The 64,409-nt window shown below is 38.5% G+C and overlaps 2 long non-coding RNA genes across 2 annotated transcripts; both read right to left on the bottom strand.

Moving 5' to 3' along the window:
* Positions 1-25,685: 25,685 nt before the first annotated feature.
* On the bottom strand, positions 25,686-47,286 carry LOC108946003 (uncharacterized). Its single transcript, XR_004508281.2, has 3 exons — positions 46,929-47,286; positions 46,519-46,839; positions 25,686-25,806 (listed from the first exon to the last, which is right to left on the bottom strand). It is a non-coding gene; the product is annotated as an uncharacterized lncRNA (long non-coding RNA).
* A 10,495-nt stretch (positions 47,287-57,781) lies between these two features.
* On the bottom strand, positions 57,782-59,826 carry LOC138907142 (uncharacterized). The gene is made up of 2 exons (XR_011414900.1): positions 58,829-59,826; positions 57,782-58,779 (listed from the first exon to the last, which is right to left on the bottom strand). It is a non-coding gene; the product is annotated as an uncharacterized lncRNA (long non-coding RNA).
* Between the last annotated feature and the right edge of the window lie 4,583 nt (positions 59,827-64,409).

Here is a 64,409-nt window from a genome sequence, read left to right as displayed (position 1 = left end):
TTGGGTTTGTGTCGAGATCAAGCTCTCATATTATAATATCACCCTATCATTTTCCTCATCCCCTCATTTGTTTGCTATAATAATTAAGGATGTTTTGGTAAAAAAATTTCTCTATATAGTCAAAATGAAAAAATGATTGTAATGAAATGAGAAAAGAGGTCATGAATCAAGATTAAACGGTGGGTTATAAACCTAAAATCAATAATGATTAAAAATACCCTGAAAAATATCGCTTTCCGTATGTTGGTGCGTACATAAAAAATAGAGCATTCAGTCTAAGCTAATAAGAAGGGAACAATAATTCTCTTACCTAAATATATAAATTAACTATAAATGCTCTAGGACTAGCCTTGAGTTTAAAAGGGTGAAAAGATATTATAATATCGTAATAATTACTTATCTACCTCTAATATTTACATCAAATTATATCAATTATTCATGATAAAGTGATTTAATCATCATAGAAGAATTAATCTAAATAGCCGTAACCTAATCTTTTAAACTCAAAATAGTCAGTTGATGTATAATATATGTATAATTCATGTTTAATATATGTATAACTATGTATAATCAATATATAATCAATGTATACCGAGCAGAAAAGTAAACATTGAATGTGACCGGCTATTTGTGTAACAACTAACAATCCCACATGAAAATACTTTGATTTTTCTTTACCTCTTTTCTTGCCAACTAGAGTTAGAACCCATGCGATGCACGAATAATTTGACAGAATATTAATCTTATAAAATTATGGTCTAATATATCATATTATTTTAATAAATATTAGTTATTCTTTTATTATTTAATATAGTGTACAGAAATATAATAAAATTTATACAAAATAAAAGGATACATATCATATAATAATCAAATAAATTGTTTATCCTTGTTTATTCTTATTAAATTAGCTAGGAGTGGTGGAAAAATCCCAAAAGATTCTGTTCCTAAACGTCCCACCACTAGGCAGCAGAAAAAGTTGCACTTGACAGTGCGTTGAAAGAGAATAAGGAGAAGAAGAGAAGAAGAAGAAGGCTTGTTAAAAGTAGGCTCATTGATGAGGAGAATCTGCCTGTAACAACTAAATTTCGTTCCTGAAAAATAATAATCAAGACAAGAAATATAGCGAAAAATATTATATTTGACTTCAAGTGATGGGATTACAATCTCTAGAATATCTCAAATCTAACGAGATGTAGTCCTCTTATTCTTCTACTCACGAACGATGGTTTAAGAGTTTGAGAGCTTGATCTTGAACTTGACGGATTTTCAGATTTGTGGTGCGTCACAAGCAATTTGAAGGTCGTCACGAACCAGAATTTGGTGTTGGCTTATCACGAATGGAAGATTTGATGTCGTCCGCCTATGATTTGAGTTCGCCCTTATGATTTGACCGCAGACGAAGATAGCAGATGTGGAGAGAGATCTCGATGCTATTCTCCAGAGGTTCTTTAGCCTTTCCTTCTGCTTACTTGATTCCTCCTCTAGCCTTCTCATGTGACCCATTTATATAGGTGTAGGGTGAAGTAGTCTCCAAGAAAACTCTAGTGAGTCATTGGGCTTGAGGCTTATGGACCGACTCATTTGATAGAAGACCAACTAATGGGCTAGCCCAATGGTATATTGGATATTTATTTAAATCAATTTAAATGGATTTAAATAATTGACCCAATTATATTAGCCCATGATATTTATTTGGACTAATATATATTTAATTTATGGTAAAATATAAATTTTTTATGAATTGAAATTTAATAAAAATTTAACCGTCTACAAATGCCCCCTACTTCAAGGCTTGTCGGGGTATAGGCAAATGCCGAAATCCTAAAGACGACACTTGAAGTATCCGTGAAATTTAGAGTCTCTAAATAGAACATTTTCTCAACCAAGTTTAGTATTTCGTCAAAATATAACACCAAGTCCCTCCACGGCAAAGTGAATCCTCTAACTTTGTTTTTACTTACTACAAGAAAATGGCAAAATTGTGAATCCTGTTTGAGACGGAATTGTGACAAAAACGCAGGCGTCCCAGAACCTTTGGTTGTCAATTTTTTTAACGGATCAAATTTTCGGTCACAAATTTTTGTGACAGAATTATGACAAAATTCGTCCGTCACAATATAGAGACCTACATGTAGCTTGATTCCGTCATAAAATAGAGACGGATATATCCGTGACAAAAATTGTGACAACATAATTTTCAAGACAAATTTATTTATCTAATCACAACAATTGTGACTGAATATTTTGTCATAAATAAATTGTGACAAAAATTTTCGTTACAATTTGACACATTTGGCAGCTATATTAGTGACAGATTTGGGACACATTATACGTCATATTTGTGACACAATATTTTCCATCACTATTTAAAAATTTGGTGAAAGTTTTCTACCAACTAGATCTGTCACAAATTTAATTTTGGACTTTCAGCTTTAACAAATAATTAATAATACTTATGCAAAAATTAGCTAAAAGCATAAAGACAACTAACAACAATCAACCATAACAAACATAATATGAAATATATAATAAAACATACGAAGTTAAAATATGCAAAAATATAACTTCTACTAGCAAAAGTCTAAACATATAAAAAATTACAAAGCATCCAACAATCAAAAGCCTAACAACGTTAAAATAGCACTTAGAGAATATCCAAATAGCTAAAGTCTAACAATGTTAAATACTTAAGCATTTGGTGAGTCCTTGTTAAAGGGAGTGGGAACACCAGATGGGTGAGATGATAATGCCATCTCGCTCATCCTGCGCATCCATCGCTCCTCCATAGACCGAAATCGGTCATCATTCTGTTGATGCAAATGCGAGACCTCTTGCTCTAAATGTTGTTGCACCTCTACCTCCACGCGCTCTTGAAGAATCATCTCTTGAGTTTCTCTCATACGCAACACCTCCTCCTCAAGCACTTTGATGCGCTCTTTAGCAGCGGAATCTGGCACTACACGTAAATGGCATGAAGTGGCAGAATTGCAGCCTTGATACAAAGTCACAGCTTGAGAGCCCAATCCATACACATGTCTTTTCTTCTCTCCACCCACAGCATCCAAGTATAGGAGATTTACATCGGTATTTTGAACTTCTTGTGAATCATCGGATGAGCTCGGAATAGCAGCAGCAATGGCAGCTTCCACTTTATCCTACATACATTTATCAAAATAAGAAACTAATGAGAAATAATATACAAAACTTTCCTATAAATAAGTTTTACAGTTCACTCACATAAGCAAATAAAGAAGCAAAGTTCATTTATGTAGTCTGAAACTTGAATCACAGATGCAAAGAAGCAAATCTGAAACTTATAAAAATAATTGCCATATATCAACTTGTCATAGACGCATAGGATTACCATTTTCAAGATTAGACTAAAAAGAACTAAACCAAAATAGATGCTATCACAAGCTTTCAACTGATATTCTTCTTAAGTAAAAATAATTTTATATTTAGTGACTCATAAGTTGATTCTTTGAAGCACAATAAGAAGTAGAATAAGTCACCATATGTGTTTTCATTTCTCCATCACAATAATAAATGAAATGCTTGAAAGTACAAGAGTGGGGTGAATTGTCAATTTTTATTTTTTGTATTCTAAGTAGTTGACTAGTTTACCGATTAGTCGACTAGAGATAAGAATAGAATAGTAATAATACAGAAATAAAGTACAGGAATTAAAGACACCAAGATTTTTATACTAGTTTAAATTCAATATGAATCCTACGTCCAGTCCCCTTGGGTTGCAAGGGTGTTCTCTTTCAGTATTTGAAATTTCTCGATTACAAGATGGTTGATGTAGCTTTACGCCAACAACTTTGTATCTGTGTCACTTTTTCCTTCTTGATACAATGCCTTACCAGTGTTTATCTCTTTTTCTTTTCTGACTAATTACACAACAGATCTAAAAAGGAACTACAATGCTTGTTTGGAGTAGAACAAAAAGAGTGATAATGGTTCGTTCAAACTATGTCTGCTTCAAGCCTGGAACATATGTATATATACTTCGTGAGGCCTTCTTGATTCTTGATTGACGCGAATCTTGAGAGATTACAAACACAAGGGAGTTGATCCTTGAAACGAATCGTAAATTGATTCTTTCCAAGAATAAGGTTAAGTTTCCGTTGATCTTCCTTGACTTATGGCCTTTACAAACTTTTCTTCCGCTGGGCAGATCTTTCCGTTATATGAGTGATTGATGATGGATCCCCTGATTTTGGGCTTTAATGATCTCCAATGCAGAGCTTTGCAATCTTATTTTCCTTTGATTTTGGGGCCTTCCTATAATATCTTCCGTCAATCATCTATCAAATTATTGATTGATTCTTCTTCCAGATTTCCGCTGCTTCTTCCTTTTTCATGTCACGACCCCAAATTCCCTCCATAGGATATCGTGATAGCACCTAGTCTTTAAGACTAGGTAAGCCTAACAATATGCAGAAATATTAAATAAGAGATTAAAACTTGAACATCCCAATATTTTCATAAATAGAATCTACCAAAAACTCTATACGTACAATCCCAAGACCTGGTGAGATATAAATCACAAGATCTAGACACAATGTTGAATGATCCTATACATTACTGTCTATAAAAAATGTAAGGAAATAAGGAAAAATAAGGTAGAAGGGGACTCCGAGGTCTGCGGACGCGGGCAGCTGTACCTTGAAGTCTCCAAAGCAGCAACACGACATACTAATATCGAGGCTGATAGGATGTACCTGGATTTGCACAAAAACATGTGCAGAAGTGTAGTATGAGTACATCACAATGGTACCCAGTAAGTACCAAGCCTAACTCGATAGAGTAGTGATAAGGTTGGGTCAAGGCCCTACTAGAGATAATAAGAAACAAGAGAGAGATGATATGATATAATGAAAATGACAGGGAAGTGAGCAATAAAGCATTTACGGGAAGTAACAACACGGAATCAAAGAAAACTAATGCTATACGAAAGGAAAACAAGAATTGTACATATTAAGGAAAACAAGAACCAAACAACACATCAAATACAGAATAGCAACAGGGCACTCCCGAGGTACCGCCTCGTAGTCCCAAATCGCAAAAACAAATAACAGTCTTTCCTTATATCACCGCGGGAGCCTTTATATTTGGTTTTTGAAAATCAGTTTCCCGAAATAGCATCCCGCGTTTTAGCCCACCTTATCACACCGCATGACTTCTAGTAGTTCCCTTACTAGCCACGCGTATCAAGCCCTCCTTATCTAACTATATGCATTTCAACAGCCAGACCTTATACCACCGCATGCGTATCAATAATCATAACGGCACGGTAGAAACCTCGTGCAACAATAACAATCGCACGGCAGAATCCTCGTGCAAACAATAAAAACTGCATGGCAAAAACCTCGTGAAAACAACCAAATAATCACCTCAACAAAATCACGAAAGCCAAAATACAACAACTGAATAAATGATATTCCAAGGATAGCAGTTTCAAGTAAAGAATTTCCACCGTTAAGTAATGAATACGGAAATCAAGAAAAACAAGTAATTCAACTAAACATGTGATACAAGTTACAAATAGGAGATAAGAGGAGTAGACATGTGAAATTAGGCTAAACATGATGACTATAACGTGCTAAAGTAACTCAATTAAGGCATGAAAAGGAAACTACGTAGCAAAAATTGGAATTTCAATATTTGGACCATGTACGCACTCGTCACCTTACGTACGCGACCTTTACATATCACAATTTATTGCAAAAAATACCAAATCCTAAGGAAAATTTTTCCCACAAAAGGTTAGACAAGTCACTTACCTCAAACCACGCTCAATCAATCAATTAGAAGGCCTTTCCCTCAATTTTCCAACTCTGAACGTCTCAAATCTAGCCAAAATAATTTCATACTATAAATATAACTATAAGAAACTAATTTAAATAATGAAATAATGCTTTTAGCTAAGAACTGAAAAATCGCTCCAAAGAGTCAACCCGGGACCACGTCTCGGAACCCAATAAAAGTCACAAAATCCGGAAGCCCATTCAACCATGAGTCCAACCATACCAAATTTGCCAAAATCCGACACCAAATCGTCACTAAAATCACCAATTTAAACTCTCCAAATCCCTAGCCTCAAACTCTAAAATTACACCTAAAAACCACACAATCTAGGTGGGAAAATCAATGGGGAAACATAATTATTAAGTAAAAATAACCACAAGTGACTTACCTCAAGAATCCCTTCGAAATCCCTCTAAAACATCGCCTAATCCCGAGCTTGAAATGTTCAAAATGAAGAAAATCACGGAACCCTCGATTATAACCTCTGTGCCCAGCACTTTACGCATATGTGGCCCAAGAAGTGCTTTTGCGACGCCGCACCTACGGAAACACCATCGCAGGTGCGGAAAACACTTAAGTCCAGGGGTTCCGCTTCTACGGTCAATGGCTCGCGCCTGCGAGCCCACTTCTGCGGAAGCAATGTTACACCTGCGACCACTGGCGCTTCTGCGCACCTGCCATCATAGGAGCTAAGGATCTTCTGCAGATAAATTTCCTGCTTCTGTGATGACTTTTGGGCAAGGCCTGCTTCGCATCTGCGACTCAAAGCTCGCTTACACGAGTCCGCACCTACAGACAATCCCACCGTAAGTGAGATGACACCAGAAGCTGGGAGATTCAGCAATTGCACAAGTCCAAAATGTGATCCGATCACGATCCGAATCACACCCGAGGCCCCCGGGACCTCAACCAAAAATACCAACAAGTCCTAGAACATCATACGAACTTAGTCGAGCCTTCAAATCACATCAAACAATGCTAAAACCATGAATTCCGCATCGATTCATTGTCCTAAAAGACATTACAAACCTATTCCAACTTCCAGAATCGAAGTCCGACCTCGATATCAAAAAGTCCACTCCTGGCCAAACATTCTAAAAATCTTCCAACTTTCACCAATTTATGCCGAAATGACCTACGGACCTCCAAATCAACATCCGGACATGCTCCTACGACCAAAATCACCATACGGAGCTATTGGAACCGACAAAACTCCATTCCATAGTTGTCTTCACTTAAGCCAAACTACGGTCAACTCCTACGACTTAAACTTCCAGTTTAGGGACTATGTGTCTCATTTCACTCTGAAACCAAAAATCAAACCTCCCGGAAAGTCACATAGACACAGTATAACACAGATAAAGTAATAAATAAGGGATTTGGGTCTAATACACTCAAAACGATTGCGGGTCAATACATCCTCCCCCTCTTAAAATAAACGTTCGTCCTCGAACGAGTATAGAGATAACGACAACGCATATCATGCTCGGTCTCCCAAGTCTCTTCCCTACTGGCTGACCCCTCCACTAGACCTTAATTGAAGCAATATTCTTAGATCTCAACTTTCAAACCTGCCTGTCCAAAATGGCTACTAGCTCTACAACATAAGATAGATCCTTGTCCAACTGAACTGAGCTGAAGTCTAACACGTGAGACGGATTGCCGTGATACTTCCGGAGCATAGAAACATGGAACACTGCTGAACTGCAGCTAGACTTGGTGGTATTGCAAGTCTATAGGCCACATTTCCGACCCTCTCAAGAATCCCAAAGGCCCGATATACCTAAGGCTCAGCTTGCCCTTCTTCCCAAACCTCATAACACCCTTCATAGGCGAAACCCAGAGCAAGACCCGCTCCCCAACCATGAATGAAACGTCGCGAACCTTCCAATCCGCATAACTCTTCTATCTAGATTGGGCTGTACAAAGTTAATCCTGAATCATTTTAATTTTTTCTAAAGCATCCTGAACCAAATCTGTACCCAATAGCCTAGCCTCGCCCGGCTCAAACCAATCCGCTGGAGACCGGCACTACCTACCATAAAAAGCCTCATACATGGCCATCTGAATGCTCGACTGATAACTGTTGTTGTAGGCAAACTCCGCAAGCGGCAAGAACTGATCCCAAGAACCCCCAAACTCCATCACACACACATGAAGCATATCCTCCAATATCTGAATAATGCGCTCGGACTATCCGTCTGTCTGAGGGTGAAATGATGTACTCAAATCCACCCGAGTACCTAACTCATGTTGTACGTCTCTCCAAAATCGCGATGTACACTGCATACCCCAGTCAGAGATGATAGATACCAGTACGCCATGAAGCCTGACAATCTCGAGAATGTAAATATGAGCCAGCTGCTGTGAAGAGTAAGTAGTCACAAATGGAATGAAATGAGCTAGCTTGGTCAATCTATCCATAATCACCCAAACTGCATTGAACATAGAAAGAGTCCGTGGGAGCCTAACAACAAAATCCATAGTAATCCGCTCCCATTTTCACTCCGGAATCTCTAGCTTCTGAAGCAGTCCACCTGGCCGTTGATGCTCATACTTCACTTGCTAACAATTTAGGCACAGAGATACATACTCCACTATGTCCTTCTTCATCCTCCTCCACCAATGTTGCCTCTTCGCGGCACCTGAATAAATGGAGTACCGCGAACTGTGAGCCTCTTGGAGAATCAACTCACGTAAGCCATCTATATTGGGCACGCATAGCCTGCCCTGCATCTGTAATACACTGTCATCTCTAATAGTGACCTCCTTGTATCGTCGTACTGAACCGTGTCCTTGAGGACAAGCAGATGGGGGTCGTCATACTGACGCTCTCTAATATGATCATAAAGAGAAGATCGAGAAACCACACAAGCCAAAATTCGGATCGGCTCAGAAATATCTAATCTAACAAACTAGTTGGCCAAGGCCTGTACATCCAAGGCTAAAGGCCTCTCCGCTACCGGTAGATATGCCAAGCTGCCTAAAATCTTCCCCTTGCGACTCAAGGCATCGGCCACCACATTGGCCTTCCCGGGATGATATTGAATGGTGATATCACAGTCCTTAAGCAACTCCAACCACCTCCGTGACGAGCTCAAAACACACACCTAAATATGCTCGCTAGTCAAAGATAGTATAGAATATTATCGTATCCACAAGGATTGGAGTTAAATAATATTTTTGTAGTTTATAGCTCGATTTCTATCCAAGATGATCAACAGTTGAGAATTATGTGATTTAAACTAAAATTAACTAAGAGTCTAAACTATTGACTAGTGACAAACAACGCAAGTAATAAGCAAAGGAAGTTATCAATTGTGAGAAGATAGGGTTGATAGGATGGGTGCAAGATAAATGTTTGGGACTTAACTCTAGATAATTCACTTCTAATGTTCAAGTGAGTCTCTCGAATTTACTTGATTATTGATTCAATTGTTTAGTAGAAACTCGTCTCTCGATTAAGTATCAACCTCACAAGATGAACTAATTTAAGATCGGTAATGATATGCATGAATTCGTAGTGGATTGGTCTTTAGGAGAACCTCTCTCGATTATCCTCCTAACTAAGTTTAATCAATAATTCAACTAGCCTCTTTCGATTACTAAGAATAATTAATGACTTCAACCGACAAAACATAATGCAAAGATATCACAAGTTATGCCTCTCTCGATTACATTAACAAGTGAAAATAGATGCAACAATTAAAACATCCAATACGATTCAATATATAAAACTAGAGTTAATTGTCCACAAACAAGTATCAATACACCAAATCCATCAAACCCTAAAGAGAACTACTCCATAGATATGGAGTAATTCATCACAAATATAAAGAAAAGCATAAAACGATCCAAACTCTTGTCTTGAGTGAGGATTGAATGATGAATTCCTTGTGCTTTGGCTTCTCCACCTTCTCTCTAGCCTCCTTAGGTCTTAGATGTGTCAAAAGTCTAGAAAATACCATTTTTCATATATTTATACCAAGTCGGGTCGGGCCCAAACGAAATCACCCATTTCTAGCCGAAATAGAAAAACTTGCAAACTTATTACTTTTCATGCATCGTACTGTGCGTAGCAGGGTGCATAGCATTAGTGCTTTTTCCTGACAGACCCCAAAAACCCAGTCTTTGAATTTTGACATTTGCTGCATATTTTTACACTGATGCGTTGCACTGGGCGTCGCCCAGTACGCCGCACCAGTGTATTTTTTAGCATATTATTCTTCCTTGAATTTTGACGCCCAGAAGTGATCCTCGACCCCCGAACACGATTTCGGCTTACTCCTTTGGGCTTTTACTCAGACCTCAAAGCTCCAATTAGCTCGAATTAGTTCCATAATATCTACATAGCTCGGAATCACTCCTACAAGGTATAAAATACATAATTAGTGCAAAACACTAGTAATTAACGCTCAAACTCAATTAAAGTGAAGTAAATTAGAATATAATAAGTGACTAAAATACAAGATTATAACCTACCATCAATACCCCACACTTAAACCATTGCTCGTCCTCGAGCAATCACACCACACTTTATATAGACACAACCTTACTAAACAACTCTCCTAACTCATCACACCAAGAATATTTAAAATAGACTAAGCACAATAGTGTAACATCTTCACCTCAAGAATTGACTCAAAAGCACCATGCATTATTTACAACTCACTTACTTACTCTAATATAGAGGTCAACAACATTGCCTTTCCTTCATGAATAAAGTGCCCTCACAATAATAGAGAGTAGTTCCACACACAATAAAAGTTAAGAATAATTAGGAACTCAAGATAGAAAGAATTCACTCACTATCAGAAACAACATTCATATGCCACAAAAGATGCACCATAGGCTTGCTCGTAGTGTACTACTCAACTAATTCGAGCTCATTTAGTCAAGGATCAAATAGGACTTTCATTGGTTGTAATGTAAGCTGCGGGACGGGTAGGATACATTTGGATATAAGAGTGACTACACCTCCCTAAGCACTTTTAATACATATAATTTTAACATTCAAAACCCCACACTTATGTCAAACCATACTCCACCTTAACATCAATGTGCATTGACTCCCTTATTCTTTAAGCACAATTATATCAAGAGTTACTACTTATCAAAGATCATTTTTCACAATCATACAACTACATAAATTTTTCTTTTTCTTTTTCAATTCAAGTGGCTCTTACTTTTTCAATTCAGTGCACCTTCTTCCTTATTTCAATAGTTTCACTCAAAAGCCAAACCAACCACCCCACACTTCAACTTTTACAAAGTTCATACAATTTCAAGTGCTCACAAAAGGTAAATGGTTCAAATAAATGGTCAATTCAAACAAATGGGTAAGGCTTGTAATGTGGTTGCCAAAAAAAAAAATAGGATTACAGGCTCAACGGGGTTAACTAAGATACATAACAATTAGGTGGGTAAAAGCATATAACTGGCTCAACAAAGAAATGCCTATATCACTTCCCAGACTGAACAAAACTACTATTTTACTTTGCAAACACACAGGGCAAGTTCTAGACATCAAATGCAATGTACAAAATAACACAAAAACCTCACACACACATGGCACATAACTCACTCAAGATTGGATTATCAAGACTCTCTAGTCAAAGCAGTTAAGCAAAGTTAAACTTATATGATTTAAGGTGCTTATGCAAGAGTCAAAACTGAGCCCCTAAGCATCACAACTAAAGCCCTCACTATTCTCAAGGCATAATAAAGTCAAGAGACATTGCTTCCAATTCAAATCATAGCACAAGGTTTCCTACTTCTAAAAACAAAAACTAACTACACCCGACAATTTCAGAGGGCCACTGATTTTCATCTTCAGACAACTCATCAAGAATAATGACTATCTTCTCTGGAGTCTTTTTCATCAATGGGCCTCCAGCTGCATTACTCAATGTTCTCCGTGAGGCCGGTGTCAATCCATCCCAAAAATCCCGGAGTTGCATCCAGAGTTCAATTCCACTATGTTGACACTTTTGCACTATCTCCTTAAACCTCTCCCAAGCTTCAAACACCGTTTTAGTCTCATTCTGGCAGAAGTTATGAATTTCTCTTCTAAACTTGCCCATTTTAGCTGAGCAAAAATATTTAGCAAGAAACTTTCTGGTCATCTCCTCCCATGTTCTAATCGATCCCTGGGGCTAGCTTCGAAGCCAGTGTTTTGCATCATCTTTATGTGTGAAGGGGAATGTCCTTAAGTAAACTGTATTTTGTGATACACCATTATATTGAAAGGTGTTCATGATTCCCTCGAAGTCCATTAGATGATTGTTTGGATCTTCGTTCATCTTTTCTCTAAAAACACAGTTGTTTTGAAGAATTTGGAGCAATCACCGCTTCAGCTCAAAATTGTTAGCTGCGACTGGAAGAGGTCTCACATTTGATAAGCCTTGGCTGTAGACCGGTCTAGCAAAATCACAAAGTGGTCTCCCAGCACCGGGAGCTATGTTTCCGAACAGGTCTGCACCCAAGGGTTGATTTTGATTAATTCTTCGACCCATCTCCTCCTCATAAGAAATTTGTGCATTTCTAAGTTCTTCTTATTCAGCATCTCGTGTTGTTTTTTCTCTAAGTTGGGCTGCCTCTCTCGCAGCTAAATCAACATTATCATCTTCTCCCGCCATCTTTTCTTTGGTTGAGGATTGTCCAACCGTCTCTGTATTCTCGGGAAGATTTCTTTCCTTCCTCAACTGTCGTAGATGTTTCTCGATTTCTGGTTCGTATGGTAGTAATTCCTTTCCAGAAGATCGGGTCATGCACCAATCTAACCTATAGCCTATGCACAGTCAAAGAGCACGCAAACGTAAAAAGAGAAAAATAAAATAAAATAAGAAAAAATCCTGAATTAGCACTACAAACTATTTCCAACACTATTGATTGCCAATCCCCGGCAATGGCGCCAAAATTTGACGAGCTCAGAACACACACCTAAATATGCTCGCTAGTCAAATATAGTATAGAAAATTATCGTATCCACAGGGATTGGAGTTAAACAGTATTTTTGTAGTTTATAGCTCGATTGCTATCCAAGATGATCAATAGTTGAGAATTATGTGATTTAAACTAAAATTAACTAAGAGTCTAAACTATCGACTAGTGACAAACAACGCAAGTAATAAGCAAAGGAAGTTATCAATTGTGAGAAGATAGGGTTGATAGGATGGGTGCAAGATAAATGTTTGGGATTTAACTCTAGATAATTCACTTCTAATGTTCAAGTGAGTCTCTCGAATTCATTTGATTATTTATTCAATTTTTTAGTAGAAACTCCTTTCTTGATTAAGTCTCAACCTCACAAGATGAACTAATTTAAGATCATGAAGATATACACGAATTCCTAGTGGATTGGTCTTTAGGAGAACCTCTATCGATTATCCTCCCAACTAAGTTTAATCAACAATTCAACTAGCCTCTTTTGATTACTAAGAAGAATTACTGACTTCAACCAACAAAATATAATGTAAAGATATCACAAGCTATGCCTCTCTAGATTACATTAACAAGTAAAAATAGATGCAACAATTAAAACATCCAAAACGATTCAATACATAAAACTAGAGTTAACTATCAACAAACAAGTATCAATACACCAAATTCATTAAACCCTAAAGAGAACTACTCCCTAGATATGGAGTAATTCATCACAAATATAAAGAAAAGCATAAAATGATTCAAACTCTTGTCTTGGGTGAGGATTGATTGATGAATTCCTTGTGCTTTGGCTTCTCCAACTTCTCTCTAGCCTCCTTAGATCTTAGATGTGTAAAAGTCCAGAAAATACCGTTTTTTCATATATTTATACCAAGTAGGGTCGGGCCCAAATGAAATCACCTTTTTCTAGCCGAAATAGGAAAACTTGCAAACTTATTGCTTTTCATGCATCGCATTGTGCGTAGCAGGGTGCGTAGTATTAGTGATTTTTCCTGACAGACCCCAAAAACCCAGTCTCTGAAGTTTGACATTTTCTGCAAATTTTTACACTAATGCGTCGCACTGTGCGTCGCCCAGTGCGCCGCACTAGTACATTTTTTCAGCAGATTATTCTTCCTTAAATTTTGACGCCCATAAGTGATCCTCGACCCCCAAATACGATTCCGACTTATTCCTTTGGGCTTTTACTCAGACTTCAAAGCTCCAATTAGCTCGAATTAGTTCCATAACATCTACATAGCTCAGAATCACTCCTACAAGGCATAAAACACACAATTAGCACAAAACACTAGCAATTAACGCTCAAACTCAATTAAAGTGCAGTAAATTGGAATGTAATAAGCGACTAAAACACAAGATTATAGCCTACCATCACTCTGCTGCCGTAAGTTAATATCCTTTTATTTGAACAGATGTTGTAAACTCCGGTGATCGGTGTAGACCTCACAAGGGACACCGTATAAATAGTGACGCCAGATCTTCAAGACATGAACAATAGCTGCTAACTCGAGGTCATGGACATGATAGTTCTTCTCATGCACCTTCAGTTGTCTAGATGTGTAGGCAATCACCCTACCGTCCTGCATCAACACCGCACCGAGAGTAATACACGACACATCACAATACACAGTATTAGACCCCAAACCTGTAGCCAATACCAATACTGGTGTTGTAGTCAAAAACAATTTTGAGCTTTTGAAATCTCTCCTCACACTCCTCGGTCCACCTGAACAGAGCACCCTTCTAGGTCAGCTTGATCATAAGTGCTACAATAGACGAGAAACCCTCTACAAATTGACGGTAATACCCCGCCAAACCAAGAAAACTCTGGATCTCTATAACTGAGGATGGTTTGGGCTAACTCTGCACTGCTTCAATCTTCTTCGGATCTACCTTGATCCCCTAACTCGACATTACATGACCCAGATATGCCACTGAATCTTTCCAGAATTCACACTTCAAAATTTTTGCATATAACTTCTTTTCTCTTAAGGTCTGAAGCATAGTCCTCAGGTGCTGCTCATGATCCTCCCGACTCAGGGAGTACACCAGAATGTCATCAATAAAAACAATGACGAACGAGTCAAGATAGGGCTGAAATACATTGTTCATCAAGTGCATGAATGTTGTTGGGGCATTGGTCATCCCAAAAGACATCACAAGGAACTCGTATTGTCCATACCGAATCCTGAAAGTAGTCTTCGGGATATCTGGCTCTCGAATATTCAACTGATAATAGCTTAAACGCAAGTCAATCTTAGAGAACACTCTGGAACCCTGTAATTGATAAAATATATCATCAATATGTGGCAATGGATACTTGTTCTTCACTGTAACCTTGTTCAACTAGCGATAATCAATACACATACACATAGAACTATCTTTCTTCTTTACAAATAAGACCGGAGCACCCCAAGGCGACACACTAGGCCGAATGAAGCCATTATCAAGCAACTCTTGCAACTGCTCCTTTAACTCTTTCAACTCTGCTGGGGCCATACGATAGGGGTGGAATAGAAATGGGTTGGGTGCCCGGTAACAAATCAATACCAAAGTCGATATCTCTATCGGGCGGCATGCCCGGAAGATCTATCAGGAATACATCTGGATAATCGCTTACTATCGGAACTGACTCGATGGTAGGAGTATCAACACTGACATCTCTCACATATGCCAGATACGCATCACACTCCTTCTTAACAATCCGCTGAGCCTTTAGAAATGAAATAACCCTACTAGGAACATAATCTAAAGTACCTCCCCACTCTAACCGCGGTAGACCTGGCATAGCCAATATCACCATCTTGGCGTGACAATCAAGGATAGCATGATAGGGCGACAACCAGTCCATGCCCAAAATAATATCAAAATCTACCATACTGAACAATAATAAATCGGCTCTAGTCTAAAAACCACTAAGAACAACCAAACATGACCGATACACACGGTCAACAACAATAAAATCTCCCATAGGTGTAGATACATAGACAGGCGATCTCAAAGAGTCACGGGATACGCCCAAATACAGAGCAAAATAAGATGACGCATATGATGACTGATGCATCCCTATGACAGACCGGAACAATACTTGTGATAACAGAGTCGGATGCAACTGCCTCTGTCTTAGCATGAAGAGCATAATATCTAGCCTGGCCTCCCCCTCTAGGGCAACCTCTGCCCACCCGACCTCCACCTCTAGCTAGCTGTATAGGTGGGGTGGCAGCTGGTGCGACAACCATGGACTGAGAAGCCTGAGGACCCGGTGGAATACGTGGAGCTTGAGTAGTCTTTGGAGGTGCACCTCTCCTGAATCTGGACAATCCCTCACCATATGACGAGTGTCACCACACTCAAAATAAGCTCTCGGAGGATGTGGCTATTGTGGATGGCTCGGGCCTTATCGGCTAAACTGACCCCTGAAAGCACCCTGTACAGGAGGTGCACTAGATAATGGCGGTGCATAATAAGGAGCCTGAGGCTAGGAGTGGCCAGAATACCGCTGGAAGCTGGAAGCTGGAAGTGCTGAATGAACAGAGCGATTCACGAGCTGCAGTTGGGCACGTGTACCATTACATGTGCCTGAATCTCGAGACCTCTTGGGCTGTCTCTCCTCTCTCTCTCTCTCTCTCTCTCTCTCTCGTATCAATATACCTTCCAATCTCTTAGCAATCCCCACTACCTGTTGGTATGCGATGTCCATCTCCAACTCTCGGGCCATGCTAAACCTGATACTAGGGTTGATCCCCTCGATAAATCGATGGACCAGCTTTCTAACAGTAGCAACCAAGGCTGGTGTGTGCCTAGAAAAATCACTACATCGGACCGCATACTCGGACATGGTCATAGAACCCTAGCGCAACTGCTCAAACTTTGCGCGCCATGCATCTCTAAGACTCTAGGGAATATACTCCCTCAAGAACATATCTGAGAATTGAGTCCAAGTGAGTGAAGCTACCTCGACCGGACTACCCAACTCATATGCTCGCCACCACTCATAAGCTGCACCCCTAAGCTGGAACGTAGTGAAAGCAACCCCACTAGACTCCGCAATACCCATAGTACGGAGAATACGTTAGCACTCCTTAAGAAAACCATGTGCATCCTCTGATGCCAAGCCACTGAAAGTAGGAGGGTGGTACTTCTTGTACCTCTCAAGCCTGAGTTGCTCTTCCTCAGAAGTTGCTTCCCTAACCTCGAGATGAACTGGGGCTATCGGCTGCACTGGTATGACCTCTGGGATCTGCTCAACCTGGACCCGTTGCTCTGGGGTACGGGCGGCGGGAGTCTGTGCTCCTTCCCCGGTCTGAGATGTGGAAGGAGCAAGCGGGATCAACCCTGCCTGAGCTAAAGTGCTGAACATGCTCAGAAACTGACTGAGAGTCTCCTGGAGAGCTGGTGCAGTAATAGGCATCTCAGGTGCCCGTCCTCCAACTGAAGCTACTGGTGGCTCCTCTGTAGCAGCTTGTGCGGGTGCTCTGGTTGCACCACGTGGAAGTCCTCAGCCTCTACCCTGGCCCCGACCTTTCGCGGCTCTAGCAGGGGGTGCGGGTGTCTGGTCATCTGATCCTGTTGTACGTGTCCTCACCATCTGTGAGAGAATAGAAAGACAGAAGTTTAGAATCCTAAAGTCAACAATTTCGCACAACAAGGGATCAAAGAAGTGAAGCTTTTCCTAACAGTTCCATAGCCTCCCAAAGATAAGTACAGGGGTCTCTGTACCGATCCGTGAGACTCTACTAAACCTGCTTGTGACTTATAACACCTATGAACCTAGAGCTCCGATACCAACTTGTCACGACCCTAAATTACCTCTGTTGGATATCGTGACGGCACCTAGTCTCTAAGACTAGGTAAGCCTAACAATATGCAGAAACATTAAGTCAGAGATTAAAACTTGAACATCCCAACATTTTCATAAATATAATCTACCAAAAACTCAATATGTACAATCCCAATACCTGGTGAGATATAAGTCACAAGCTCTAGCTACAATGTTGAACGATCCTATACATCACTGTCTATAAAAAAAACGTAAGGAAATAAGAAAAAAACAAGGTAGAAGGGGACTCCGAGGCCTGCGGACACGGGTAGGTATACCTTGAAGACTCCAAAGCAGCAACACAACGCACTAATATTGAGGCTGATAGGATGTATCTAGATCTGCAAAAAAATATGTGCAGAAGCGTAGTATGAGTACACCACAATGACACCTAATAAATACCAAGCCTAACCTTAGTAGAGTAGTAACAAGGTTGGGTCAAGGCCCTACTGGAGATAATAAGAAACAAGAGAGAGATGATATGATATAATGAAAATGATAGGGAAGTGAGCAATAAAGAATATACGGGAAGTAACAACACAAAATCAAGGAAAACTAATGCTACACGAAAGGAAAACAAGAATTTTACATATTAAAAAAAACAAGAACCAAACAACACATCAAATGAAGAATAGAAACAAGTAACTCCCGAGGTACCGCCTCGCAATCCCAAATCATAAAAACAAATCACAGTCTTTCCTTATATCACCGCAGGAGCCTTTATATTTGGTTTTTGAAAATCATTTTCCCGAAATAGCATCCCGCGTTTTAGCCCACTTTATCACACCACATGGCTTCTTATAGTTTCCTTACTATCCACGCGTATCAAGCCCACCTTATCTCACCGCATACATTTTAACATCCAGACCTTATACCACCGCTTGCGTTTCAAGCCCACCTTATCTTACCGCATGTGTTTTAACACCCAGACCTTATACCATCGCATGCGTATCAATAATCACAACGGCATGATGGAAACCTCATGCAACAATAACAACTGCACGGCAAAAACCTCGTGCAAACAATAAAACCACCAGGAGTAAAAGATTCAAGGGGTTCTTCCAAGGGCCTTTTGACAAGAGCTTTTTCTCCTATTCGGTGAGAGTGGTCAGATGGTTCTACCTAAGAAGAGGCAAACCCTGCTGAGTGGTCCCTAGGTCTACTTGTTCTGGAGGCTGAGAAAAGAGTTTTACCTTAGAACAAGTACTTTTTCTTGTGGAGGCAGAGGGATTCTTGGATGTTTAGCCATTGAAGAATTTTGAATTAGGGTTTCTGAGTGATAATAACAATGAAGAAAGGAGAAGATGGTTTAGAGGATTAAAAAGAAGAGATTTTGACGGTTGAGTACAGGAAAGGAAATGGTGTTAGTGAAAGGACATGATGATTGATTTTCCTTTCTTGAAAGCTCTGGCTGATGGGAAAAGTGAGGGAATTTGGAGGCGCTTAATTAATGCGTACTTACAAAGAAAAGAAAACTGAAAACATTAGATACGCACGAATTAAAATTCACATAGGTCCTAATTTTTATGATCAAGCGAAATAATGCCAAGTAGTTCTCTTAGGGAGAAGAATTTATCTTCAAGTAAAGGCTTAGTAAAAATGTCTGCTAGTTGATCAGTGGTGCAAGTGAATGATAACTCTATATCTCTCTTAAGGACATGATCACTAATGAAATGATGTTTAATATCTATATGCTTAGCCCTAGAATGATGTACAATATTCTTTGAGAGACATATAGCACTAAAGTTATCACAAAATATTTGAATAGGTTTAAAAAATAATTCATAGTCACCCAGTTTATGAGACATCCATAGTAACTATGCACAGCACTGTCCAATGGCAATATACTCTTCCTCGGTTGAGGATAATGCAACTAAGCCTTGTTTTTTACTGTTCCATAATATTAATGCCATTCCCAGTAATTGACATGTTCCACTGGTGCTCTTTCTGTCTTCCTTATCACCTGTAAGATCAACATCTAAAAACCCTTCAAGCTTAAATTTGTTAGAACATGGTACCATAGTCCATATGAAATAGTTCCGATGAGATAATGAATTATTCTCATTACTGTAGTCAGATGCGATTCCTTAGGAGCTGACTGAAACCTGGCACATTTACACACACTAAACATAATATCTGGTCGACTGGCAGTTAAGTCAAGTAAAGAGCCAATCATTCCACGGTATTTTTTTTTCATCAACTGGATTTCCTTTTTGGTCCTTGTCGAGACTTGTTAATGAGCTCATTGTTGTACCAATTGCATTAGCACTGCTTATGCTAAACTTTTGAATTATTTTCTTTGTATATTTGGTCTGACATACAAAAGTTTCTTACTCAGATTGTTGAATTTGAAGTCCAAGGAAAAACGTAAGCTCTCCCATCATGCTAATTTCAAACTCACTTTGCATGAGATTAGTAAATTTCTTGCTCAAAAGAGGGTTAACACTTCTAAAGATAATATCATTAACATAGACTTAAATAATAAGATTATCTCCTGATGATCTTTTGATAAATAATGTAGTGTCTACTTCACCTTTTGTGAAACCATGATCAAGTAGAAATGAGCTAAGCCTTTCGTACCAGGCTCAAGGAGCTTGTTTGAGTCCATATAGAGCATTAGTCAGCATATACACGTGGTAAGGAAATTTTGAATCCTCAAAACCAGGAGGTTGTTTTACGTACACCTCCTTATCAATAAAGCCATTTAAAAAGGCATTTTTGACATCCATTTGGAAAATTCTAAATCGTTTGAAGGATGCATATGCAAGAAGAACAGACTCTAGTCGAGCTACAGGAGTGAAAGTTTCTTCGTAGTCGACTCCTTCCTGCTGTGAGTAGCTTTGGGCTACTAATCTGGCTTTGTTTCGCACAACCTTTCCATTTTCTTTCAGCTTGTTTCTGAAAACCCATTTGGTTCCACCTACGGAAGCATTTGCAGGCTTAGGTAGCAGTTCCCAGACTTTATTTTTATCAAATTGATCGAGCTCTTCCTGTATTGCTAGTACCCAGCTGGAGTCTTTTAAGGCTTCTTCAACCTTCTTTGGTTCGATCTGATAGATAAGTGCTACATTTGCCTTTTTCTTGAGAGCACCCCTGGTTTTCATTCCTTCACTTGGATCTCCTATGATAAATTTCTGAGGATATTCTGGTTCACTTCTCCACTCATTTAGACGTGTTCCAATCGTCGGAGTAGTTGACTCCTTCTGTGGTTCTTGTTGATTGTTGATAGGTTCATTAGTCGACTCTGTGACTGTGTCTGTACTATCAGTCGACTTTTGTGACTTGCTTGTCTGTGATATTTCTTGGCTGATATCTTCATCACCTACAACAATTCATTTCTTGGCTATAGTGTTATTTTCATCAAATATGACATACATTGATTCTTCTACAGATAAAGTACGCTTATTATAAACTCTAAAAGATCTACTATTTATGGAATAACCCATAAAGATACCTTCGTCACTCCTTGGATCAAAATTTTCAAGATTATCCTTACCGTTATTGTGAATAAAATACTTACTGCCAAATGGATGAAACTAGCCTATGTTGGGCCATTTGCCTTTCTATATTTCATATGGAGTTTTCTTCAAAATAGGTCTTATAAGACATCTATTGAGAATGTGACAGGTTGTGCTTACTGCCTCTGCCCAAAAATAATTTGGCAGGAAATGTTCTAATATCATTGTTCTAGCCATGTCTTGCAGTGTTCATTTTTTTCATTTCACTACTACATTCTGTTGAGGTGATCTTCGAGCTGAAAAGTTGTGAGTATATCCTTGATCATTGCAGAAATCTTCATATGATCTTCTTTCGAATTCACCTCCATGGTCACTTTGGATGGTTGTAATGAGATACCATTTTTCTCTTTCAACTCTTTTACAGAAAATCTAAAAGTTTTTCAAAGCTTCATCTTTATAAGATAAGAAAATCACCCATGTAAACGTGAGTACTCATCAATAATAACAAAAGCATATCGTTTACCTCTAATGCTAGCAGTTCTAGTGGGTCCAAATAAATCCATGTGAAACAATTGTAAGGGCTAGGTCGTAGACACAATGTCTTTGCTTTTGAAAGAGTTTCTGGTTTGTTTACCAATCTGACATGCATCATATACATGATTTCTAGAAAAATTGAGCTTAGGAAGTCCAATAACTAAATCATGCTCGGAGAATTTCTCAATTAGATGCATGCTTGCATGACTAAGTTTCTTATGCCATAATAATGGATCATCTGATATAGATGCTAAGCAGATGTGACTATCTAAATTTTCAATGCCATCAAGAATGTAAACAATTCCATACCTTTATCCCGGGAGTACTGTATTACCTGACTCATCTTCAATAGCGCATCCCGTTTTCTTGAATTTGACTTCATATCCTAAATCACATAGCTGACTTATACTTAGGAGAATATAGTTGAGTCCATCTACAAGATATACTTCAGTAATTCTACAGTTGTTATTGAATGGAACTGTGTCGATGCCAACTACCTTTTCTCTTGAATCATCACCAAATTTAACACTTCATCCATTTATCTTAGTACTTCTTGGAACATGTTTTTGTCACCTGTCATGTGACTAGAACACACACTGTCTAAGTACCATTTTTCTTTGCGGCTCTTTCTGTGGTGTTCCTGTAAAATAGAATTATCACCTTCTTTTAGGTACCCAAGCTTGCTTGAGTCCTTGCTGGTTAGTTTCACTAGAATCAGGCTTGTCTTTGGGTTTCCAAATCCATCATGAAATATTAGACTTATGATATCTACAAAAAAGAGTATTTATGTCCAACTTTGTTATAGTAATGACACACATTGATTGATCCAATATTTGATCTATCACTTGTGTTAGTACTTATAGACTTAGTTCTAGCCGACACTTTTCCAATTGACTTGTAAGTCGCCTGGTTGGACTTGACGGAACTGTGAATGGTGGATTTGTGCATGCCATTCAGTTGCATTTGCAATTCCTGAACCTTATCTTGAAGTACATCCTTTTCTATTTCACATACTTCAAGTTTGGGTTCCCAGTCCTTCTTTTCCCTATTGAGTCTTTTCAATTCATTCAACATCTTCTATGACTTCTTTAGGGTGAGATCAAGAATATCTTGTAATTCATTACATCTATCAGAGCTATAGGATCTAACCTCGCTTGTTTCACCATGTGCCATAAAGCAATTTTCAGTATTTTCTTTGCTTTCATCATCTGATGTGTCTTCATTAGTCCAGCATCCAGAGTATTTATTCATATCATTTTCTAAAATTGTCATGAAGCACAGGTTTGCTATTTTTTTCATGTTCTTAGTTGTCTTCATCACTCCATATTCCGAAAGATTTGTTTTTGTTGAATCCTCTAGAGGCTTTTCTTTTAAGTTCAGGACATTCAGCTTGAACATGTATGTACCTTCCGCATTCATAGCTTTTCCCATCATTTTTGTCTTGTTTATTATATTGCCTGATTCGTCTGGATGACATCCTTCCCTTCTTTATATTTCTATACCTTCTCATTAATCCATTCATGTTCCTTGATACCATGACAATTTCTTCTTCAAGAGCTTCTGGATCGTCGTCAATATCATCTTCAGGTCCTTCAGTTGTAACTTTGAAGGCAACTGTTTTCTTCTTCTCTTCCTGATTTATTTTCTTGAGATGGATTTTCTCGAATGCTAGAAGATCTCCTCGTAATTCATCATATGAAAGTTTGTTTAGATCTTGGGATTTGAGGGCAACTATTTTTGTTTTCCATGTGGTAGGCAAACTCCTCAGGATTTCTCGAACTTGATCACCACTTGAGTAGGGCTTTCCAAAGGCTTTCAGATCACCAGTGATTTTGCCAAATCTTGCAAACATTTCCTCAATATATTCTCCTTCTTTCATTTGGAAGAGTTCATAGTCATGAACCAACATGTTTATCCGTGTTTCTTTCACTTTACTAGTTCCTTCATAAGTTACTTCCAGTTTATCCTACATTTCTTTGGGAGTATCACAACATGAAATTTCTCGTACTCTTCTTCACTAATAGCATTATAGAGTGAATTTTGAGCCTTAGCATTAACTTTAACAACAGCCATTTGCTCATCTGTGTATTCGTCTATATCTTCAGGATCAACGAGAGGTTGAGCAGCTGCAGGCAATGGATAGTTTTCCTTTTTTATGACACGCCATACTTTGACGTCATATGATTTTGCATAGATTTCCATGCGTACTTTCTAGTGAGAGAAATGTTGTCCATTGAAGTATGATGGCCTTACTTGCGATGTCCCTTCATGAAATAGTGCTCCAATTGTTACTTGGTTTGCCATGATCTTTTCTCACTAGCAGTTAAGCAAAAGATAAATGTGTGAGACCTGCTCTGATACCAATTAAAAATACAAGAGAGGGGTGAATTATCGATTTTTATTCAATATGAATCGTAGGTCCAATCCCCTTGGGTTGCAAGGGTGTTCTCTTTTAGTATTTGAAATTTCTCGATTACAAGATGGTTGATGTAGCTTTACACTAACAACTTAGTCTCTATGTCACTTTTCTATTCTTGATACAATGTCTTACCAGTGTTTATCTCTTTTTGTTCTCTCACTAATTACACATCAGATCTAAAAAGAAACTACAATGCTTGTTTGGAGTAGAACAAAAAGAGTGATAATGGTTTGTTCAAAGTATGCCTGCTTCAAGCCTGGAACAGATGTATATATACTTCGTGACGCCTTCTTGATTCTTGATTGACGTGAAGCTTGAGAGATTATAAACCCAAGGGAGTTGATCCTTGAAACGAATCGTAAATTGATTCCTTCCAAGAATAAGGTTAAGTTTATGTTGATCTTCCTTGACTTGTGGCCTTGACAAGCTTTTCTTCTGCTGGGCAGATCTTCCCGTTACTTAAGTGATTGATGATGGACTCCCTGATTTCGGGCTTTAGTGATCTCTAGTGTAGAGCTTTGCAATCTTGTTTTTTTTATTTATTTTGGGACCTCCCTATAATATCTTCCGTCAATCATCTATAAAATCATTGATTGATTCTTCTTCCAGATTTTCGCTGTTTCTTCCTTTTTCATCTCTAATCATTGATACTTCTCCTTTCCTTTGCTTCTAGAGTTTCCGTTGATAGATTCTTTCCTTAGTCCATACTTGAATGATAGAAAATCTTTATTCCTTTATTTTATCCCTTGTGATCCTGCACCAAACGTGATATATTATTTTTTTTATCATTGAAACTTATATTTAACAATGCTAATTAAACAAGAAATGAGATGATGTCAAGAAGCTTTCAAATAAATGGATTGCACTAGTAATATTCGAAAAATGCTAATTCATAAAGAATATTTCTCCTATTCATTCTCAAATAAAATGATGAAATATTATAAAAGAAAATTACACTAATGGTCTTAGATATATCCCACGCATATGCTGGACGACGTAATTCTATTGCCCGAAAAATAGAGTACAATATTAACATAGGAGATAAGGTCATGTAATTACTCTATTAAAAGGTTAAATTCAATACCAATTTTATAGTATGCTCCGCTGTAGACCTAGAACCATCGGCATGCTTGCTTGAACAAGTGCCTGGACCACCAGTCTCGCTGCACCGATTTTGAGTGGCGACACGAAATTTTTCAAGCCACTTTTTCGAGGACCGGTGTGCCTTCCAGCTTTCCCATACAGGCTCTTTAATAAACGTAGGTCTGGTTCTAAATTTTCGCCAAACGTACAACCTTTTAGTGTACAAGGTAGATGCCACTTTTTTCTAAGTATGTTTGATTACGACATCCTCAGCAGAACTCCAGTGATATAATTTCTACCAAAAGGTTTTGATCAGTGACGTAAATACATATATATACTAAATAATTACGTATAATTTTTTTTTTATAGAGAGCGATATTTACCATAAATTCATGCCAATAGAAGTCACGAGTGAATTGACAGACATCCTTCCATGTGTAACCAGTAGCATCTTGCCGCTCCATGAAGGTATCAGTGATGGTCTTTGAGATAGAATGACCATTAGGAATGAACCTGAACAAAATTAAAAATAAATAACTAACACATTCACGATATTTATATTTTAAAAAGTTAAAACATATATACAAAAAATATTTTTTCTTACTTTTCCCCACAACTGAGATGGCTGACCAAATAGATGGGCATGAGCCGGTAGTAGATCTGACAGAGATATCTGGAGTACCAGGAGTACTAGGAGTATCGGGAACCGATGATGGCGAGTCACTCATATTCTTAAAAGTTTATTAATTAGCACTGGATCACAGATTTGAATAAATACAAAATAGCTCATGAAATAACTCTAAACATAATAAGTCTTAATAACTGAAGCAACAGTGTTCCTTATAAGATAAAAGTATAAGCTTTCAGATTATATCAGTTTATTTTGTGGATACAAAAGATAAGATGTACAACTTATAACTGAAGCAACATAGTTCCTTGTAAGATTAAGTACTAGCTTTCATATTATATCAGTTCATTTTGTGGATACAAAAGATAAGATTTACAACAAAAATTACAAAATATAAGGACGTAACTAACAAGGTGGAAACTTATAATATAAAATTACTCAAAACTATCCAAAATTTTACAGAATACTAACTTAACTTACTAACCAAAGCACTAAAACAGTACTTTCCTCCTTCCCAGTTCTAATAGATAATTCAAATTAGATCAGTTCAAAAACAGAAACTTTTACCACTTCAAGTAACATTTAGTTTATTCACTTTCTTCATCATCTCCTTCCTTCTTCTTCTTCTTCTTCCTCCTCCTCCTCCTCCTCCTCCTCCTACTACTACTACTACTACTACTACTTCTCCTCCTCGTCCTCGTCCTCGTCCTCCATGTCAATGAGCAAACCATCCGGATCATTCAACGCATGAGGAGTTTCATCTAAAGAAATATCAATTGCATGCACTTGAATGTCATCCTCTTGAAAAGCTGAATCAATAGGTTGTTCTGCTTTTTTTGAAACCTCCACAACAGATCGTGCCTTTATATTACAAACGGCTAACCATTCATCTGTTGTCCTCTTTACAGTAGGATAAATTTCAAGATACACCTGAGTAGCTTGCACAACCATAATAAATGGTTCATATTTATTAAAGGTCCTTCTTTTGTTAACATCAACAAGATTATATTGTGCATGTACTCGAGTACCATGTTTTGGTGTTAGATCAAACCAAGAACATTTAAATAACATGGTACGTTTGATAGGTAATGCAGGATACTCTAACTGTAAAATCTCTGTCAACCGATCGTAATAATAAATATCATTTGCACTGTGGCTAGAGCCCTTGATGCATACACCACTATTCATGCTAGATCTCCTTGAACCATATCCTTAAGTGTGAAACTTGTAACCATTTACAACATATCCATTAAAAGACTTAACCTTATACAATGGCCCTTCTACAAGATCTTTTATAATTTGATTGCTAATGCCCGATGAAGGATCATGTGACTATTGACGTTACAGGTAATTAAGCACGGATTAAGATTATATTTTACAAGAAAAAAAGGAATAGTTTATTAAGACTTACGCATTTCTCAAACCAAGTTTCAAACTCTGTTTCAAGTTTAGCATCAATCTCGCTATTTTGAATATTTGGTTGAATTTCTCTCAAGGTATCTTTGATGTTGGGCATATTTCTATCTGTTATAATATTACTTTACTCATGTTTTAACCGCTTTTTGTTGGTATTTGATATTTAAAATGCCCATCATGTATTAATTATTGGTTTTATGACTAATTGAGTTGTGTGTTATGATTTAGGATATTTGAAGTGCAAAAATATGAAGAAAAGGTGCTCCAACTATAGGAGAAGAGGGTGGATGCGTCGCATCCAACAAAGGAAAAAAGTGTATTTGGTGCATCCTTGGCAGTGAAGTCGGGAGAAGGCATCCGCCTTAGCATCCGCACCTGGGCATGCGATGCAGAGAAGTTGAAGCTGAGGTGGACGCGAAGCATCCACCCCAGCATCAATGCCTGAAGCTGAGTCGGAATAGGAAAAGAAAAACTTTGGCCCACGACTTTTGTACGCAATATATAAGCCAAAAACGCCTCTTTTAAGTCATCTAACACACAGGGAAGCGGAGAAAAGCCATCACAAAGTTTGGAAACCACGAAATTCGTCTTGAGTTCTTACTTTTTCCTTCTTTTATTGAGTTTTATGTATTTTTGGGAATTACTTGAGATTTCTACCATGAGCATGTGTGGCTAAACGCGTTAGTTCTGGGGTCATGGGTGCTACATGAATGTTGACGTTTGAAGTTTGAATTTACGAGTTTGATTTTATCATATTGGGTTGTTTATTTAATCTTGTTCTTTATTATTTTATTGCGTAACTAACGGTGAAATACTATTTACGAATCTAGAGTTGAACTCGAAAGTGTGAATTATAGATTGCATATAGAATTAAATAGAGCAAGTTCTTGAACCCGGGCATCGGGGAACAGATTCGCAATTAGGATAAAAATATACCTAACTGTCTTTCTTGGTTGAAATACAGAAAATGTAAATGCGTTCTTGTTAGTCTTAATTCCATAGACATATAGGAATTAAGTTAACTTGAATAGGCGAGTAAGAATTCGACAGATTCTTACAAGTAGCATTAACCATGTCAATTAACAAACTAGATAAATCAATTAGTCAGTTTAAGCCGAGAACACAACAAGATTGTTAGCCAGCCCATGATCCCGAAATATCCTCTCCTATTGATTTTTATCCGAAATTACCTACGTGTTTTAGTCGGTCTCCAGTTTATTTAATTACTTGGTAGTTCCTTCGGTTTTTAATTAATTACTTACACATTTTGAAAGAAATCTCCTGAATCGATAATTTGTTTGAGTTTGAATCAGTCAAAAGTTAATCATAAGTCTATGTGGGAACTATACTCTACTCACTAATTTATTACTTGACGACCACGTATACTTGCATGTGTGTTTGGTCGCCATTGCCGGGGACTTAGAAATTAACTACTTGTCTGAGTTAAGCTTTTATTAGTTATTTGTTCAAGTTTTAATTTTCAGTTTGCCTGTTTGTGTTAACGCATGCTCTTCTCTTGAATGTTGGGGAGTAGAAAAGAGAACAACCTCCTTCCTCTTGATCCCGAAATAGAATGAACACTTCATAGAGTAAGGAGGAAAGTTGAAGCTAGAACTAGAACAGAAAGAGAGTTAGACATTGTAGTTCAACCACAACCCCTAGAGATGGCAGGTAATGAAGAGCGACCGGTGATAGAAGCCGCAAGGCCTAATCTTGTGAATATGACTTAGGCTATTGTGAAACCTGATATCACGGGTCATTTTGAACTCATACAGTACATGGTCCAGCTGATTCAGTCCACAGGGAAGTATGTGGGTCTATCTCATGAAGATCCGTAGTGGCATATTCAGAACTTCTTGGAATTTACGGATACTCACAATTATTTGAACGTTTCTAAGGATTATGTCAAACTGACATTGTTCCCCTTTTCACTGCCGGGTGAAGCCAAAGAATGGTTGCAAAAGGAGCCCGCAAACTCGATCCACACTTGGGATGATCTAGCAAAAAAATTCTTAATCTAGTTCTTTCCCACTAAAAGACAATATCGCCGAGGAGCCAGATTCTTGGGTTCCAACAACGGGATGGTGAGACTCTTCGTCAAGCTTCAGAAAGATACAAGAAGCTACTCAGAGACTGCCCACATCATTGTCTGACTGATGAGGTGTTGGGTCACACTTTTGTTAATGGGTTAGACGAGACATCAAAGGTGAATCTTGACTCAGCTTATGGGGGCAGTTTCATGGCAAGGCCGTATAGTGAAATCCAACTCCTGCTAAACAATTTCACTGATAATGATAATAATTGGCAAGGAGATGGGGAATCACGAAGAGCAATTAAATAGAAAGCAACAGGTGTAATTGAGCTTGATGATTTCTCAGCCATGAGAGACAGATATAGCGAAATTAAAAAACCAGATGAATAGAATGACAATGCACCAAACGCAACAGATGCAACATGTGCAACAAATGTCTACTTGGTGTGAATTATGTGGTGAAGGTCACACGAGTGACATGTCCCACGAATCCTGAATCCATCTATTATGTGGGGTAACAAAGCAGAGGTCCGATGAATCATCATGCACAATATGGGAACACTTACAACCCATATTGAAATAATCATCCTAACTTCTCCTGGGGTGGAAATCATGTGACTCAGAATCAGTATAGGCCCCAAGGAAATTACAGTTAACCTCAGAAGCCACCCCAGCAAGTCCAGGGGAGTACGAATGACCTGTTGAAGAAGTTGTTGCTTGGCAATCAACAACTCAGGACCGATTTCAGAAATCTTGAGAGACAAGTTGGGCAGTTAGCGTCAAATCAAAATACTAGGCCTGCAAGCGCTCTTCCCAATGACACAGAGAAAACCCTCAAGTTAATGTAGTCACACTAAAAAATGGGAGGGAATTAGAAGAAGCACCAAAGAAGAGAAGAGATAAGCCTATACCTGAGGAGGAGTTGATTCCTAAGGCAACAACCGAGTCAAAGAAAGATGATGCAAGTTTAGAGCCGGTGAGTGCTGCAAGGCCATCACAACCTTTCCCCCAAAGGTTACAGAAGAAGAATGATGATCGCATGTTTAACAAATTTCTCTCTATGTTGAGCCAGGTTCAATTAAATATTCCATTGGTAAATGTACTTCGTGAAATTCCAAAATATGCTAAGTACATCAAAGATATAGTGGCTCACAAGAGGAGACTGACTGAATTTGAGACAGTCGCACTTACTGAGAAGTGAACTTCGAGGGTCCAAAACAAGCTTCCTCACAAGCTTAAGGACCCTTGCAGCTTCACCATCGCTGTGAGGATTAATTATATTGATGTGGGTCGTGCTCTTTGTCATTTGTGGGCGAGCATAAAAATCTGATGCCCTTGTCCTTGTTCAAGTAATTGGGTCTGGGAGCTCCAAGACCAACCACTGTGATGTTGCAACTAGCTAATAGATCCGTAGCTTACCCTGAAGGAGTGATTGAAGATGTATTGCTGCAAACTGGGAAATTCATCTTCCCAGCGGACTTCATTATCCTATATTATGAGGTTGGTGAACAAGTTACAATCATATTGGGATGACCTTGTTACATCCCGCATTTCGTACGTTAAAGTTTTGTCATAAGTTGATCGACGTAGACTCGGGAATGAGATTATTTTCAGATCATAAGCATTTATGCTATTTGTAACAAGTGATAAGTAAGTGTTATAAAGGCCATAGGGTTAACGAATTGAAGAAATTAAGTATCGCCGAAGTTTGTTATTTTGGGATAAAATACAGTCCGAGCTATAATACCCGATAGTTATGGACTAGTACCATAGGTGGTATCCTATGACCGTGATAATACGATGTATAAAGTGTATTAAGATAAGTAAAATTTTAAGTAATTTGAGATAATTCTTAATTATGTGGGTAATTGATTAATTATCGGGTAGCGGGATATTACCTAATTAATTAATTAGTTATAAGATAAAGTTAAAAATCCATCCCCACGTGGCAGCAAGCGACAACTAAGACATATGACTCGTAGTCATAATGGCTTAGGTGGCTATCTAAAGTAAGCCATTAAAGTAGAAGTCATACAAGTTTGGTTTCATTTTTATATGAGTTTGGTTTTCATTTGGACAGAGAATGATAAAGTGAGAAATCATATATCTTTCTTCCTAAATTCAAATCATTTCAAGGAAAAACAGTCGCTAAAACTCAATTCAACAAGCTTCCAACAAAATTTCTTGCGACCAAATTAATTCTAGCGAGAATTATTAACACGTTAGCAACGTAAAAATTTGCAGTTCCAAAGGAGTATGGTGCAACCTTTTCTAAGAATATTATACGGATTTTTTCCTACTTCAGATATGTTAAGGCTAAGCCCTTCGTTCATTGTGGCATGATCCAAGTAACGATACGTAAACGTAATGCTATTTCATAAGTGTTTCTACTCTTAACAATTAAAGATGTCTTATTTGTGATGATTCTGAAAGGTTCTGCTCAAAAACCTTTATGGTTTTTGTTGTTGATAGTTGGGGTTTTGGAATTGTTTCAATTCCACGCAACTCGTGAATGACTCTTTTTTTTATCGTACTTCTCGAACTTTATGATTTTTGTTAGATTTTACTAACAAACAGAATGAAAGAGCATTTATATTAATGATAATGAATAGTAATAAGTGAGAATATATGGCAGGTATGCATTATCTGCGTACTTTAGCTATTATGCAGCAATAAGAAATGTACAAACAGTAAATTCTACATGACAAATGTTTTCGGTGCAAAGCAAGGATACTTGTAATTTAGGTAGGACAGTTACGCATTTACCACCGAGCTACGACCGGTTGGACAGTTATACATCTACCACCGAGCTATAGCCGGTCGGGCAGTTACCATCAGTTGGGCAATTATATATTATTATTTACCACCGGTTGGGCAGTTATGCATTTACCACCGAGCTACGGCCGGTCGGACAGTTACCACTGATCAGTTGGGCAGTTAACATCACGAAAATGAGGTAATTAGAACTATTATATTGTAGTTTTATTTATATATACGAGATAGGTTTTACTCTATATGTTACTGCCCTCAGCGGCAAGGAAGAAGTTATAAGTTGACTCTTATCTCTCCCCGAGATAGTATCTTATTATTATTACGTTTCATTGCTGCCTTACATACTCGGTACATTCTTCGTACTGACGCTCCTTATTTTGGGGCGCTATGTTTCATGCCACGCAGGTGTAGATAGGCGAGGTGAGGACCATCCACTATAGGCTGCCTCTAGATATCAGCTTTTAGTTGGTGAGCTCCACATCTTCCTGGAGTATTGCTGAGTCACGTTTTATATATGTTACTTTATTTTATGAGGATGTTAGGGACCCTGTCCCGACATATATGTTATGGTCATGTTTTTCTTAGAGGTTTTGCAGACAGTGTCCTATGTATAGCTTTAGGTATGACATGTCAACGGCCTTGTCGGCCCCTATATATCTATATAAATCTTTTTGAATTAGTTATGTGAGTTAATTTCTAATATTATTAATTACATATATAGATGTGGCCTATCATGTCCCGTGACGAGTCTTATATAAAATAAAAAGGATAAGGTATGTGGCGCTCGGTTGAGTAGGCACCGGGTTCCAGTCGTGGCCCTCTAATTTGGGTCGTGACAAAATAGTATCCGAGCAGTTCTGTCCTAGGGTTGTCTGCAAGACGTGTCTAGTAGAGTCTTGTTTATAAATGTGTTGTACACCACGTTGTATAAACAAGAAACTACATGGCATTTAGGGACCGGTTACCCTTCCTTCTTGATATTAGATCGTGCAAAAGAGCAGAGTCATAGGGAATAAAGCCCTTGACCTTTGACTTGTTTTATATATGCCGCAATGCCTATGACCACGAACGCTGCGGCTAGTCAGAAGGGTAAAATAGTGGCAGATGAGGGCATGAGTAGAGTACCAATGTCTAGTGAGGGCCATAGTGAGGCCCCAAGGGGAAATGCGACACCCTCGCATAATTCTCCGATTTTGCCAGCACCCGAAGAGATGAGGAAGAACCCAGTACCTCCACTTATTGTTCAGGATGAGGATATGGATATGCGGAGTGCAGTATGGTTGTTGACTAGATTGGTAGCCGCTCAGGCTCAGTGCCAGGTAGGTATAGGTGTTGGTCACGTTAACAGGGTTATTAGTGCGAGAGTTCGAGACTTCATCAACCCGGACCCTCCAGTGTTTACCGGATCCAACAAGGATGAGGACCCGCAAAACTTTATTGATAGGGTGCAGAGGACTTTGAGGGTGATGCATGCATCAGACATTGAGTCAGTAGAGTTGGCATCTTACCGATTGCGGGATGTTGCGGTTCAGTGGTATGAAACTTGGGAATTGTCTAGAGGGACAAATGCATCTCCAGTGGTATGGGAAGAGTTCTCAGGGGCTTTCTTGCGACATTACTTGCCGGCAGAGATTCGTCCGGCAAGGGTAGACAGGTTCTTGGCTCTTAAACAAGGGAATATGAGTGTGCAGGAGTATAGCCTCCAGTTTGATTCCTTGGCGAGGTATGCCCCCTCGATTATGGCTGAAATGAGTGACCGAGTGCATCGATTTGTGGTAGGACTTGGGCCGCACCTGATTAATGAATGCTTCACGGCCGCTCTGCTCGATGGTATGGATATTTCCCGCATCCAGGCTTATACTCAGAATTTGAAGGATCGGAAATGACAGCAATACGAGAATCGTGATGGGGGTCAACGTAAGAAAGCTATGTCTACTAGGCGACCTAAGGATTTTCGGGGCGATCCTATATCACCATACCCTATTGAAATTGTCCGACAGTTACAGAAGCCGTATTATGAGGGATCCGTCTATTCTGAGTCAGGTCAGGGCTCGGGAATTTTGGGTTTTTCAGAATCGGAGGGATTCAGCACAAATGAGAGCACCCCCTTCGCGCTGCAGTCAATGTGGTAGAGCTCATTCTCGACAATGTCGTCAGGGGTCTAATGTATGTTATACCTGCGGAGACCCTAGTCATTACATGAGGGATTATCCTATAAATGGCAAAAGCGGGATGGTTCAGCCCACCAGATCTATAACAGTCTCCTCCTCTTCAGTACGCCCTCAAGAGCGAGGCCCTCAGGCATCAGCTGGTAGAGGTAGAGGTAGGGGAGGAGCATCTAGCTCCGGCGGTAGTCAGAACCGCATATATGCTTTGGCAGGTCATCAAGACCCAGAGGCTACACCGGATGATGTGTCAGGTACTATGACTATGGGTATTGCTCGATCTTATTAACGCAAATTGTCTAGTTAATATGATTAATATAAGATTGAGTTGGCATTACGTCTGAAGGGTTAAGAAAAACTAAGGCTAGCTTGAAAGCAAAGTATGAACCCGGTTATTAAGATTACAACTAGTAGGTATCAGTGCCTAGAAGATAGATTAATAGAATCGTAGGTGACGAATGAATTAGGAAGTAGTTTTAGGGAGGGACGACGTCCTGACACCGTGAGAGCCTGATATTTATTTCATTGGAGTATAGCCCGGGAAGATATATACATTTATAATTGATGAGTACGTATGTACATCTTGCAAGTTTAAACATTCAAGGATGAATGATTCTAAGAGGGGAAGGATGTTACATCCCGTATTTCGTACGTTAAAGTTTCGTCATAAGTTAATCGACGTAGACTCGGGAATGAGATTATTTTGAGATAATAAGCATTTATGCTATTTATAACAAGTGATAAGTAAGTGTTATAAAGGTCAGAGGGTTAACGAATCGAAGAAATTGAGTATCGCCGAAATTTGTTATTTTGGGATAAAATACAGTCCGATCTATAATACCCGATAGTTATGGACTAGTACCATACAAAGTACCCTATGACCTTGATAATACAATGTATAAAGTGTATTAAGATAAGTAAGATTTTAAGTAATTTGAGATAATTCTTAATTATGTGGGTAATTGGTTAATTATCGGGTAGCGGAATATTACCTAATTAATTAATTGGTTATAAGATAAAGTTAAAAATCCCACCCCACGTGGCAGCAAGCCACAACTAAGACATATGACTCTTAGTCATAATGGCTTAGGTGGCTATCTAAAGTAATAAGCCATTAAAGTCGAAGTCATACAAGTTTGGTTTCATTTTTATACGAGTTTGGTTTTCATTTGGACAGAGAATGATAAAGTGAGAAATCATATATCTTTCTTCCTAAAACAATCGCTAAATCTCAATTCAACAAGCTTCCAACAAAATTTCTTGCGACCAAATTAATTCTAGCGAGAATTATTAGCACCTAACATAAAATTTTGCGGTTCCAAAGGAGTATGGTACAATCTTTTTCAAGAATATCATACTTATTTTTTCCTACTTCATGCATGTTAAAGCTAAGCCCTTTCTTCATTTTGGCATGATCCAAGTAATGATACGTAAACGTAATGCTATTTCATAAGTGTTTCCACTCTTAACAGTTAAAGATGTCTTATTTGTGATGATTCTGAAAGGTTCTTCTCAAAAACCTTTATGGTTTTTGTTGTTGATAGTTGGGGTTTTGGAATTGTTTCAATTCCACTCAACTCGTGAATGACTCTTTTTTTTATCCTACATCTCAAACTTTATGATTTTTGTTAGATTTTGCTAACAAACAGAATGAAAGAGCATTTATATTAATGATATTGGATAGTAATAAGTGAGAATATATGCCAGGTATGCATTATCTGCGTACTTTCGCTATTATGCAGCAATAAGAAATGTACAAATAGTAAATTCTACACGACAAATGTTTTCGGTGCAAAGCAAGGATACTTGTAATTTAGGTAGGGCAGTTACGTATTTACCATCGAGCTAGCTGATTGGGCAATTATACATTTACCACCGAGCTACGGACGGTCGGACAGTTACCACCGGTTGAGCAGTTATGCATTTACCATCGAGCTACGGCCGGTCGGGCAGTTACCACTGATCAGTTGGGCAGTTAACGTCACGAAAATGAGGTAACTAGAACTATTATATTGTAGTTTTATTTATATATACGAGATGGATTTTACTCTATATGTTACGGCCTTCAGCGGCAAGGCAGAAGTTATAAGTTAACTCTTATCTCTCCCCGAGATAGTATCTTATTATTATTACGTTTCATTGCTGCCTTACATACTCGGTACATTCTTCGTATTGACGCTCCTTTTTCTGGGGCACTGTGTTTCATGCCACGCAGGTGTAGATAGGCGAGGTGAGGACCATCCACCGTAGGCTGCCTCCAGATATCAGCTTTTGGTTGGTAGCTCCACATCTTCCTAGAGTATTGCCGAGTCACGTTCTATATATGTTACTTTGTTTTATGAGGATGCCAGGGACCCTGTCCCGATATATATGTTATGGTTATATTTTTCTTAGAGGTTTGGCAGATAGTGTCCTGTTGATAGCTTTAGGTATGATATGTCAACGGCCTTGTTGGCCCCTATGTATCTATATAAATCTTTTTGATTTAGTTATGTGAGTTAAGTTATAATATTATTAATTACATATATAGATGTGGCCTATCATGGCCCGTGATAAGTCTTATAGATAAAAAAAAGATAAGGAACGTGGCGCTCGGTTGAGTAGGCACCGGGTGCAAGTCGTGGCCCTCTGATTTGGGTCTTGACAGACCTCTCTTGTCTACAGTTGATGCAATTATTAAAGTAAGAGAGGAAAAAATAATTATGAGGGTTAACAACGAGGAAGCAGTTTTCAATGTATACAAGGTGATTCAACTTCTCCGCCATTATGAAGAGCTCTCTATGATATTTGTTGTGGAAGTGGATGAAAAACTGATAGATCAGAGTGTATATCTATATGATTCTCTAGACAAAGCACTCATGTTGTTTGATAGCTTAGAGATTGATGACTAGGTTGAGGAGATGATGCATATACTGGATGCGTCATGTGTCTACATGCAAGGATTAAACCCCTTTGAGCCCTTAAATAGGCTAAGTGGACCTCTACCAAAGCGGTCGATTGAAGAGGCTCCAAAATTGGAACTTAAACCCTTGCCCCCTCACCTTCAATATGCTTATATGGGTGGTTCTAACACTCTACTTGTTATTGTTTCCTCTGACTTGTCTAAATTGCAGGAAGAAAAGTTATTAAGAGTGTTGCATGAGTACAAGAGAGCCATTGGGTATACAATGTCTGACATTAGAGGCATTAGTCCAGCCTCCTGCATGCATAAAATCCTCATGGAGGAAGGACACAAGCCAAGTGTAGAGCACCAACGAAGCCTAAATCCAATCATGAAAGAGGTGGTAAGAAAAGAAGTAATTAACTGGCTTGACACATGTATTGTATTTCCAATCTCTGATAGCAAATGGGTTAGCCCTGTCCAATGTATGCCTAAGAAGGTGGGATGACTGTAGTGGTTAATGAAAATAATAATTTGATTCCCACAAGAACTGTAACTGGGTGGAGAATTTGCATAGATTATAGAAAATTAAATAATTCCACCTGGAAGGACCACTTCCCCCTCCCTTTTTTTGACAAAATGCTCGATAGACTAGTTGGACAGGAATACTATTGTTTTCTAGATGGCTATTCAGGGTATAATCAGATTGCTATAGCCTTAGAGGACCAAGAGAATACCACATTTACGTGTCCCTATGGAACGTATGCATTCAAGAGAATGTCATTTGGTCTCTGCAATGCACCTGCGACTTTTCAAAGGTATATGGTGATTATTTTTACTAACATGGTTGAAAGATTTGTAGAAGTGTTCATGGATGATTTTTATGTGTTTGGGTATTTTTTTGATAATTGTTTAATAAACCTTGATAAATTACTTGCTAGGTGTGAAGAAACAAACTTTGTGTTAAACTGGGAGAAGTGTCATTTCATAGTATGAGAAGGTATAGTCTTGGGGCACAAGGTGTCCAAAACTGGTCTGCAAGTGGACAAGGCAAAAGTGGAGGCGATTGAAAAATTGCCCCCACCAACATCCGTTAAGGGCATTCAAAGTTTCTTGGGCCATGAATGTTTTTATCATCGTTTCACTAAAGAATTTTCAAAATTTTCTTCTCCTCTGTGCAGCCTTCTTGAGAAAGATAACCCCTTCAAATTTGATAATGCTTGTCTGAAAGCATTTGAGGAGCTGAAGAAAATATTGGTGACTGCGCCAATTATCATTGTCCCGGACTGGGCACAACTATTTGACTTGATGTGTGATGGGAGTGACGTCGCAATAGGAGTTGTTTTGGGGCAAATGAGGGAGAAATGTTTTCACTCTATTTACTACGCGAGCAAAACTCTAAATCCAACGTAGATGAACTATAATGTTACTAAGAAATAATTGCTTGCAATGGTGTAGGCATTCAATAAGTTCAGATCTTATCCAGTGGGAACCAAAATCATCGTCTACACTGATCACTCAACTATAAGGTATCTATTTGGAAAGAGAGACGCCAAGCCGAGGATGATTCGTTGGGTCCTCCTTTTGCAAGAATTTGACTTGGAGATCCGAGATCGAAAAGGAACAGAGAATCAAGTGGTTGATCGCTTGTCCAGATTAGAAAATCGGAACCAAGCGGCTGAGGGAGGTTCGATTAAGGAAACATTTTCGGATGAGCAGTTATTGGAAATCACCTCGAGTGAAGCCTTGTGGTATGCAAACTACGTGAATTTTATTGCAAGTGGGGTGATGCCACCAAAATTATCACCTGATAATAGAAGAAGATGTCTACATGATGTTAGGATTTACTTGTGGGATGAGCCATTCATGTATAAGCAGTGTGTAAATCAGTTAGTACAAAAGTGTGTTCCTGAGGAGGAGATGAGTGCAATCTTGCATGACTGTCACGCTTCTCCATATGGAGGTCATCACGGTGGGGATAGAACTGCACAAAAAGTGCTGCAATCAGGTTTTTATTGGCCAAAATTGTTTAAATATGCACACGCCTTTGTTAAATAGTGTGACAGGTGCCAAACAATAGAAATAATCACGAAGAAGCACGAGATGCCTTTTCAAAATATTTTGGCAGTAGAGATCTTTGATGTTTGGGGGATTGATTTCATGGGACTGTTCCCCTACTCTAATGGTCACAGATACTTCTTGTTGGCAGTCGACTATGTGTCTAAGTAGGTGGAAGCCATTTCTCTTTCTACTAGTGACGCAAAAGTAGTGGTAAACTTTGTAAAAAAGCACATCTTCACACACTTTGGGACTCCAAGTGTGCTGATAAGTGACGGAAGAACTCACTTCTGTAACAAGTTACTGAACAATGTTCTAGAAAAGTATGGAGTTAACTACAAGGTTGCCACTGTCTACCATCCCCAAATGAGTGGTCAAGTAAAAGTGTAAAATAGAGAGGTGAAGCAAATTCTGGAGAAAACGGTAAGTAAAAATAGGAAGGACTGGGCCGGAAAGCTTGACGACGCATTATGGGCGTATCGAATTGCTTACAAGACCCCCATTGGAACATCTCCGTATAAGTTAGTTTATAGGAAGGTGTGCCACTTGCCTATCGATCTAGAACACAATGCCTATTGGGCGATTAAAAACTAAATATGGATATGGACTTAGATGGCGAGAAGAGGTTGTTACAGCTCAACGAGCTTGATGAGTTTCGATTGCACGCATACGAAAATGCCAAATTATATAAAGAAAAGACCAAGAGGTGGCATGATAAGCACATCCAACGTCGCGAGTTTGAGCCATGTCAAAAAGTTCTCTTGTTTAATTTGAGGTTGAAGCTTTTCCCCGGAAAGCTTAAATCTCGATGGGCGGGTCCTTTTGAAGTGGTTAGTGTGAAGCCTCATGGCGCGGTGGAATTGCGTGATACGAGTTCCAGTGCGACATTCTTGGTAAATGGGAAAAGAGTAAAACACTATTGGGGTGGTGACATTGCACGTCATAAGACCCCGATGGACTTGGATGATGCTTTGCGTCATGCCGCGACGTTAAATTAGGCGCTTCTTGGGAGGCAACCCATGTATTTTCTTTTGATTTCGTAGTTTACTAATTTTTCCCTTCGTTTTGTATTTTTGATTTTTTTTAGGAGTTCCTTAATCTTGTTTTATTTTGTAGGAGTGAATTCTTGTATGTAATTTATCAAAAACACAAAACAAAACAAAAATTCTCCAGGTATGAAAATAAAGGGTGGATGCGTCGCATCCCCCTCAACACGAAAAATTAACGGGCCAACTGCTTAAGGCAGTAAAGTGAAGCCATCGCGCATGATTCCGCATCCATGAAAAATTAGGGAAATCAGCTGGGATGCTTCGCGTCCAAGCTCTCGCGCATTAAGTAAGTGTTTTATTATACTTCACATGCCTAAAACCCCAAATCCTTCTACCACATGTTTCCTCTCAACCCATACGCACCACCACTGCCTCCATTCCAATGCCACCAGGTATTTGCTTCTCCCTCATCTCCTTTCTTCTCTCAATTCTCATCTCTCCTTTTTCTCTAAGTAATAGCAGAATCCCTTCCCAAAATATCCCCAAGGTTAGGCCTCACCAACTTGAATACTACATATAAACTAAGAGGGGAACTGAAAGAAGTTTAAGACTTAGGGTTGTTGTTTATGATTGATTTTTTATGCTTGATAGATGATAAACTAAAAGTCCCTTCATTTTGTTAATTTTGGGAGGGTATTTGAATTGCCCAATTGTTAGAAAGCACTAGGCAAAACTGTTGCATTCTACTTGTTTGACAAAATGCCTGAGAGGTAAATTATAGGCGCCAGTGAAGTCTGAGTAACCAAGCGACACTAGTATATGCTAGTGAACAAGTGTGGAGTCGTTTGAGTAATTGTGTACAACCCGTGGTAGACTGTCCTAATAGGCAGAACATATGGCACATTGCTTTGCTGCTTGTATTATAAAGTACATTGTTACTTCAATGTGAATTCTGTGTAGTCTACGCATATTGGTATATCTTGAGATTAAGTGTGGGGTTGCGAGAAGTTTATGATGATATAGCTGAGTAAAGTCCAAGTGAGCTGTTGTATGTAATTGAACATGTTTTGCACAACACTTGGATCTATCTCTCATTGTACATAATCATACCTATAAGTGCATTGCTCACTCGTTTGCCACCAGATGAGTGATTATGGTAGAAAGCCACGAGCTATGTTTGAATGAGGTACTGAATGGCATAAGTGTGCAGATGATTGGTAGTGCACACTTTTGCACAGATTCTTTATATCTGAAACTTCACTATTTTGAGAACTAATTGTTGACATCTTTGTTATTCAGGTACATAGGTTCACAATGGCGGCAACAAGCAAAACGTCCAAGCAACAAGTACGAGATAATGACAAGCAACCTCCTAAAAAGCCTACTGGAAACACTACAGGTGCTCCATACCAAAGCAGACTGAGAAAGCAAAAGCACAGCCGACTAGGAAATTAATCGATGAGTCAGAGCAAGAAGAAGAGGTACCATTAGTAAGGAGGAATGTGAAAAGGGGTACCACAAAAATATCAGTGAAATCGCCAAGTAAGAGGATAGAGTTCAGAGAACCTGTGCCGCACCAAATCAAATCCAGCAGGTTGATCCAAACGACAAAGGGAAACAGACGGCTACCTCAGAATCTGAGCTCGGGTCTGATTCGGACTATGAGCTCACAAATGTCAACATGAGCAACGAAGATGAGGGTGAACCAATTGACCGAGCTGCTTGGGAGAAGAATTTTGTTAGTGAAAAAGCATTCTGGGCTTATGAGAAAATCCTGGATTCAAAGAAATATCTTCTAGAAAAGCCAATCAATATTCGAGCACTGAAGAAAAAATATCCAGATCTTTTGAAATCAATTCGAGAGGCGCAACAATGAGGACCTATCTTGAAGGGCCACGGCAAGGCCAACATTACTATTGTTAGAGAGCTTTATGCCAATCGGCGTCATTCATGGGGAAGCATTGTAAGAGTGTGATGGGTGGATATCAACGTCTCAGCTGAAGCTCATAACGAGTTCTTAGGGGTACCACACACACCAATGGACATGTATGACTCTATATTCAAAGAGCCTGATTACTCACATATTCAATCTGTTTTATGCCCTACCAGGAAAGATGCAAATTGGAAATATGGAAGTGTGGAGTACCATTCTCTGGCCAAAGAGTTCATGAGCACATTGGAACATGTGGTGCTGAATTTCATATGCAATCGCCTGATGCCGTGCCAACACAAAACTCATGTCCCTCGATACCGAGCACTAATGTTGTATGCTTTATTGGAGGGGATACCACTCAACTTGGGAGCCATCATGCACGACCAGATGCAGTGCACCAAGATGAACTACAAGTGGAGGCTCCACTATGAAAACACCTTATCGGATTACTTGACGGATATGGGAGTGCTATGGGACAAGGAAAATGATGACATCGAGGCTAAAGCTCCAGGACCGTATGATGTTACTCATGTACTAGAGCCGAACAAGGGGAGGGCTTCTAAGTTCACTATTCAACTATTATTTTAGTAGATGAGAGCTGATATGTAAGAGAGTAGGGTTAAGTTGATCATGACTCATGCAAAGTTGAGTACCACTAGAGGTGAGTTGATTCTGACTCATGCAGATCTTAGCCGAGTCCAGGCTGAGCCGGCTACGATGATGAGGGAGGTATCACTACTCCTCCATGCTTTGGTCCATCGTATAGATATAGATATTTCATAGTTGCTTGCACCATCCGCTACTTGACCATCCACTTCTGCTCCTCCTATAGTCACGAGGTCTCCATCCACCATGCCCACTGAGACCGCTATGTCGCATGCTACAGACTCAGGTCCACCTGGTGATGATAGGACTGTGACCGAGCCCCCATTCATGAGGATGATATTTCTATGCAGAGGAGGCCATGATAGATGCCGTGGATGCTTCGAGTACTCACTCGGTTGTTGCTACTACTCCCGTCCCGGCTTTCCAGAACACTGTCTCTGATGCTCCTCCGCAGACCACGGAGGAGCCCTCCACCTTGGCTTGAGGAAGTTTTTTCTCACCCTACTCTACTTTATTTTTTTGCATTGGGGACTACGCACGATTCTAAGTATGGGGTGGGGATTATTTTTTTTTATGTAGATGAATGTACTTAACTATTACAATGTTTGTTTCTTTTGATACAAACACTATAACTTTTGGGGCTCTAATATTTACTGAATTAATGGCCTATAATAGTTAATAAATTCATCTGTAAGTAGTAACTCTCAGTCTTTTGTTATGTCTATTTGTAGTAAGTAGCCTTATAATAGTTGGTAGATATATTTAAAAAGAAAAAGAAATCAGAAAATAGTGGAGTTTTCCCGATGACGGACTACTTGGACAGTTCTCTAGAGGGATTAAGGTCCTTGAAAAAATACAAAATGATTTTCATTTGATTCTTGGAATTAATGTTAGTATTAGGAAATTGACAGAAAAATAAAAAAAAGAACAAAAATATTTTATTTGCTTTAAATAGTTAGTAAGTTAATCTATTAGGCAATAATCTCCCTTGATTTTTCTTTGGCCATCAGTTCTTTTCCAAGGGATAAATTTTTGAACTGGGTATTAGTTTTTATTTTTAGAGTAGTGTAGGATATAAAGTTTCAGACTAAAGTTAGTGCATTTAGTGACTTGTTTGATGCAAACAGAGTTAGACCTGAGCATGTGGATTATAGCTTTCACCATGAGTTTTTGAGAACTATTTTTGCCTTGAAAAGTTGAATAGTTTTTTTGTGACGCTTAGGCTCATTTTCTTGACTCGTGTGCTAATTGTTGTGTCTTGTGCATTAAAATTGTGGCTTAACTCTATACTTGCTTTGATTGTGAGTTAGAATGTAACCATCCTAATTGAATCATGTGCTATAGTGTGGTGAGAATTTTTGTGTAGTTCCATGTAGTATATTTGTGTATAGAACTTGCCCTGCATGTCAGTTGAAGCGAAATCCTGGGTTTTTCGATTTGAAATATGATTTGAGGTCTTCTTTGATCCTTTTGAATTGTAATGCTACCACAAATAAAATCATCCCTAGTTAGCCATTTTAAGCCTGTCGACATTTTATTTGGCACCCACAGTATGAGCCTATACCCTTTTGTTCTTATTTAAAAATTTTAATCATTGTACCTCTTAAGGCACTTTAATTTTGAAATAAGTGCTAAAAGAAGTAAGGAGGAAATTTGGGTGGTTTTCGATTGGAACCGATGAAAGGGAGAAATATGCACTTATTTTGTAAGATAATACACCACTAGCGAAAATTAAAATATCGAAAAAAAAAAAATTATATGGATGAATAAATTATTTTCTTATTCTTGCTAGTGGGATATAAGTTAAGGTAGTTCTTAAAGAAAGAGGAAATATTTTTGAGGTAATATTGTTGTGAAAATGAAGTTGGGTTGAAGAGAGTTGCGCTTGAAGTGATTACTTGACATGTTAAAGTGCTTATGAGGGTTAACCACTATTTTCTATGTAAATCATACATTTTTCTTAGACTACGTTACAACCACGATAAAGTCCTGATTGATTTTAGACTGAGCAAGCCTACATTAGTAGAGATTTATATAACAGGCAAACCTATGGTACCTTTTGTGCACATGTGAACTTCTTTAAGAGAGTGAGTGATTTCTTCTATTGTTGGAAGCCCTTTAATTACGTTCGAATTTTATTTGAGTGTGTGAAATATCTCTCGTTATTTTGTGGTGAAGGTACATGTTTCTTGATGGATAGGTGACTTTATTAAGCTCTTCATTCAGATTGAGTAAGTTGGCCTGAAAGTAGTTATGCTAGGGAGTCAGTTTCTGAGGTTGAGATGTCCCGAAGTTGCTATTTTATTATTTTGCACTGTTCACTATTGTGCTTGGCATGTTTTTACATGCGGAAGAAAGTCCGAGAATGCATACGCAAAAGGCTAATTATTGGTATCTACCAAAGTCATGGGTGCTTGAGCTTAATTGAAATGTGTGGCTTGATAGCGATAAGCTTATTGTAGGTTGATTCTACTTTGCTAGAGGACAAACAAAGGTTTAAGTGTGGGGTGGTGATATTTGGCATATTTCTATATGTTATAATATTATTTTACTCATGTTTTAATCGCTTTTTGGTACTATTTGATCTTTAAAATGTCCAACATGTGTTAATTATTAGTTTTATGACTAATTAAGTTATGTGTGATGATTTTGGATGTTTGAAGTACAAAAATATGAAGAAAAGGTTCTCTAGCTATAGGAGAAGAGCGTGGATGTGTCACATCCAACCTAGGAAAAAAGTGACTTAGTGTATCCTTGGCAGTGAAGTCGGGAGAAGGCATCCGCCTTAGCATCCGTACCTGGGCACATCAGGGATGAAGGAACAGAGGGTGGATGCTTCCACCGCAGCATATGATGCTGTGAAGTTGAAGTTGAGGGGGACACGAAGAATCCACCCCAGCATCAATCCCTGAAGCTGAGTCGGAATAGAAAAAGGAAAACTTTGGCCCACGACTCTTGTACTCAATATATAAGCCAAAAGCGCCTCTTTTAGATCATCTAAAACACGGGGAAGCGGAGAAAAGCTATCACAAAGTTTGGAAACCACGAAATTCGTCTTGAGTTATTACTTTTTCCTTCTTTTATTGATTTTTATGTATTCTTGGGAATTACTTGAGATTGCTGCCATGAGCATGCATGGCTAAACTCATTATTTCTGGGGTCATGGGTGCTACATGAATGTTGACATTTGAAGTTTGAATTGACGAGTTTGATTTTATCATATTGGGTTATTTATTTAATCAAGTTCTTAATTATTTTGCTGCGTAGCTAACAATGAAATACTATTTACGAATCTAGAGTTGAACTCGAAAGTGTGAATTATAGATTGCATATAGAATTAAATAGAGCAAGTTCTTGAACCCGGGCATCGGGGAACAGATTCGCAATTAGGATAAAAATATACCTAACTGTCTTGCTTGGTTGAAATACAGGAAGTGTAAATGCGTTCTTGTTAGTCTTAATTCTATAGATATATAGGCATTCAGTTAACTTGAATAGGCAAGTAAAAACTTGATAGATTCTTATGAGTAACATTAACCTCGTCAATCAACAAACCAGAAAAATCAATTAGTCAGTTTAAGCCGAAAACGCAAGAAGATTGTTAGCCAGCCCATGATCCTGAAATATCCTCTCATATTAATTTTTATCCGAAATTACCTACGTGTGTTAGTCGATCTCTAGTTTATTTAATTGCTTGGTAGTTTCTTCGGTTGTTAACTAATTTATTTACACATTTTAAAAGAAATCTCTTGAATCGATAATTTGTTTGAGTTTGAATCAGTCGAAAGTTAATCATAAGTCTCTGTGGGAACGATACTCTACTCACTACTTTATTACTTGACGACCACGTATATTTGCGTGTGTGTTTGGTCGCAACAATCTTCATAAGTTCTGAAGAAAGAAAGATAGTTTAATTTAACAATAATGTAACTGATATTGATATTTGAATTATGATTAACTTACCTTATATATGATTTCACTTCATCACAATTCAATAAAACATATGTACGAGCCGCATGATATTCTTTATCATCTAACCTCCTTGGTTTTTTCTTTCCAAAAGATCGACCAGCATGCTTGAAAATAGAAAGCATTTCGGGACATTTGTCATCTCCAACCTATAATCATCCGAATTTCGTGGCACTTTCCTATGCCTTGTCGAAACATGTGACTTAAAGTAGTGCGCACAAAAGGATGATGCTTCTTCAACCAAATATGCATTGCATATAGAATCTTCTAACTTTATTCTTATTTTTGTCTTTGTTCTTCAACTTACGGAGATACCTTCGAGCATTAGAGTAAATCAACATGTAGTTAGTTATACATTTACATATTACATTTATATATCTTATAACATAATTTAGTTTATTCACCTCTCATATGAATACATCCATCGGCCCTGAACTGGGTCAGCTAAACGTGATTCATAAGCTAAATGGATAGGAATAAGGTGTTCCATAGGATCCCAGAAGCTCGTAGGAAAAATACGCTCAAGCTTATACGAGATATGAGGAATAGCTTTTTCTAATTGTGCCATGTGTTCCTCTGTTATTGCAGTAGAGGTGAGATCTTTAAAGAAAAGACTTAACTCCGTCAATGGTTGCCACATATTTAGTGGAAGTAATTCTTGAAATGTAATAGGTATTGGGAGTTGCATAAACACATGGCAATCATGACTCTTCATATCAAAGAGTTTAAGCATGTTCATGTCTACACATCTACCCATGCTAGACACATTGTCACGACCCGAAATTTTCCACCGACAGGACCGTGATGACGCCTAACATTTCACTTGCTAGGCAAGCTAACATTAGAAAATCGTTAAACTAATTCCTTATTTCCATTCAGTAAATAACAATGATTAACTAAGATGAAATATAAGAGGTGCGGAATTTTATAAAACTATATTAATTACCACCACTCGGATCTGGAGTCACGATTCATGAGCATTCTAGAATTTACTACAAGTAATAGTCTGAAAGAAATACAACTGTCTAAATGAAAGAAAATAACAGTGACATAATAGGTAGACAGGGACTTCAAGGTCTGTGAACACCGACAGATCTACCTTGAGTCTCCGGACAGCGGACCAATAGCAAAATCTCGATCAACCTGAGCCGGTATCAAAGTTTGCACAGAAAGTGCAGAGTGCAGCATCAATACAATCGACCCCATGTACTTGTAAATATCTAGCCTAACCTCGGCGAAGTAGTGACGAGAATAGGACAAGACACCCACATATAACCTGAATAGTATAATCATGCTAGTGGAAACAACATCAAATAAAGAAATAACACAGAAATAATGGGAAGGGAACATACAGTGGAGGAATACAACATAAAGAGTGAGAATAATGAAAAGACAAAATTAAATCGAAAATCCTTGAACGAATTGAGCAATTAAAACAGCAAGGAAAACTGCACGGTATCACCCTTCGTGATTTTACTTTCAACCTCACCAAATAAATAAATAAATAGAACGGCATGGCATCACCCTTCGTGTATTAAACCTCTCATAATATACATGGCATCACCCTTCGCACTTTAAACCTCTCATAATATACACAGCATCATCCTTTGTGCTTTACACTCTTCCTCACAATATAAATAATGCATGCACGGCATCACCCTTCGTGCTTTACACTCTTCCTCACCATATAAAAAAATCACGCACGACATCACCCTTCGTGCTTTATACACTTCCTCACAATTCACAGAATTAATAACAACGGATAGAGAGAAGTTTCGCAAAGAAATCAATATTTCATCAATGATTACTTTCACAATTTAACATCTCAACCTCGAATCAATATTCACAATTTTATCAACCTCGGTGGAACCGGATACAAGTCTCCCAACATTTCAACAACAACAATAAGCATGGATAACAAGATTTAAGACTACAAATTTGCAAGAATGGAATTTCACTCGCATGCTATGACTCGACCACAACGTATAGATGCTCGTCACCTCAACTATACATCATATTCAACAACCAAACATGTAGCAATTACTCACACAATATCTATTCCCTCAAGCCAAAGTTAGACACAACACTTACCTTGCTCCGAAAACTACTAAATTCTCAATCACATCTTTTTCTTTGGAATTCACCTCCAAACCACTCGTATCTATTCAAAAATGACTCAATAACATCAAACATTGCTAAAGGAATCAATTATATTTCATAAATTAAATTTCTCAATTTTTTCTCCAAAAGGTTGAAAAATCGATCTCGGGCCCACTTGGTCAAAACCTGAGGTTCGGACCAAAATCCTTTTACCCATTTACCCCCCGAGCCCGAATATATAATTAGTTTTGGAATCCGACCTCAAATTGAGGTCTAAATCCTCAAATTTCGAAATTTCTAAGTTCTATCCAAAAATCCTAATTTCACCATAAAAATTCTAGATTCTAGGTTGAAATCTTGTTATAAGATGTAAAAGATTGAAAGAAAAGAGTTAGGAATCACTTACCTATGATTTGGGGAAGATTTGGTCTTTGGAAAATCCCCTATTAAGGTTTAGGGTTTTGAAAATATAAAGAATGAATGAAAAATCCCGTCTAAGCCCGTTTTACTCAGCTGCATGTGTCGCAATTGTGACCTGAGCTTCGCGAATGCGAAGCACGCAATTGCGAAGGAACAATCGCAATTGTGATGCCCTTCACAATCCCGCAGCCTTCACAAATGCGAGGAAAGTGTCGCATTTGCGACCACTGAACCTTGCAAATGCGAGTAAATGTTGGCATTTGCGAACCTGCCCTTCCCAGACTCCCTTCGCAATTTCAAAGGTAACCTCGCAAATGCGAGAATTGCTGGCCCAGGCTTCTGATCGCAATTGTGATGAAAGCCTTGCATTGCGGACCCTGTTATGTTCGCATTTGCGATGCCTGATCTTGCAATTGCGAGATCAAAGGTCTGTAACAGGTTCAGTTATACCAGCAAAATTTCTAAGTTCAAAACATCCCGTGGCCTATCCGAAACTCACCCGAGCCCTCGGGGCTCCAAACCTAACATGCACACAAGTCTAAAAATATCATACGAACTTGCTCGCGCGATCAAATCGCCAAACTAACACCTAGAACTATGAATTTAGCACCAAATCAAATGAAATTCTCAAGAACACTTTAAAATTCATATTTTCTCAATTGGACGTCTGAATCACATCAAATCAACTCCGTTTCTCACCAAATTTCAAAGACAAGTCTTAAATATCATAATGAACATGTACCGGGCTCCGGAACTAAAATACGGACCAGATACTAACAAAGCCAAATATCAATCAATTCTTAAAAACAAATAATTTCTCAAATTTTAATTTTCATACAAAATTCATAACTCAAGGTAGGGACATCCGAATTCAATTCCGGGCATACGCCTAGGTCCCATAATTCGATACGGACCTACCGGGACCGTCAAAGCACGGTTCCGGGCCTATTTACCAAAAATGTTGACCGCAGTCAACTAAAATCAACTTTCAAGACAAAAATTCTTATTTTCATTAGTTTTCAACATAAAAGCTTTCCAGAAACCTGCCAGGACTGCGCACGCAAATCGAGAAGGGTAAAAATGAGATTTTAAGGCTTAAGAGCGCAGATTCGAGTTCTAAAATATAAGATGACATTTTGGGTCATCACATTCTCCACCTCTAAAACAACCATTCGTCCTCGAACGGACATAGAAAAGTACATGGGCTGGTGAAAAGGTGGGGATATCTACTCCGTATATCGGACTCGGACTCCCATAGGCTGACCTCTCCACTGCACTCGAACTGAAGGGTAACTCTTTGATCTCAACTGGCGAACTTGCCGGGTAGAATTGCCACCGGCTCCTCCTCGTAAGTCAAATCCTTGTTCAACTGGACAGAGCTGAAATATAACACTTGGGACGGATTGCCGTGATACTTTCGAAGCATGGACATATGGAATACCGGATGAATAGCTGCTAAACTAGGTGGCAACGAAAGCCTGTAAGCTACCTCTCCCACTCTCTCCAGAATCTCAAAAGGTCCGATATACCTAGGGCTCAACTTGCCCTTCTTTCCGAACCTCATTACACCCTTCATGGGTGATACCCGAAGTAACACTCTCTCTCCGACCATGAATGCAACATCACGAACTCTACGGTCGGCATAACTCTTCTGCCTGGACTGAGCTGTGCGAAGTCGATCCTGATTAATCTTGACCTTGTCCAAGGCATCCTGTACCAAATCGGTACCCAACAACCGAGCCTCTCCCGGTTCAAACCAACCAACTGGCGATCAGCATCGCCTTCTGTATAATGCCTCATATGGAGATATCTGAATGCTCGACTGGTAGCTATTATTATAAGAAAACTCCGCAAGTGGCAAGAAATAATCCCAAGAACCTCCAAAGTCAATAACACAGGCGCGGAGCATATACTCCAAGATCTGAATAGTACGTTCGGACTGCCCGTCCGTCTGAGGATGGAATGTTGTGCTCAACTCAACCCGCGTACCCAAATCACGCTGTAGTGCCCTCCACAAGTGTGAGGTAAAATGTGTACCTCGATCTGAAATAATAGACATTGGCACCCCGTGAAGGCGGACAATCTCACGAATGTAAATTTCAGCTAACCTTTCTAAAGAATAGATAGCTGCCACTGGAATGAAATGTGCTGACTTGGTCAACCTGTTCACAATGACCCCAAACTGCATCAAATTTCTCTGAGTCCGTGGGAGTCCAACAACAAAATCCATAGTGATACGCTCCCATTTCCATTCAGGAATTTCTAACTTCTGAAGCAACCTACCAGGTCTCTGATGCTCGTACTTAACTTGCTAACAATTCAAACACCGAGCTACATATGCAACTATATCCCTTTTCATTCTCCTCTAACAATAATGTTGCCGCAAATCTTGATACATTTTGGCGGTACCTGGATGAATATAATACGTGGAACTGTGTGCTTCTTCAAGAATTAATTCACGAAGCCCATCCACATTAGGCACACAAATACGACCCTGCATTCGCAGAACCCCATCTTCCCCCACAGCAACCTGTTTGGCATCACCGTGCAGCACCGTGTCCTTAAGGACAAGTAAATGAGGATCATCATACTGCTTCTCTCTAATGTGCTCATATAAAGAAGACCGAGCGACTGTGCAAGCTAGAACCCGACTGGGTTCTGAAACATCTAACCTCACGAATTGGTTAGCCAAAGTCTGAACATATGCAACTAATGGCCTCTCACCAACCGGAATATATGCAAGACTGCCCATACTCACAGCCTTTCTACTCAAAGCATCGGCCACCACATTGGCCTTTCCGGGGTGATACAAAATGGTGATATCATAGTCTTTCAACAACTCCAACCATCTTCTCTGCCTCAAATTAAGATCCTTTTATTTGAACAGATACTGAAGGCTACGATGATCAGTAAATACCTCACACGAGATACCGTAGAGATAATGCCTCCAAATCTTCAGCGCATGAACAATGGTTGCCGATTCTAAGTCATGAACATGATAATTCTTCTCGTGAACTTTCAATTGCCGCGACGCATATGCAATTACCTTGCCATCTTGCATTAATACTACACCAAGCCCAATGTGAGAGGCATCACAATATACCGTATATGATCTTGAACCTGTGGGTAATACCAATACTAGTGTTGTAGTCAAGCGATCTTGAGCTTCTGAAAGCTCAAATCACACTCGTCTGACCATCTAAATGGGGCACACTTCTGGGTCAATCTGGTCTTAATAGTTGTTCATAATCAATTACATAATCATCAATTAACTTCATGTTAACAAAAATCTCGTTTCAAACCTTCACAATACTAATAACGAGATGTGAGGCATGAAGACCTCATAATTATTTACCCGAATTAACGAGTCACATTTAACGCTACCTGGGCGGGCACCTACCTCGTAGGTTACAACTCAATATTACAACATGAATTTGGCAAGTATGCACACAGAATTTCATACAAATATTTTTAAATAAGCCTAGCATGCATGACTCCCTATTAGTACTATCGTACAAATTTAATTTCATATGGGAGAATTTAAGCACAAGATTTTTTTTTTATCATAAGGATCTCGTCCTTATATAACTTCCACCGCAGCTCACAGCCTGGTCTAAACATATCAATTTATTTTAAAATACGAGGACCTCGACCTCAGTTCTGAATCATAAGTAATATGCACATCTTGCCAATCGAAACATTCCATTTTCTCCTTTTAAATAACTTTCGTTAAATAAAATCACAACAAATAATGAACCCCACACCGGTAGGGCATATAATTCACAATTTGTAGTTAATTATCCGAAAATACATCAAAACATACCGAAATAAGTACCAGAAATGCACCTTTAGTCTCACAGATCTTATTAGAGTCCATCATGGAATGATAGGTGTAGTTATATCCATAAAACCTCCCAACAGAAGTAAACACATAAGTAGATTATAGAATTACGAAGCTCACTCATAAGTGGAGCATAATAGGAGGACTCGTCTTGATACTCAGAACCGAATCAAGTTAAGGAAATTATTCTTTTATTTTAAATCGAGGTCGTACCTATAACGACACCATATGATGTAACGACCTCCACCATACCATAAAACAAATATAACAATGGCTGGGTCTCCACCTCTAGGACGCCATCTACCCGCCTGTCCTCCACCCTTAACTGGTCGTGTAGGTGGTGTAGTAACTGCAATGGGGCACGTAGCCTGAGTGCTTTGATGAAATATGCCTCTTCCAAGTTTGGGACAATTTTCTCATGATGTGCCTAGTATCACCGCATTCATAACAACCCATTTGCGGATTTGGCTGCTCATACTGAGTCTGTGCTAGATAACTAGAATAACCATTGTAGGACACTTATGTCAGTGGTGCATTAAAAGAACTTACTGGAGCACCTCGATTAATCCGATGTGTGAACTGGGCTGGCCGACTACCCGAGCCCCCGCCATAATGATTTATACTCGCAAAGTAGAATCCACTGAATCCCCAGAACCTCGAGACGTCTTGGTCTCCTTAGTTTTCTTTTTTCCTCACCCCGAACACGTTCTAATATCTTGGCAATTTCTACCACTAGTGGAAATGAAGTATCAGTCTGTAGCTCCCGAGCCATACAAAATTTTACGATCATAATTAAGTCCTTTAATGAGTCTGTGGACTCGCTCTTTGGATGTAGGAAGCAAAGTAGGAATATGACGGGCTAACTTATTGAATCTGATGGCATATTAAAACACCGTCATGGTGACCTGACGCAATCGTTCAAACCCTATGCGCCATGCATTACGGAGAGTCCGAGAAACAAACTCTTTCAAAAGCATTTCTGAGAACCGAGCCAAGTGGGCGGTGTTGTATTGACCGGTATGCCCTCTTCATAGGCTTGCCACGGACACCTGTGGAGAATTATCTCTCCCAAAGCCAATTTCTTCTTTTGTTATGCTGACTCAACACTGTTGAGCTGACCTATTTTTTAACATACTCTTTGATTCTTCTCAGAGGTAACCCTTATCCCTATTTATACACAATGATCACAAAAGTAGAGCTCTATATAGACAAATCTTGTCACAAACCACATAGTCCAGAATCTCGTCAACCACTGTACTTCCTCCGAAGCATCCCAAAATCCGCAACCATGACGTCCACGCTGAGTAGATCTTTTGTAAATTTAAAGTTATTTCTCTAACTCCTTTGGTACTTAAGTATATGATTATTAAGCAGGCGGACATAACGCAAGTACCAACCTTATCCTCCACAAAATCTCAGGCCTTAAACATGTGTAAAGTTTTGGAGAACCTTTCAGTACCACATATATACATTTTAGGCCAAAACTGATATAACACATGACTCAGCAATCCATCCATTGATAGTGGACTCCCCTCCACTCGGCGCGAAGTCATAGTTCATCACGTCTGATGGTCCACAATATTAACCTTCACAGCTTGTATAAATCAACCAGATGCCAAGGTTCGTTACATCCCTCACCTGATTCACTGGGTGATCTCTTAATACGCCCGTATCTGCAGTCGGAATCACACGTTGAGGCAATGTTTGAGCATCTCTGGCTCCTCGTAGTTCATCTACGGCATCACAAACCGTCGACGCACAACTGATACCAAGTGCACAATGTCATACACGAGTGGATACAAAGGAATACGAGATATAAGTTTCAAGCAAAAATCAATGTCGCACGATAAGGAATGAAAGAAGTGATATTGTTCCTAAACTTCATAGCCTCTGAGAGATAAGTACAAACGTCTCTGTACCGATCCTTCAGAATCTACTAAGTTTTCTCGTGACTTGTGAGACCTATGTAACCTAGTGCTCTGATACCAACTATCACGACCCGAAATTTTCCATCGACGGGACCGTGATGACGCCTAACATTTCACTTGCTAGGCAAACCAACGTTAGAAAATCATAAACCAATTCCTTATTTCCATTCAGTAAATAACAATGATTAACTAAATGAAATATAAGAGGTGCGGAATTTTACAAAACTGTATTAATTACTACCACCCAGATCTGGACTCATGATTCACGAGCATTCTAGAATTTACTACAAGTAATAGTCTGAAAGAACTGTCTGAATGAAAGAAAACAACAGTGACATAATTGGTAGACGAAGACTTCAAGGTCTGTGAATACCGACAGATCTACCTTGAGTATCCGGACAGCGGACCAATAGCAAAATCTCGATCAACCTGAGCCGGTATCAAAGTCTGCACAGAAAGTGTAGAGTGCAGCATCAGTACAACCGACCCCATGTACTGGTAAGTGTCGAGCCTAACCTCGGCAAAGTAATAACGAGGCTAGGACAAGACACCCACATATAACCTAAACAGTATAATCATGCTAATGTCAACAACAGTAAATAAAGAAATAATACAGATATAATGGGAAGGGAACATACAGTGGGAGAATACAACATAAAGAGTGAGAATAATGAAAAGACAGAATTAAACCGAAAATTCTTAAACGAATTGAGCAATTAAAATAGCAAGGAAAACTGCACGGCATCACCCTTCGTACTTTTACTCTCAACCTCACCAAATAAATAAATAGAACGGCACGACATCACCCTTCGTGCATTAAACCTCTCATAATATACACGGCATCACCCTTCATACTTTAAATCACTTATAATATACACGGCACCATCCTTCGTGCTTTACACTCTTCCTCACAATATAAATAATGCATGCATGACATCACCCTTCGTGCTTTACACTCTTCCTCACCATATAAATAAATCACGCACGGCATCACCCTTCGTGCTTTACACTCTTCCTCACAATTCACAGAATCAATAACAACGGATAGAGAGAAGTTTCACAAAGAAATCAATATTTCATCAATAATTACTTTCATAATTTAACATCTCAACCTCGAATCAATATTCATAATTTTATCAACCTTGGTCGAACCGGATACAAGTCTCCCAACATTTCAACAACAACAATAAGCATGGATAACAAGATTTAAGACTACAAATTTGCAAGAAAGGAATTTCACTCGCATGTTATGACTCGACCACAACGCATAGATGCTTGTCACCTCAACTATACATCGTATTCAACAACCAAACACGTAGCAATTACTCACACAATACCTATTCCCTCAAGCCAAAGTTAGACACAACACTTAGCTTGCTCCGAACACCACTAAATTCTCAATCACAGCTTTTTCTTTGGAATTCACATCCAAACCACTCGTATCTATTCAAAAATGACTCAATAACATCAAATATTGCTAAAGGAATCAATTATATTTCATAAATTAAAATTTTCAAATTTTCCTCCAAAAGGTTGAAAAATCGACCCCGGGCCCGCTTGGTCAAAATCCGAGGTTCGGACCAAAATCCTTTTACTCATTCACCTCCGAGCCCGAATATGTAATTAATTTTGGAATCCGACCTCAATTTGAGGTCTAAATCCTTAAATTTCAAAATTCCTAAGTTCTACCCAAAAATCCTAATTTCACCATAAAAATTCTAGATTCTAGGTTGAAATCTTGTTATAAGATGTAAAAGATTGAAAGAAAAGAGTTAGGAATCACTTACCTATGATTTGGGGAAGATTTGGTCTTTGAAAAATCGCCTCTTAAGGTTTAGGGTTTTGAAAATATGAAGAATGAATAAAAAATCCCGTCTATGCCCCTTTTACTCAGCTGCAGGTGTCGCAATTGCGACCTGAGTTTCGCAAATGTGAAGCTCGCAATTGCAAAGGAGCAATTGCAATTGTGATGCCCTTCACAATCCCGCTGCCTTCGCAAATGCAAGAAAAGTATCGCATTTGCGACCCTGAACCTCGCAATTGCGAGTAAATGTTTGCATTTGCGACCCTGCCCTTCCAAGACTCCCTTCGGAATTGCGAAGGTAACCTCGCAAATGCGAGAACTGCTGGCCCAGGCTTTTGATCGCAATTGCGATGAAAGCCTCGCAATTGCGGACCCTGTTATGTTCGCATTTGCAATGCCTAATCTCGTAATTGCGAGATCAGAGGTCTGCAACAGGTTCAGTTATACCAACAAAATTTCTAAGTTCAAAACATCCTGTGGCCTATCCGAAACTCACCCGAGCCCTCGGGGCTCCGAACCAAACATGCACACAAGTTTAAAATATCATACAAACTTGTTCGCGCGATCAAATCGCCAAAATAATACTTAGAACTACGAATTTAACAACAAATCAAATGAAATTCTCAAGAACACTTTAAAATTCATATCTTCTCAATTGGACGTTTGAATCACGTCAAATCAACTCCGTTTCTCACCAAATTTCACAGACAAGTCTTAAATATCATAATGAACCTGTACCGGGCTCCAGAACCAAAATACGGATCCGATACTAACAATGTCAAATATCAATCAATTTTTAAAAACAAATAATTTCCAGACTTTTAATTTCATACAAAATTCATAACTTAAGCTAGGGATATCTGAATTCAATTTCGGGCATACGTCCAGGTCCCATAATTCGATACGGACCTATCGAGACCGTCAAAGCACGGATCCGGTCCCGTTTACCAAAACTATTGACCGAAATTAACTAAAATTAACTTTTAAGGCAAAAATTCTTATTTTTATTACTTTTCAACATAAAAGCTTTCCGGAAATTTGCCCGGACTGCGCACGTAAATCGAGGAGGGTAAAAATGAGATTTTTAAGGCTTAAGAGCACAGATTCGTATTCTTTGGGTCATCACACCCATAGCCATCGGGAAATCTCAACTCTTATAACCACTTACAAAACACTTCTTTTGCGTTCTTTTCCAACATATAACAAGCTTTAGTATACTTTTTGGTACTTTCATCCTGATGCAACTCTGGACGATGACAAAATATTTTCAAATCTGCTCTAGATTTGGCATTATCCTTTGTTTTTCCCTTGACATTCATCACCGTATTAAAAATATTATCAAATATGTTTTTCTGGATGTGCATCACATCAAGGTTATGCCTAATAAGATTTATTTTCCAGTAAGTCAAGTCCCAAAATATACTTCTTTTCTTCCAACCACATAAACTATTCTTTGCGATTCTTGAATTTATCGCTTCAGAAACAAGTTTTGTGATTTTCTTGAGCCCCAAATCCTCAATCTCCCTAAATATTTGTAAATCCGATTGTTCAGTAAATACAACCTTATGTACTGTTTGACCCTTCTTGAACTACTTTTTGTTCCTTCACCACGGATGACCTGATGGTAAGAATTTTCTAGGATTGTCAAACCACGAGGTATTTTCACCATTAGATAGTGTAAAAGCATCTGAGTCTGTCATGCAATACGGATAAGCTAATTTTTCCGCTGTACTCCATCCCGACAACATTGAATATGCTGAAAAATCACTTATTGTCCACATCAATGATGCTTGCATTTTAAAATTATTCTAACTTGAAACATCATATGTTTGGACCCCCTCATCCCACAAACTTTTTAACTCTTCAATGAGGGGTTGTAAGAAGACATCAATTTTCTGTTTTGAATTTTTTGGACTAGGTATAATTACAGATAAAAACATGTATTCATCCTTCATGAACATCCAAGGTGGCAAATTATATGGCTTGACTATCACAGGCCAAGAAGAATATTATTGGCATGATTGACCAAATGGGTTAAACCCATCAGTAGACAATCTCAATCTGACATTTCTCACTTAAGATGCAAAACTTGGATGTGTTTGATCAAAATGCTTCCAAGCAGGAGAGTTTGAGGGATGATGCATGACACCATCCGTTTCATGCTCAGAATGCCACCTCGTATGCTTTGCAGTAATATTCGATGCGTACAACCTTTGTAGACGCGGAGTTAAAGGAAAATAATACATCTTCTTATAAGAAACATTAGTTTTCTGCTTTGAATGTTGATATTTTGATATCTTGAACCGAGGGTGGGCACAAAACTTGCAATTGAAAAGTTCACTATATTCACGCCAATAAATCATACAATTATTTTTGCAACAGTCGATCTTCTCTACAGGTAAGCCCAACCCTCGCATTAGCTTTTTGGTACTATAAAAGCTATCTGGCATTATGTTAACACTTGGCATCAATTCTGATATAAATTGACATAATTCATCGTACAACTTTTCAGAAAAATGATGTTCCGCCTTTAGATACAAAAGTCGAGCAATGATGGACAACTGCGAATGTCCGAGTGGGTTTCCCGGCCAAATTTCCTGTTCTGATGCTTTGAGCATATTATAAAGATTTTGCATGGTTGGATTTGGTTCCTCTTCTATATTACCGTCAAAAGAAGGCCCACTAACATCAAATACTATAGACTGAAATTCATTATGAGATTGAGGGTTTATTGTTTCCCCAAACATTTCTTCTTGATAATCATTAAGTACGGTTGGATGTGGCATATAACTTAATCAATGGTGATACCAATGATAATAATTCGGTTTAAAGCCATAAGTCCCAAGATGTTCATAATTTTAAACTCATCCAAAATATTTTTATTTCGACACTTACGATGATTACAAGGACATCTTAGCTTTTTACCATCCATGCATTCTGGATGTCTTTTAGCAAATGCAGCAAACTCCTAAACCCCTATAATAAATCTCGGATTTATGAATCCATATTTTCAATACTCTTAGCATACATCCACTTACGATCAAAATTATTCATATTGTATGCTCTAACACAGAAAATAAACATGTGTTAGAACTTACATGATGACAAACAAGATTATCTGTTGTAATTAAAGTTGCCTATTGTCTAGCTATTTTTAAAAAGTAAATTTAATCTGTTAGAACATATTTGTACTAAAGCAGACATGTCAAGCTTGCGATATAGAATCCAACAGAAAAAGGCACTAATTTTACAAGATCCAAAGATAATTAGAAAAGTGACAAGTTTCCTACCTAAATGCAAGCACTTTCAAAGATTATATGTATCAACATCAACAAAAGTCCCTGGGAAAAAAACATATGTAATGCCGATATTGAAATAGAGATTACCATTCACTAGATAAATCAGAAAAATATCTAGAACTGCGTACTTCTTGGAACTGTGAATTTGCTAGGAAGGTGCTTGACACCTTGCTTATATGTTGAAGAAACTGATCCAGAAAAGAGAATAAAATAGAAAAATATAAATGACCATAATTTAAGATATTTAGACAAATAAATAAGCTAATTAATATTGTTTAAGAGCACTTAGTTTACTTTATGAGATTCTAGCAATAAAAAGGTATAAATCAATTTAGAGCCAAGAAGCAACATACATAGCATGTATAGAACCAAAAAGAAGGTATAATCACACAAGTTATAGCAACTTGAAAATCACCACCACACCTAAAGAATTTTCGAAACACTAAAATGCACTCAATATGCGGCTTATCCTACGCACCCTTCCCTTTCGACAACTAAGAGTAATTTTGAATTCTTAATCATTGCGACAGTAACTCTACCATGAATGTTATATTCTATGAGGAGGTTGATGAATTGTCCACGAACTACAATACTGAATATAGCTCAAATAGGGGTGAATCTTATTTTAACAACAAGGACCATATTCATCTAAGCAAAAATTTATTATCTAAAAAATATGAGAAATTTTATTAAGCATATATAGGAAAACTTTTCAAAAGCTGAAAAACAAAAGCCTGCACATTCTTCATCTTTTTGCTTTTTTCCAAGGCAACAAAGTTGATATCTACAATAAGCACAATTGCATCCTTTAGTAAAATTAGAGCTTTTTCCTTTGCTTAAAATTAAGACCAAATCAGAAACAAGAAACTAAATCCTCACTTATCTCAAAAGTATTTCAAATCCACTTCAAGCGAATGACCCAATATCAAAGCTTAATAAAGACCCATTAAAAATTGTACTTAAAGCAGTTGCATGCAAAAACTTTTTAGCTATATCCATATGTTATTCACTTTGGAAAATAATATTCAAGAAAAACATAGACAAATCTGAGCAAGAATTGAAAGATCCAAAAGTTATTGGCTGTATATGAAGAGACTGGAGCAAAACCAAACTTGTGGGTTTGCTGCGGCGTTGAGTCTAGAAGGGTACAAGAATCGTCATTTTTGTTTTGTGTTGAAAGAGAGAGAAGCAGGGAGTGGACTGAGAAAATGGATCTAAGTCTAAAGGGTTTTGTGGAATGAAGAGATTTGGCGGGGGAAACTAAAAAGCAGTCCAAATATTTTGGGAAAATTTTGTACGTTGTCCATATGTTTCTAAAATTGTGACTGAATCTTCCATAAAAAATCATTGTCACGGAAAATTAGTCTATCACAAAATTATTTTTATTATATAATTGCTCTTTTATAATATTGGGGCGGAAAATATAATCTGTCACAAATTTGTGACGGAATTTTGACAAAGTGTTGCCACTTCTTCTCTTCTGCCATAATTTTGTGACAAAAATATGTTCGTCACAAAGACTAATTTTCATATCTGTCACAAATATGTCACAAATCCGTTACTCTCATAATTTTTGTAGGAAATTTGATAATTTCATCCATATAAGATTGATTTGTCATAAATCCGTCACAATTTATGACAGAATGCTTCGTCTCAAATATTCCGTTACAACTTTTACCATTTTCTTGTTCTTCTTCCAAAAGCAAGGAGATTCCATATCTTTCCTTACGAAGTATGGACTTAATAAAGTAATAATCAAGGTTAAATCCCTTCCAAGTTGGACAAATATGAGATTGCCAGATATGATAAGAATTTTCTTGACTTTGAACCAAGGAAAATAGTTTTCCTTTAACTCAAACCAAACTCCTGTCGTGGTGCCCTTTTGAACAGCTGTCTCAAAAAAATTCCTTTAGCATGTAAGACTTTATAACCCACAAAGAATTACCTTCCCTTGAAAGAAAAATTTCTACACGTTAATCAAAGTACAGCCGGCTTAACATAACTATAAATAACAGGTGTTCCTCCAAACTTTTCTCATCAAAACTTCATGTGGCTTACTGTTACAGTCTACACATTAACTCATACAGGGAGTTAACATTCTCTCAAGCAAAGGCTTGGGATGCCATTTTGTTTTCTTGCTATTCTCTTCTTCTTGTTTTTTTTTTTTTGGTATAAGTTATTCACGTTTTTTTGGTTGCTGAAGCTGCCTGGAGCTGTCAGCTTTGTGCGTCTGTGGCAAATGATTTAGATCTCATTGTAGGAGACTCCAAATTGCAAGCCGTTTAATTCAACTAAAACTAGACTTAGAGGACCGCAATATATAATCCATTCATAGCCAAAGTCATTCTGGATTGGCTGGAATTAAGTTCTTAAGTTGATATACACGTCTGTCCCGTTCAGCTTACAACTTTGCGCACTCTCGCCGTAAAATTCATATCTCAAGATAAGAGTGTCCAAACCATGAGTCGTTTGTGGCATTCAAAAGAAGACTCTGAGGTCTACAACATGCATAAAACTCGTAGCTCTACCCGTATTGATACAGTCGCAGCAAATTTTTGAATCAAGTGCAGAAATCGGCATGATTGTTCGGGCATCATACGTTTTTGTTTTTGCAGCTTTGGCGATGAGCATGGCGAGTTCTCTGTGACAGTTCACGTGAAGAATTACATGATCAACGCTATCTTTTTTTTCGCAGGCGAAGAGGTGCATGAAACTTCCTATCCATTGAGTCTTGGCATGGATGACTTCTTGTAACTTAACGAAAAAGTTTATGGAGCGTCCTTCTCATGGCTTTGACGGAATAATCTTTGGAGCATTACATCCTTCAAGATTTGGTGGAGAAGTGCATGTCATAATGTTCACCATCTGTATTGGAGCGTCGTGTCATTGACACCGGTACTTGCTGCTAAGCTAAAGCTCCGTGTCATTTGGTATCGATCAACTAAACAAAACCAAAAGCTTCATGCCATTAATTAGCACCGGGGGCTCCAAAAACAAAATTCTTTTGCAGATTTTCAAGAGAGTATTATCGGTCTTGATATCCATAAGAATATTCACCCAGAAGTCCACATGAATGATGCCAGACCATTCATCTCTTTATTGCGGCTTGGCGACAGAATCTTGTGGTGTATCCTTACTTTTGCGCCTAGAGAATGGAACATTTATGAGCTGACTCCTTTTCACCTTTGGCGAGAAAGCATGTGGCGTATGTCCTCATCTTTTGGCTTGGCGAGATACTTGGAGCGCTACTTTCTTTGCGAGTAAGTACATGAAGCAACCATCTTTCAACCTTTAGCGTGGAACCACCTCTTCTTTCGACTTGTCGAAGAAGTGCATGGGGTGTCCTAAACTTCAAGCTTTAGAGTAGAACAACCTCTTCTTCCAATTTAGAGAAGAATTGCATAGAACGTCCTTTTCACGACTTGAGAAAAAGATACATTTGGTGTTCCATATTTCGAGCTATGGAGGAGAGCATCTCGTCCTTCAACCTTTATCGAAAGAAGCACATGAAGCATTTTTATTCATGCGGTTGGATGGAAGAAAACATGACACATTATCCTTTAAGCTTTGAAGTGGAGTAACTACTTTTATCTTACCAAAGAAGCGCATGTCGCATACAGAGAGCTAGTATCCTCTTTTGGCTATCGTGAAAAGGAATTGACTCTTTTGTTTCCACTTAAATGACTGAACTTAGAATGAAATCTAAGATTCCTATGTACCCTAACAAAGAGGATCAAGTCATTAAGTAGTTCAAAAAAAATGAGTTCATTTTTTTGTATGCAATTTATACTCGTGCGGACAAGGAGTATAGCAACTTGAAAACTTTGCTCAAATTTGAAGAGCTTTACATCTTAAAGACTTGCTCAAATTTAAAGATCTTGCAACTCGAAGTCTTTGCTTGAATTTGAAGAGCTATACAACTTGAAGACTTTGATCGAATTTGAAGAGTTTTGCGACTTGAAGTTTTAGTTCATATTTGAATAGCTTTGTAACTTGAAGTCTTTGCTTAAATTTGAAGAGCTTGACATCTTGAAGACTTTGCTCGAACTTGAAGAGCTTTTAAATTTGAAGAGCTCGAACTTGGGTTTCCAACTATCAATGGAACCAGGTTCAAGATCTGTATACCAATTGAAAGCATTTCGTTTGAGAGATCGAACAAACTGATTGACAAGGTGACAACATTGCACGTCTCGACGAAGTGTGCAGCATGTTGCTTGGGTTTCCCTTTACCATCGAATTGTTGAAGCTTGAGGGGTTGATTTCCGCTTGGCATCTTCAAGTTATCAATCATTTGTGTGTACGAATTTGCGTAGTAAGGAAAGATTTAGGCGAAGGCTCAATTTTATCTTTGATGGCCCCTATGGTGAAGTCCTTCAATTGCTCAACATGAATATGTCCATCAGAAGAGATTTGGAGCTCTTTGGTCATTGTTGCCAGCATTGCAGAGGACTCTCCTTTCTCTTGAATTTCTGGAAGCTTCATAGGTTCTTGGA

This window comes from Nicotiana tomentosiformis, chromosome 3 (assembly GCF_000390325.3).
Source record: "Nicotiana tomentosiformis chromosome 3, ASM39032v3, whole genome shotgun sequence".
Classification (NCBI taxonomy): Eukaryota; Viridiplantae; Streptophyta; class Magnoliopsida; order Solanales; family Solanaceae; genus Nicotiana; species Nicotiana tomentosiformis.
This window is presented reverse-complemented; position numbering and strand designations above follow the sequence as displayed.